The sequence below is a fragment of the Rattus norvegicus genome, chromosome 7 (genome assembly GCF_036323735.1).
Source record: "Rattus norvegicus strain BN/NHsdMcwi chromosome 7, GRCr8, whole genome shotgun sequence".
NCBI classification, from domain to species: Eukaryota; Metazoa; Chordata; class Mammalia; order Rodentia; family Muridae; genus Rattus; species Rattus norvegicus.
In genome coordinates this window covers 90,599,154-90,671,242 of record NC_086025.1, presented here as the reverse complement: position 1 = coordinate 90,671,242, position 72,089 = coordinate 90,599,154, and the positions used below count along the sequence as shown (strand labels likewise).

General features: G+C 37.7%; 1 protein-coding gene across 4 annotated transcripts; it reads left to right on the top strand.

The window, feature by feature from the left end:
- Positions 1 to 31,524: 31,524 nt before the first annotated feature.
- Slc22a22 (solute carrier family 22 member 22) lies at positions 31,525 to 61,236 on the top strand. 4 transcript variants are annotated; one of them, XM_063263255.1, is made up of 12 exons: positions 31,525 to 31,584; positions 34,911 to 34,959; positions 35,650 to 35,902; positions 42,972 to 43,075; positions 44,252 to 44,406; positions 44,868 to 45,036; positions 45,796 to 45,919; positions 50,018 to 50,133; positions 51,207 to 51,421; positions 55,833 to 55,941; positions 60,625 to 60,828; positions 61,058 to 61,236. In XM_063263255.1, exons 3-12 carry the CDS (start codon positions 35,687 to 35,689, stop codon positions 61,125 to 61,127), a joined length of 1,482 nt encoding a protein of 493 aa, XP_063119325.1. In that variant the 5' UTR covers positions 31,525 to 31,584; positions 34,911 to 34,959; positions 35,650 to 35,686; the 3' UTR covers positions 61,128 to 61,236. The 4 variants fall into 4 exon arrangements, with proteins under 4 accessions (XP_063119325.1, XP_063119323.1, XP_063119324.1 ...); XM_063263253.1 differs by having other exon boundaries at positions 35,484 to 35,902; XM_063263254.1 differs by lacking the exon at positions 34,911 to 34,959 and having other exon boundaries at positions 31,528 to 31,584; positions 35,532 to 35,902.
- The last annotated feature ends 10,853 nt before the right edge of the window (positions 61,237 to 72,089 follow it).

Here is a 72,089-nt window from a genome sequence, read left to right as displayed (position 1 = left end):
TTGGCCTACGCCTCTGTATTTGCTGTATTCTGGCTGTGTCTCTTGGGAGAGATCTACATCCGGCTCCTGTTGGCCTGCACTTCTTTGCTTCATCCATCTTGTCTAATTGGGTGGCTGTATATGCATGGGCCACAGGTGGGGCAGGCTCTGAATGTGTGTTCCTTCTGTGTCTGTTTTAATCTTTGCCTCTCTATTCCCTGCCAAGGGTATTCTTGTTCCCCTTTTAAAGAAGGAGTGAAGCATTCACATTTTGATCATCCGTCTTGAGTTTCATTTGTTCTAGGCATCTAGGGTAATTCAAGCATTTGGGCTAAAAGCCACTATCAGTGAGTGCATACCATGTATGTCTTTCTGTGATTGGGTTAGCTCACTCAGGATGATATTTTCCAGTTCCAACCATTTGCCTACGAATTTCATAAAGCTGTTGTTTTTGATAGCTGAGTAATATTCCATTGTGTAGATGTACCACATTTTCTGTATCCATTCCTCTGTTGAAGGGCATCTGGGTTCTTTCCAGCTTCTGGCTATTATAAATAAGGCTGCGATGAACATAGTGGAGCACGTGTCTTTTTTATATGTTGGGGCATCTTTTGGGTATATGCCCAAGAGAGGTATAGCTGGATCCTCAGGCAGTTCAATGTCCAATTTTCTGAGGAACCTCCAGACTGATTTCCAGAATGGTTGTACCAGTCTGCAATCCCACCAACAATGGAGGAGTGTTCCTCTTTCTCCGCATCCTCGCCAGCATCTGCTGTCACCTGAGTTTTTGATCTTAGCCAATCGTACTGGTGTGAGGTGAAATCTCAGGGTTGTTTTGATTTGCATTTCCCTTATGACTAAAGATGTTGAACATTTCTTTAGGTGTTTCTCAGCCATTAGGCATTCCTCAGCTGTGAATTCTTTGTTTAGGTCTGAACCCCATTTTTAATAGGGTTATTTGTCTCCCTGCGGTCTAACTTCTTGAGTTCTTTGTATATTTTGAATATAAGACCTCTATCTGTTGTAGAATTGGTAAAGATCTTTTCCCAATCTGTTGGTTGCCGATTTGTCCTAACCACAGTGTCCTTTGCCTTACAGAAGCTTTGCAGTTTTATGAGATCCCATTTGTCGATTCTTGATCTTTGCGCATAAGCCATTGGTGTTTTGTTCAGGAAATTTTTTCCAGTGCCCATGTGTTCCAGATGCTTCCCTAGATTTTCTTCTATTAGTTTGAGTGTATCAGGTTTGATGTGGAGGTCCTTGACCCATTTGGACTTAAGCTTTGTACAGGGTGATAAGCATGGATCAATCTGCATTCTTCTACATGTTGACCTCCAGTTGAACCAGCATCATTTGCTGAAAATGCTATCTTTTTTCCATTGAACGGTTTCGGCACCTTTGTCAAAAATCAGGTGCCCATAGGTGTGTTGGTTCATTTCTGGGTCTTCAATTCTATTCCATTGGTCTATCTGTCTGTCTCTGTACCAATACGATGCAGTTTTTATCACTATTGCTCTGTAATACTGCTTGAGTTCAGGGATAGTAATTCCCCCTGAAGTCCTTTTATTGTTGAGGATAGTTTTAGCTATCCTGGGTTTTTTGTTATTCCAGATGAATTTGCAAATTTTCTGTCTAACTCTTTGAAGAATTGGATTGGTATTTTGATGGGGATTGCGTTGAATCTGTAGATCGCTTTTGGTAAAATGGCCATTTTTACTATATTAATCCTGCCAATCCATGAGCATGGGAGATCTTTCCATCTTCTGAGGTCTTCTTCAATTTCTTTCTTCAGTGTCTTGAAGTTCTTATTGTACAGATCTTTTACTTGCTTGGTTAAAGTCACACCGAGGTACTTTATATTATTTGGGTCTATTATGAAGGGTGTCGTTTCCCTAATTTCTTTCTCGGCTTGTTTCTCTTTTGTGTAGAGGAAGGCTACTGATTTATTTGAGTTAATTTTATACCCAGCCACTTTGCTGAAGTTGTTTATCAGCTTTAGTAGTTCTCTGGTGGAACTTTTGGGATCACTTAAATAAACTATCATATCATCTGCAAATAGTGATATTTTGACTTCTTCTTTTCTGATCTGTATCCCCTTGACCTCCTTTTCTTGTCTGATTGCTCTGGCTAGAACTTCAAGAACTATATTGAATAAGTAGGGAGAGAGTGGGCAGCCTTGTCTAGTCCCTGATTTTAGTGGGATTGCTTCAAGTTTCTCTCCATTTAGTTTAATGTTAGCAACTGGTTTGCTGTATATGGCTTTTACTATGTTTAGGTATGGGCCTTGAATTCCTATTCTTTCCAGGACTTTTATCATGAAGGGGTGTTGAATTTTGTCAAATGCTTTCTCAGCATCTAATGAAATGATCATGTGGTTTTGTTCTTTCAGTTTGTTTATATAATGGATCACGTTGATGGTTTTCTGTATATTAAACCATCCCTGCATGCCTGGGATGAAGCCTACTTGATCATGGTGGATGATTGTTTTGATGTGCTCTTGGATTCGGTTTGCCAGAATTTTATTGAGTATTTTTGTGTCGATATTCATAAGGGAAATTGGTCTGTAGTTCTCTTTCTTTGTTGGGTCTTTGTGTAGTTTAGGTATTAGAGTAATTGTGGCTTCATAGAAGGAATTCGGGAGTGATCCATCTGTTTCAATTTTGTGGAATATTTTGGATAATATTGGTATGAGGTCTTCTATGAAGGTTTGATAGAATTCTGCACTAAACCCGTCTGGACCTGGGCTCTTTTTGGTTGGGAGACCTTTAATGACTGCTTCTATTTCCTTAGGAGTTATGGGGTTGTTTAACTGGTTTATCTGTTCCTGATTTAACTTTGGTACCTGGTATTTGTCTAGGAAATTGTCCATTTCATGTAGATTTTCAAGTTTTGTTGAATATAGGCTTTTTTAGTAAGATCTGATGATTTTTTGAATTTCCTCTGAATCTGTAGTTATGTCTCCCTTTTCATTTCTGATTTTGTTAATTTGGACACACTCTCTGGGTCCTCTCGTTATTCTGGCTAAGGGTTTATCTATCTTGTTGATTTTCTCAAAGAACCAACTTTTGGTTCTGTTGATTCTTTCTATGGTCCTTTTTGTTTCTACTTGGTTGATTTCAGCTCTGAGTTTGATTATTTCCTGCCTTCTACTCCTCCTGGGTGTATTTGCTTCTTTTTGCTGTAGAGCTTTTAGGTGTGCTGTCAAGCTGCTGACATATGCTCTTTCCTGTTTCTTTCTGCAGGCACTCAGAGCTATGAGTTTTCCTCTTAGCACAGCTTTCATTGTGTCCCATAAGTTTGGGTATGTTGTACCTTCATTTTCATTAAATTCTAAAAAGTTTTTAATTTCTTTCTTTATTTCTTCCTTGACCAGGTTATCATTGAGTAGAGCATTGTTCAATTTCCACGTATATGTGGGCATTCTTCCCTTATTGTTATTGAAGACCAGTTTTAGGCCTTGGTGGTCTGATAGCACGCATGGGATTATTTCTATCTTTCTGTACCTGTTGAGGCCCGTTTTTTGACCAACTATATGGTCAATTTTGGAGAAAGTACCATGAGGAGCTGAGAAGAAGGTATATCCTTTTGCTTTAGGATAGAATGTTCTATAAATATCCGTTAAGTCCATTTGGCTCATGACTTCTCTTAGTCTGTCTACATTTCTGTTTAATTTCTGTTTCCATGATCTGTCCATTGATGAGAGTGGGGTGCTGAAATCTCCCACTATTATTGTGTGAGGTGCAATGTGTGTTTTGAGCTTTAGTAAGGTTTCTTTTACGTATGTAGGTGCCCTTGTATTTGGGGCATAGATATTTAGGATTGAGAGTTCATCTTGGTGGATTTTTCCTTTGATGAATATGAAGTGTCCTTCCTTATCTTTTTTGATGACTTTTAGTTGAAAATTGATTTTATTTGATATTAGAATGGCTACTCCTGCTTGCTTCTTCTGACCATTTGCTGGGAAAGTTGTTTTCCAGCCTTTCACTCTGAGGTAATGTCTGTCTTTGTCTCTGAGGTGTGTTTCCTGTAGGCAGCAGCATGCAGGGTCCTCGTTGCGTATCCAGTTTGTTAATCTATGTCTTTTTATTGGGGAGTTGAGGCCATTGATGTTGAGAGATATTAAGGAAAAGTGATTATTGCTTCCTGTTATATTCATATTTGGATGTGAGTTTATGTTTTGTGCTTTTCTTCTCTTTGTTTTGTTGCCAAGACGATTAGTTTCTTGCTTTTTCTAGGGTGTAGCTTGCCTACTTGTGTTGGGCTTTACCATTTATTATCCTTTGTAGTGCTGGATTTGTAGAAAGATATTGTGTAAATTTGGTTTTGTCATGGAATATCTTGGTTTCTCCATCTATGTTAATTGAGAGTTTTGCAGGATACAGTAACCTGGGCTGGCATTTGTGTTCTCTTATGATCAGTGTAATATCTGTCCAGGATCTTCTGGCTTTCATAGTTTCTGGCGAAAAGTCTGGTGTGATTCTGATAGGTCTGCCTTTATATATTACTTGACCTTTTTCCCTTACTGCTTTTAATATTCTTTCTTTATTTTGTGCGTTTGGTGTTTTGACTATTATGTGACGGGAGGTGTTTCTTTTCTGGTCCAATCTATTTGGAGTTCTGTAGGCTTTTTTTATGCCTATGGGTATCTCTTTTTTTAGGTTAGGGAAGTTTTCTTCTATGATTTTGTTGAAGATATTTACTGGTCCTCTGAGCTGGGAGTCTTCACTCTCTTCTATACCTATTATCCTTAGGTTTGATCTTCTCATTGAGTCCTGGATTTCCTGTATGTTTTGGACCAGTAGCTTTTTCTGCTTTACATTATCTTTGACAGTTGAGTCAATGATTTCTATGGAATCTTCTGCTCCCGAGATTCTCTCTTCCATCTCTTGTATTCTGTTGGTGAAGCTTGTATCTACAGCTCCTTGTCTCTTCTTTTGATTTTGTATATCCAGGGTTGTTTCCATGTGTTCTTTCTTGATTGCTTCTATTTCCATTTTTAATTCCTTCAACTGTTTGATTGTGTTTTCCTGGAATTCTTTCAGGGATTTTTGTGTCTCCTCTCTATGGGTTTCTACTTGTTTATTTTTGTTTTCCTGGAATTCTTTCAGGCATTTTTGCGATTCCTCTCTGTAGGCTTCTACTTGTTCTCTAAGGGAGTTCTTCACGTCTTTCTTGAAGTCCTCCAACATCATGATCAAATATGATTTTGAAACTAGATCTTGCTTTTCTGGTGTGTTTGGATATTCCATGTTTATTTTGGTGGGAGAATTGGGCTCCGACGATGCCATGTAGTCTTGGTTTCTGTTGCTTGGGTTCCTGCGCTTGCCTCTCGCCATCAGATTATCTCTAGTGTTACTTTGTTCTGCTATTTCTGACAGTGGCTAGACTGTCCTATAAGCCTGTGTGCCAGGAGTGCTGTAGACCTGTTTTAAAATCATTGTTTTTGATAGTTGAGCAGTATTCCATTGTGTAGATGTACCACATTTTCTGTACCATTCCTCTGTTGAAGGGCATCTGGGTTCTTTCCAGTTTCTGGCTAGTATAAATAAGGCTGCGATGAACATAGTGGAGCACGTGTCTTTTTTATATGTTGGGGCATCTTTTGGGTATATGCCCAAGAGAGGTATAGCTGGATCCTCAGGCAGTTCAATGTCCAATTTTCTGAGGAACCTCCAGACTGATTTCCAGAATGGTTGTACCAGTCTGCAATCCCAGCACCAATGGAGGAGTGTTCCTCTTTCTCCACATCCTCGCCAGCATTTGTTGTCACCTGAGTTGTGTAGAAAGATATTGTATAAATTTTGTTTTTGTCATGGAATATGGTGATTTCTCCATTAATGTTAATTGAGAGTTTTGCAGGATACGGTAACCTGGGATGTAATTTGTGTTCTCTTAGGGTCTGTGTGACATCTGTCCAGGCTCTTCGGGCTTTCATAATCCCTGTTGAGAAGTCTGGTGAGATTCTGATAGGTCTGCCTATATATGTTACTTGATCGTTTTCCCTTACTGCTTTTAATACTCTTTCTTTGTTTCGTGCATTTGGTGTTTTGACTCATGTGATGGGAGGAGTTTCTTTTCTTGCTCAATCTATTTGGAGTTCTGTAGGCTTCTTCTATGTATATGGAAATCTCTTTCTTTAGGTTAGGGAAGTTTTCTTCTATGATTTTGTTGAAGATATTTCCTGGTCCTTTGAGTTGGGAGTCTTAACTGTCTTCTATACCTATCATCCTAAGGTTTGATATTCTCATTGAGTCCTGAATTTTCTGTATGTTTTGGGCCAGTAGTTTTTTCCGTTTTTCATTATCTTTGACCTTTGCGTCAATGATTTCTATGGAATCTTCTGCTCCTGATGTTCTGTATTCCATGCCTTGCATTCTGATGGTGATGCTTGTATCTACAGATTCTTGTCTCTTCCTTTGGTTTTCTATATCCAGGGTTGTCTCCCTTTGTGCTTTCTTTATTGTTTCTATTTCCATTTTCAATTCCTTCACCTGTTTGATTGTGTTTTCCTGTAATTCTTTCAGGGATTTTTGTGTTTCTTCTCTAAGGGCTTCTACTTGTTTACTTGTGTTTTCCTGCATTTCTCTAAGGGAGTTCTTTATGTCTTTCTTAAAGTCCTCCATCATCATAATCAAATGTGATTTTGAATCTAGATCCTGCTTTTCTGGTGTATTTGAATATTCAATGTTTGCTTTGGTGGGAGAATTGTGCTCCGATGTGGCCATGTAGTCTTGGTTTCTGTTGCTTGGGTTCCTGTGCGTGGCTCTCCCCATCAGGTTGTCTCTGGCATTACCTTGTTCTGCTATTTCTAGGAGTGACTTTACAGTCCTACAAGCCTGTTTTCAGGAGTGCTGTAGACCTGTTTTCCTGTTTTGTTTCAGCCAGTTATGGGAACAGAGTGTTCTGCTTTCAGGCGTGTAGTCGTTCCTGTCCACTGGCTTTCAGCTGTTCCTGTGGACGTGTGTCCTGAGTCCACCAGGCACATCACCTGGCCAGAAAAGTTGGTCTGAACTCTGGTCTCAGGCATGGAGTCCCTTCTCAAAGTCGGGTTTCAGTTCTCTGTGAGGGTAGCAACCAGAAAGGCCTGCCTCACTTTTGCTTGGGACCCTTTGCACAGGAGGCCCAGATGGCGCTAGGCGTTTTCCTCTAGATTCAGAAATGTGGGCAGAGAATAATCTCCTCTGGCTTCCCATCGTGTCTTCCCCTCTGAAGCTCTAGCTCTCCTTCTCATCGGTTTTGTGTGCAGGGAGCTCTTTGACAGGGTCTCTTCAGATCCTGGTGGTGTCTGGACTGCAATGTTGAGTGTCCCTATCTTCCTGTTTCCAGAGGACCTAAACAGTTTTCTCCTGGGCCAGGGATGTGGGCAGGGGTGGGTAGTACTGGCGGTGTCTCTTGCCCTGGAGTCTCAGGAGTGCCCAATGTCTGGGAGGTGAGCTCTTTCTTCCACGGGGTTTGGAATCAGGGAGCTGTGGGCTGGGATCAGTAATCACCTTTAAATTTTATATATTCTTGTGAGGTAGTTTTCACATGCGTCTTTTAGTGATAGATTAATGAGGGCTGAGAGTAATTGGCACAAGTTTCTGTAAGTAGAAAGAAGGTCTATTTCTTTCAGTGTTTTGGTACAACCATTGTCAGGAAGGATATAATTTGACAAGATCCTTCACAGTTCTGGCTGGTGCTCCATGACATGAAAATGTGTGGATTAAATTTCATTTTGTATGAAAGGTTTCAAATTCATGATGCTATATTGAAATGCTAGGGACAACTGAGGACAAACAGAAAGGTCTCTCTATGGATCCTTCTCTATTCCCCTCCTGTATCTCAGCTTTAGAAAACTTGCTAAACTCTTGAAATGCCAGTGTGGCTACCCTAAACATTTTAGTTTGAGTTGAAAGTACTAGAGTTTGCCTTGTTAAATGATTTCATTAAAAATGTAATTGTGAGTTTTGAATAAAATGAACTTTTAACAGATTTTTATAATTTGCTAATTAATGAAGGATGGATAAAATGGCACAAGCTATTCAAAGGAAAGCACAATGGCTGCTTATTTAAAATGAAAGAAGCTAAGAGGGCTAAAATTGTTTAATGTCCACTATTTATGCAAAACTAGTTTCTTTTAGTAGGAAGAAGCATAATTAAGCCTTGTTGATAAATGGTTGTGCTTGACCAACAGGAACAATAGGTACTACTATCATTTTCCCACTACTGAGAGAGACATGATAGCCACAAATCACCAGGAAAGGTGCATATTCAAGACACCCAACAACAGATTTTCCTGTTTAAAATATTATATAATATTTTCTAATGGTCTCAGTTTATTGTGAGCACTTCTTAGCACTTCAGTTGAATCAGGGATGCTGAGTCAGAGAAACCGAAAGAAGCAAGCACTTGGGAATCAACAGATGTCCTGGAAAGGGCTTTGGGCCTTGGCAAGAGGTTGGAACCAGGGTTCAAGCCAAATTTAACTCAACTGACATATGGTTTACATTTTATGGTTCTTATAATACCGAAGAATTGGGATGAAAACCCCAATTTTCTCTAAGTCCACCATGGTTTTCTCATCACTGTATTAGGCCAATGATTAAATATAATATAGGAGTTTTTCCCTCCAATGATGTTAAAGAGTTGGTGAATGATACTAAAATGAATATTTTATACTCATACAATAATTCAATCTGAAAGACTGATGGATTGTATGAGTCTGTGTGAGTACACAAAAGCTGTAATTCAGTTGTACCCCACAAAAGTACCTTCTAACCCTGATTCATAGCATATTTTAATATAGTCTTTTTGGAAATAGGTTGTTCACCAGTGTAATAAAGTTAGAGTAAGTTCAGACAGAGTTGGGAAAAACCATATTCGAATAATTAAAAGTAGTATTTGTGGGAATCAAAGGAGTTATTGCAAATAGAGATGCAGAGATAGAGTTCTATACACAGAGAGGAAAGCCTTATGCAGATGGAGAGGAATTGAAATGATGTCATTGTGCATCAAGACCCCAGGACAATGCCAGGGTCCATTATAGCTGGACAGACGCAACGGGTTCAAGTATATCTTTGCCAATACCTTGATTTAGACTACTATTTTTTAAGCCATGAGGAATTAGATTTATACTCATTGTAAAACTGAACTCTTATTTTATTTTATTTTTCTTGGATATTTTATGTATTTATATTTAAAATTTTATCCCCTTCCTCCCTCACCCATACCTTCTCTCACTGCTTCTATGAGGATGATCCCACTCCTATCCATCCACTCCAACCTCAACATCCTGGCATTACCCTACATTGGGGAAGCAAGTTTCACAGGACCAAGGCCTTTTCTTCCTATTGATCCTGGTCAATGTCATCCTCTGGGAACTCATTTTAAAAATACTATTTTTGATATTATAATAAAATTTCATCATGTTCTCCTTCTCTTCCCCTCTCCAAACCATTCCATGAATTTCTCCTTGCTTCTTTTCAAATTTAAGACCATGATATTTCATGGTCTTAAAATTATCATTATATGCAGTACTTAAAACTTACATACAGGGCTGCAACAAGGAAGGGATATTTTCACCACCTAGGGTCTTACTTTTAAATTGATCTTAGGGTGTGCTTGAAACTGGGACATTTATAAGGATAAAATTTATTTTTGCCCGTGTCTCTGGAGTGTAAACTCATACAGTGAGCATGGGCTGAGTTGCTAGAATGAGCCCCCACTGCTGTGGCCCAAAAACAAAAGGACAAACTAAAGAATCTGAAAAAGAGACAACCACAGTTGTACCTTAAGTCAGTCTTGTGGCATCCAATCTAGTCCCGTGGGAGGAATCACTTCTGAGATACCATACTAAACCATTTTTCCACATTTTTAAAAATTTTATTTCTATAAGACTCTAATCAACTCCATAGCTAAATGCCCACATGCAGGATCATAGTTAACTCCTATACTCATTTAAAATGTATGCTGAGTTCCCTCTGAATGTGTGAGATACTGGGCACACACTCTCAATCACAAGTGATAAAGGCTCAGCTTCCTCACACAAAACACAGAAACCCTGCCTTATCAGTCCTCAGCACATCTTTGTTCATGTTTAGTATTTTTCTTTTTTATTAATTATTCCATTTGTTTACATCTCAAATGATATCCCACTCCCAAGTTACCTTTCCACGAGTCTCCAGACATCCTAAACATACCTCTTCTCCCTCCCCTTTTAACCCTATGAGGGTGCTCCCTTCACCATCCACCTACCCTTCCCCAGCCCACCCATCCAGCATCCCTCTACACTGGGGCATCAAACATCCACAGGACGGAGGACCTCCCTTTCCCATTCTGGACCATAGAAACTGAGTGTCCCTCCCCAGGTCCAACCTCACAATAACACATACAAGGCAAATGTTAGCACTGGTATCTGAAAAGACAGCCATACTAAAATACAACACTACCCAATATGAAAATCAATTTAGGGAAAACTGGTGGCATTGATTTCAGAGTACATTTTACAATTTTTCCACTTTTTGTGTAGTTCTTTTGTGAGTTCCATGCTTGTTTGGAAAATACGATTAAAACATAAATGCCAGATGTTTGACAACTGTCTTTCAGAATCAGCATGTACACTGTTTTCTGTTATAGTGTTGACTTTGAGGGTGAGTCATGTAATGTCTTTTAACCTTAAAACTTGTTATACACTTTGCTCATGAATAGTATGGAAATTAGGATGTGAAACTATGTGCAGTTCAAAAACTTAATGATGGTATGTTGACCTTTAACTCACACACATATTCAGCTAGTATGAATAGTACTAATGGTGTGAACAGTAGTAATGGACTACTGTTCATCAATGATGGATGATTAGTTTAAACCTTGAGCTAACATGCATGTTATGTGTCATATGTTCTATATATAATTTAATGGAAGAAATGGACTGTTTAATCAAAGATGAGCACCACATGGCAGATTAAGTGTTAGCAATAGAAATAGAAAGCCAGGACTTTATTAAACTAATATACTGAAACTTGTAGTAAGGTTTGTACAGATATTTTTAAATTCTTTTATTACCTTTAAAGTATTAACTTTAGTTAACATACAAACTATTCATGATATAACTTATAGTGTCCATGCACTTTGTAGTGACTCTTCCATCACCCTTATTATTTGTTTTTTTCTCTAACTGATCTTTTTTCAGCTTCCTTATTGAGTCCCCTTTCTACCTTCATGTCACATATATGTACTTAAAGGTTGCATTCCTCCTAGAAAAAGCCTAAGATGCTTGTCTTTTTTAATCTAATTCATTTTACTTACCACAGTGATTTCTAGGTTTATGCATCTTTCTACATGCTAATTCAGATGTCTTTAGTGTTTTGTACTCCTCTATTCTGGTGTGTGTGTGTGTGTGTGTGTGTGTGTGTGTGTGTGTGTGTGTTATGTACAATATTTTCTTCATCTGTTTGCCTGTTGATAGGCATCTTGAATGTTTCCATATATTAGGAATTATGAGTAGTGATTTCTTCAATGTATCTCTACACAGTATCTCTATATCTCTGTGGTATGCTGCTTCTTTACTTCCTTCTAGTATATTCCAGGAATACCATGGTTGCTTTATGTAGTAGTTCTATTTCTAGCATTTTAGGGAACCCCTATACTGAACTTTATGTGTTTTCCTACTTCATTCAGCTGTAAATGTCACCTGTAGTCTGTATTTCTCCAAGTATTTTTTATTTAAAAATAGATTACTTTATTTTTATTATTTATTTATTTATTTATTATTTTATTTAAAAATAGATTCTTGCATATTTCTGGTACTAAATGAGGAGAGACTATCTTATGTATTATGCATCTGTGACTTAACTTGTTCTTATTGGGCTAGATTATATGGTTCATCTTCAAGTAACCACAAATCTCTAAATGAAAAGAACTCTGCATTCAAGGTATACTTTGAAGGTGTATTTTAGAACTCTTTTGTTCAGTGGTTTGTTGTATTATCTAACTGATACACTGCTTGCGATTTAATGCCCAATGCTTTAGTCAATCCTCTGTGGTCTTCACAGAGGTACAATAAAGAAACCCCTAAGCATGTTCTATGCAGCAAAGACCATGATGGAGCATTTTAGTGCACAATGTCGTCTCAAAATAAGAGAACTAAGGAAGTCTAATCCTTATGCCAAGTGTCTATTGCCTTCTGTAAAGACTGCCCATCAAACCACAGATGTTTGTGGTGTGCTTGTTGATTTATTTGAGTATTTAAGGGACTCGTCAGATTCTCTACCTTTTCTATGTCTTTGTGTCCTACTCAAACTTTATGTTTTCTTCATTTAAAATGCACTACCTCTATGTAATTAATTAGTTGACATGTTTGGTCTTGGCAAATCATGATAAAGACATGATTATCCTAGGTCTTTAAAAACAATTCTATAGCTTGGAAGCCCTCATGGGATTGAATCAATTTCTTGATTCAAATTACATGAAGTAGGGATTCCAAGAACACGTGCTCCTGGAAAAGTTTTATTTCTTCCAGATCACCTGGAACTCAAACAAAGTGGAACTTGCAGTATTATCCGGTTTCAACAAAACCTGATTGCTGTGTTTAGTCATAAACCAGAACAACGAAGTATACCGAACTCTTATGACCTATTTATTCACTTTTCAAGCCATCTGTTTGATATTATATGATTGAATTTTGTGAAGACAATAAATACTGAGAAAAATAGAAGAAATTAATTCACCTTAAATTGATCCTGCCAAATTGCTCCAAAATAATATTCAGCTATGAGTAAACTATGTTTCTTCTCCATGATGGTCATACAGTTTTCATTGTTTACTGTTTTTTTGTCAATGATGTCTAGGTTGTCATTGCCTGAAGTAGCCCTGAGCTGTGACCATTTATATATTGTTAGCAGCTTCTTGGCTTTAAAAATGTATATTAAGAAAGAAAGTTGGCTTGTTTCAGCATAAGTAAGAAGATCATAATTGGAGCCAATGTATGGAAAGCAAAGCTATTCTGTTTTGATTTAATGAAGGCACTCGTTATTCTCCAGAGACTTTCTCTGTTCGTGTTGGAAACAAGATGTTCCCTGCTATCATAGCTAAGTGTTGTATCTAGCACAATCTGAATCCCTACCTTCAGACACTGTCCAGACCACCTAGATGTCTAGAGACAAGTCCTGCCTCTTTCTTGCTTTATACCTAGAAGAAGACTAAGCTATATTTCTAGAGATCTGAATAAATCAGAGCAGAGGAAATTCAATTGATCATGGAATCTTAGTACTTGATGTGCTGCTGGTGTGAAACTGCATGTTATCCTTCATTTATTGGATCAGATTGGGGTCTGTGATCTTAACAGGACATAACAGGATAGAGCAGAGTTGGTACTTTTCCCACATGCCAATAAATTAGTGGAGGTAACTGGAAATTGACTACAGTATCAGAAGGTTTCAACAAAAGTACCTGTACCTCAATAATGCCGAGAATAAGAGTGTACTGAGGGATGATCCTATGGGAAACTATAAAGGTAAGAACATTCTCCAAACTCTGAAGTCCTAAAGATGGTTCTCTGGGCTATATACAGACACTGAGGCAGACAATATTGAAGTCTAGATGAGAAAGCAAGTGTTAGACAATTTTCTATATGAAGAAGAGGGGATGCTGTGAAAATGCTCAGACAAGGCAGTCAATGTATTTCCATTCGTGAACAAACTGCAGAATTAATCATTTGAATAACTTCATGAAGATCACAGTAGGACTTACTGTTTCAGAAACACATATTCTTACCCATGAATTTATGGAGACTCTCCTGCCTTTTTCTTCTTGGCTCATATCCATTCTGTTTGATCATATTGTGATGTAGTTTTTATGTAAATGCTACTGAAATCCTTTCAGGTGGGTAAAAGACTTATAAAAAACAGATGGACTTTGACAGAGTATTCAACAATTGGAAATATTCTTCCAAGAGATGAATTTGAATCAAGAAGGCAGAACCCAATCAATACAAGCTGAAGAGTCTACCCAGGAGTTGCAGGAGTGGTAGATAATTAAGAGAAGGCAATGTCCTAGAAATAACTATTGAAAAGGCTGTAGTCAGGGTGTCAAACCACATATTAAGTCAAGAACAATGATGTGGTTCACTACTGTGAATTATCGATATAGAAAGCATCAGTTGCTTAATGAGGAACTGCAGTGGAAACGGACTAGTATCTGATTACATTGGGTTTAAGGGTTTATAGAGATAAATTAAAGACATAGACTACATAATCAATTCATTTTAGAAAACCACCCAATCAAGAATGATATGAAACAACATGAACAGAGTGTCCATGAAAAACATTAAGGAGCTATTAGGAGACTATTTCAATTGTTAAAAAGTCAAATTCATGGGCTGGTGAGATAACTCACTGAGTCAAAACTATTTGTCATGCCAGCCAGAAAGTCTGTATTTAATCACTGGCACTGTCAGGAGAAGGAAAGAACTAACTCTTAAAACATCATTTTATGATCTCTGTCCATGTGTACACTAAAATATCTGCTCAGCTAAACTTACACACAAACATCAGACATAGACTCAGACACATACATAGACACACACAGACACACACAGACAGTCAGACAGATAGACAGACAGACAGACACACACACAAATACACATGCACATTTAAAATAAAGATTTGCAGGGTTGGGAATTTGGCTCAGTGGTAGAGCGCTTGCCTAGCAAGCACAGGGCCCTGGGTTCGGTCCCCAGCTCTGAAAAAAAGAATAGAAAAAAAAAAGTAAAATAAAGATTTGCATATGTAAATTACTACATATAAAAGAATGACTCAGTGGGGTTTATATACAAGTAGCCATTGCCTTAGTGTTGAACAGGGTGAAATTTCTTCAACTTTGGACCATTACTGTTTAGCATTGGAGAGAGTGATTTCTTACCATTTCTATCCACTTTGTAAGCAGTTTAGCATACTGATCATTTAAAATAATCTATATTCCGTATTAAAATTTTCTGAGATTTAAATATGATTACTGTATTGTTTCTTTCTATTTTTTGAGGTCTACACAATTGTCCTCAGATAAAAGTGGGTATTTTAAAAAGCTGGTACTTGGATGACAAATATTTTTCTACAGCTAAACAGGTTTACCCTAAAGTTCCAGGTCTGAGATTCTGACAGCCTTATGAAGAAACCCAAGTTCTAAATGGGCTAAAAGAAGAGGATAAAAACTTATAACACATAAACTTATGAGTTCAGGATCAATATACACATTATTATTTTTCATTAAAGTCCTTTAAGTTCCTAGTTTTGTGTGAATACCAGAATTTTATGAGTAAGATAACACAAATGATTAGCTTTCTCTATTTTCCTAGAGCAACAGATTATAGTGAAAGGAAACATATAAGGTTGGGTAAAGGAAAATTATGAAGTATTTATTTTGTAACTGCACTAGTTATATGTTAACAATTATCTTTTTATTCTTTCTATCTCTCGATCTACCTCTCTATCTATCTCTCTATCTATCTATCTATCTATCTATCTATCTATCTATCTATCTATCTATCTATCTATCTATATCTTTTTTATCTTGATTAATTTGAGTATTTCTTATTTACATTTCGGTTGTTATTCGCCATCCCGGTTTCTGGGCCAACATCCCCCTAATCCCTCCCACTCCCCTTCTATATGGGCTTCCCCTCCCCATCGTCCACCCATTACCACTCTTCCCCAAACAATCACATTCACTGGGGGTTCAGTCTTGGCAGGACCAAGGGCTTCCCCTTCCACTGGTGCTCTTAGTAGGCTATTCATTGCTACCTATGAGGTTGGAGCCCAGGGTCAGTCCATGTATAGTCTTTAGGTAGTGGCTTACTCCCTGGAAGCTCTGGTTGCTTGGCATTGTTGTTCATATGGGGTCTCGAGCCCCTTCAAGCTCTTCCAGTCCTTTCTCTGATTCCTTCAACGGGGGTCCTCTTCTCAGTTCAATGGTTTGCTGCTGGCATTCGCCTATGTATTTGCTGTATTCTGGCTGTGTCTCTCAGGAGAGATCTACATCCAGTTCCTGTTGGCCTGCACTTCTTTGCTTCATCCATCTTATCTAGTTTGGTGGTTGTATATGTATGGGCCACATGTGGGGCAGGCTCTGAATGGGTGTTCCTTCTGCCTCTGTTCTAAAGTTTGCCTCCCTATTCCCTGCCAAGGGTATACTTGTTTGCCTTTTAAAGGAGTGAAGCATTCGCATTTTGGTCATCCTTCTTGAGTTTCATGTGTTTTGTGAATCTAGGGTAATTCAAGCCTTTGGGCCAATAGCCACTTATCAATGAGTGCATACAATGTGTGTTTTTCTGTGATTGGGATACCTCTCTCAGGATGATATTTTCCAGATCCATCCATTTGCCTATGAATTTCATAAAGTCATTGTTTTTGATATCTGAGTAATATTCCATTGTGTAGATGTACCACATTTTCTGTATCCATTCCTCTGTTGAAGGGCATCTGGGTTCTTTCCAGCTTCTGGCTATTATAAATAAGGCTCCTATGAAGATAGTGGAGCATGTGTCTTTGTTATATGTTGGGGCATCTTTTGGGTATATGCCCAAGAGAGGTATAACTGGGTCCCCAGGTAGTTCAATGTCCAATTTTCTGAGGAACCTCCAGACTGATTTCCAGAATGGTTGTACCAGTCTGCAATCCCACCAGCAATGGAGGAGTGTTCCTCTTTCTCCACATCCTTGCCAGCATTTGCTGTCACCTGAGTTTTTGATCTTAGCCATTCTCACTGGTGTGAGGTGAAATCTCAGCATTGTTTTGATTTGCATTTCCCTTTTGACTAAAGATGTTGAACATTTCTCGAGGTGTTTCTCAGCCATTTAGCATTCCTCAGCAGTGAATTCTTTGTTTAGCTCTGAACCCCATTTTTAATAGGGTTATTTGTCTCCCTGCAGTCTAACTTCTGGAGTTCTTTGTATATTTTGGATATAAGGCCTCTATCTGTTGTAGGATTGGTAAAGATCTTTTCCCATTCTGTTGGTTGTGGTTTTCTCCTAACCACAGTGTCCTTTGCCTTACAGAAGCTTTGCAGTTATGAGATCCCATTTGTCGATTCTTGATCTTAGAGCATAAGCCATTGGTGTTTTGTTCAGGAAATTTTCTCCAGTGCCCTTGTGTTTGAGAAGCTTCCACAGTTTTTCTTCTATTAGTGTGAGTGTTTCTGGCTTGATGTGGAGGTCCTTGATCCACTTGGACTTAAGCTTTGTACGGGTGTTAACCATGGATCAATCTGCATTCTTCTACATGCTGACATCCAGTTGAACCAGCACCATTTGCTTAAAATGCTATCTTTTTTCCATTGGATGATTGTGATGATTGTGGCTCCTTTGGTGAAAATCAAGTGACCATAGGTGTGTGGGTTCATTTCTGGGTCTTCAATTCTATTCCACTGGTCTAGCTGTCTGTCACTGTATCAATAACATGCAGTTTTTACCACTATTGCTCTGTAATACTGCTTGAGTTCAGGGATAGTGATTCCCCCAGAAGTCCTTTTATTGGTGAGGATAGTTTTAGCTATCCTGGGTTTTTTGTTATTCCAGATGAATTTGCAAATTGTTCTGTCTAACTCTCTGAAGAATTGGATTGATATTTTGATGGGGATTGCATTGAGTCTGTAGATCGCTTTTGGTAAAATGGCCATTTTTACTATGTTAATCCTGCCAATCCATGATCATGGGAGATCTTTCCATCTTCTGAGGTTTTCTTCTATTTCTTTCTTCAGAGGCTTGAAGTTCTTATCATACAGATCTTTTACTTGCTTGGTTAAAGTCACACCGAGGCATTTTACATTATTTGGGACTATTATGAAAGATGTCGTTTCCCTAATTTCTTTCTCGGCTTCTTTCTCTTCTGTGTAGAGGAAGGCTACTGATTTATTTGAGTTAATTTTATACCCAGCCACTTTGCTGAAGGTGTTTATCAGGTTTAGTAGTTCTTTGGTGGAACTTTTGGGATCGTTTAAATATACTATCATATCATCTGCAAATAGTGATATTTTGACTTTTTCTTTTCCACTCTGTATCCCCTTCATCTCCTTTTGTTGTCTGATTCCTCTAGGTAGAACTTCAAGAACTATATTGAACAAGTAGGGAGAGAGTGGGCAGCCTTGTCTAGTGCCTGATTTTATTGGGATTGCTTCAAGTTTCTCTCCATTTACTGTAATGTTAGCTACTGGATTGCTGTATATGGCTTTTATTATGTTTATGTATGGGCCTTGAATTCCTATTCTTTCCAGGACTTTTATCATGAAGGGGTGTTGAATTTTGTCAAATGCTTTCTCAGCATCTAATGAAATGATCATGTGGTTTTGTTCTTTCAGTTTGTTTATATAATGGATCACGTTGATGGTTTTCCGTATATTAAACCATCCCTGCATGCATACCCTACTTGATCATGGTGGATGATTGTTTTGGTGCTCTTGGATTCGGTTTGCCAGAATTTTATTGAGTATTTTTGTGTCGATATTCACAAGGAAAATTGGTCTGAAGTTCTCTTTCTTTGTTGGGTCTTTGTGTGGTTTAGGTATACGAGTAATTGTGGCTTCATGCAAGGAATTCGGTAGCGCTCTGCCCTTTTCAATTTTGTGCAATAGTTTGGATAGTATTGGTATGAGGTCTTCTATGAAGTTCTGATAGAATTCTGCACTGAACCCATCTGGACCTGGGCTCTTTTTGGTTGGGAGACCTTTAATGACTGCTTCTATTTCTTTAGGAGTTATAGGGTTGTTTAAATGGTTTGTCTGTTTCTGATTTAACTTTGGTACCTGGTATCTGTCTAGGAAATTGTCCATTTCTCCAGATTACCAAGTTTTGTTGAATGTAGGCTTTTGTAGTAGGATCTTTATTAGTAGTAGTAGTAGGATAATTTATTGAATTTCCTTTGATTCTGTAGTTATGTCTTCCTTTTCTTTTCTGATTTTGTTAATTTGGACAGACTCTCTGTGTCCTTTCATTAGTCTGGCTAAGGGTTTATCTATCTTATTGACTTTCTCAAAGAACCAACTTTTGGTTCTGCTGATTGTGTGTATGGTCCTTCTTTTTCTACTTGGTTGATTTCGGCTCTGTGTTTCATTATTTCCTGCCTTCTACTCCTCATGAGTGTGTTTGCTTCTTTTTGTCCTAGAGCTTTTAGGTGTGCTGTCAAGCTGCTGTTATATGCTCTCTCCTGTTTCTTTCTGCAGGCACTCAGCGTTATGAGTTTTCCTCTTAGCACAGCTTTCACTGTGTCCCGTAAGTTTGGATATGTTGTACCTTCATTTTCATTAAATTCTAAGAAGTCTTTAATTTCTTTTTTTATTTCTTCCTTGACCAGCTTATCCTTGAGTAGAGCATTGTTCAACTTCCATGTATATGTGGGCATCTTCCCTTATTGTTATTGAAGACCAGCTTTAGCCCGTGGTGCTCTGATAGGATGCATGGGATTATTTATATGTTTCTGTATCTGTTGAGGCCTGTTTTATGACCAATTATATGGTCAATTTTGGAGAAAGTACCATGACATGGTGAGAAGAGTGTAGATCCTTTTGTTTTAGGATAGAATGTCATATATATATATATCCATATCTATATATATATCTATATATCTATATATCTATATATATATATATATATATATATATATATATATCTGTTACGTTCATTTGGTTCATGCTTTCTCTTAATCTGTTTATGTCTCTGTTTAATTTCTATTTCCATGATCTGTCCATTGATGAGAGTGGGGTGTTGAAATCTCCTACTATTATTTTGTGAGCTGCAATGTGTGCTTTGAGATTTAGTAAGGTTTCCTTTATGTATGTAGGTGCTCTTGTATTTGGAGCATAGATATTTAAGATTGAGAGTTCATCTTGGTGGATTTTTCCTTTGATGAATATGAAGTGTCCTTCCTTATCTTTTTTGATGATTTTTAGTTGAAAATCTATTTTATTCGATATTAGAATGGCTACTCCAGCTTGCTTCTTCAGACCATTTGCTTGGAAATTTGTTTTCCAGCTCTTCACTCTGAGGTAGTGTCTGTCTTTGTTTCTGAGGTGTGTTTCCCATAGGCAGCAGAATTCAGGGTCCTCATTGCCTATCCAGTTTGTTAAACTATGTCTTTTTATTGGAGAGTTGAGACCATTAACGTTAAGAGATATTAAGGAATAGTGATTATTGCCTCCTGTTATATTCATATTTTGATGTGAGATTATGTTTGTGTGCTTTTCTTCTCTTTGTTTTGTTGCCAAGACGATTAGTTTCTTGCTTTTTGTAGGGTGTAGCTTGCCTCCTTATATTGGGTTTTACCATTTATTATCCTTTGTAGTGCTGGATTTGTAGAAAGATATTGTATAAATTTGGTTTTGTCATGGAATATGGTGATTTCTCCATCTATGTTAATTGAGAGTTTTGCTGGATATAGTAACCTAGGCTGGCACTTGTGTTCTCTTAGGATCTGTGTGACATCTGTCCAGGATCTTCTGGCCTTCATAGTTTCTGGCGAGAAGTCTGGTGTGATTCTGATAGGTCTGCCTTTATATGTTACTTGACCTTTTCCCCTTACTGCTTTTAATATTCTTTCTTTATTTTCTGCATTTGGTGTTTTGACTATTATGTGACGGGAGGAGTTTCTTTTCTTGTCCTATCTATTTGGACTTCTGTAGGCTTCTTGTATGCTTATGGGCATCTGTTTCTTTAGGTTAGGGAAGTTTTCTTCTATGATTTTGTTGAAGATATTTACTGGTCCTTTGAGCTGGGAGTCTTCACTCTCTTCTATACCTATTATCCTTAGGTTTGATCTTCTCATTGAGTCCTGGATTTCCTGTATGTTTTGGACAAGTAGCTTTTCCCGTTTTACATTATCTTTGACCGTTGTGTCGATGATTTCTATGGAATCTTCTGCTCCTGAGATTCTCTCTTCTATCTCTTGTATTCTGTTGGTGAAGCTCGTATCTACAGCTCCTTGTCTCTTCTTTTGGTTTTCTACATCCAGAGTTGTTTCCCTGTGTTCTTTCTTCATTGCTTCTATTTCCATTTTTAATTCCTTCTCCTGTTTGATTGTGTTTTCCTGGAATTCTTTCAGGGATTTTTGTGATTCCTCTCTGTAGGCTTCTACTTGTTTATTTATGTTTTCCTGCATTTCTCTAAGGGAGTTCTTCATGTCTTTCTTGAAGTCCTCCAGCATCATGATCAAATATGATTTTGAATCTAGATCTTGCTTTTCTGGTGTGTTTGGACATTCCGTGTTTGCTTTGGTGGGAGAATTGGGCTCAGATGATGCCATGTAATCTTGGTTTCTGTTGCTTGGGTTCCTGCACTTGCCTCTCTCTATCAGATTGTCTCTCGTGTTACTTTGTTCTGCTATTTCTGACAGTGGCTAGACCGTCCTATAGGTCTGTGTGTCAGGAGTGCTGTAGACCTGTTTCCAGTTTTCTCTCAGCCAGTTATGGGAACAGAGTGTTCTGTTTTCGGGCGTGTAGTCCTTCCTGTCTACTGGTCTTCATCTGTCCCTGTGGGCCTGTGTCCTGTGTCGACCAGGCAGGTCGCTTGGAGCAGAAAAGTTGGTCTTACCTGTGGTCCTGTGGCTCAAGTTGCTCGTGAGGGACTGCTTTTTGCTCTCAGTGAGGGCGGCAACCATACGGGTCTGTGCTACCTTTTCCCAGAGCCCCCATGCACCAGGGTCCCAGATGGCATTAGGTGTTTTCCTCTGGAGTCAGAAATGTGGGCAGAGTGTAGTCTCTTCTGGCTTCCCAGGGGTGGCTGCCCCTCTGAAGGTTTAGCTCTCCCTCCCATGGGATTTGGGTGCAGAGAATTGTTGAGTGGTTCCCTTCAGGTCTGGGCGGTGTCTGGACTGCGGGGGATCTGCCATTCGAGTGCCCCCATCTTTTTATATTTTATTATATCTTTTGTATTTTGTAGCAATTTTGGCATACTACTTAGTCAATGATCGCACATTATCTATCATTTTGAGATTTGGTAATTATAAACAAATAGGTAAATGAATCATGTACTATTAGGTTTTTAAATTCGTGTATGTGTGTGTGTAGATATAAATGATTGCCCAATTATATAAGCGTGTATATGTGTGTGGGCATCTGTGCTCATCTATTATCTGTCTGTCTGTCTGTCTGTCTGCCTGCCTGCATGTCTGTCTATATAATCATGTATGCATATGATTTATATGATGTATAAGTATATGAGTCATATGATGTATATGTATATGCATATAGGCTAAGATCACCTTAACCGTCATTCCTTAGGAACATTTTCCAACATCATTTAAGACTGACATTTTTCCTATGGGGGGGGGGTTAAAAAATGTAGGTTAAGGGAAATTAATCTCAGTGTCCATGTTAATAAAACAATCTCTTTACTCACCATATCCATAGCCATAACTTTTTGTAATAGGAGTGAAAAGGATTATTATTTTGAATATGTTCTATAGCATATAATTAGAAAAGAAGAAAACAAGGTTCAAGAATGAACTCAGTAAGGCGTGTGTGTGTGTGTGTGTGTGTGTGTGTGTGTGTGTGTGTGTGTGTAAAACAATGGTAACTAAAGATACCAGTAAGGGAAGACTTGGAGATGGTAGACTGTAAAGTAGAAATGTATTAATGTAAGAAATTTCAAAATCAAACCAAGAAATTAAATAAAAAATGATTCAAACTTCTACCTTTTTACTCTGTTGTTTTGTATTTAGCTAGTGGTCACAGCCAAATAAACCAGGTAATTGAATCTTGTTCAGTTTTTTGGAGTGCCTTTGGAGAACCAGTGATGACAAGAGATTAAAACTTGACACGTGTAAAAGAAAATTTACCTGGGCATCAATGTAGCTCTTCACCCAGCTGACTAAGTCCACTGACTAACTTACTCTTTCCATCCTCTCCTTCCCTCCCTAGGGACTGAGACTAGGACCCTAGACAAGCTAGACCATAACTGTTCTGTTGATTTCTTCTCCATCTCGACATTGTTGATTTCATTTTTGATTGAAAAAAATTGTTTATTACAATATAACCAGATCACAGTTTTCCTTCTCTCATGCCCCAGATCTCAGTTACCTCCCTACACTTCCAACACGGAGCCTTTTCTTATATAAGTAAAATAGGCAAATAAAAAACACAACAAAAACTGTATATATTTGTAGACAACACTACACACTCACACACACATGCACACACATGCGCACACACATGAACATACACAAGCACACACGAACACACACACACACACACACACAGAGAGAGAGAGAGAGAGAGAGAGAGAGAGAGAGAGAGAGAGAGAGAGAGAATTAGAAATCATAGATTACAAGCAAGACACTGGTAAGGTTAAAAAAAAAAAGCCACACAGCGCAATATGAACTATTGTAGACTTCCCATGGAGGTTGTATTAGTGAAAATACATAATCCCAACACTTTATTAAATTGTAAGAATCTCAGAAATTATTCTTGAAAACATAATATTTAAAGGAAGTTAATGCTACACAACACAGGAAGTAGAGAATCAAACAAACTAAAACTAAACACTTTTCCCAAATCCTGCAACACTTCAGAATCGGTTTTGATTCTAAAATCAAGTGTTATAGTGTTCCTCTTATCATCTTGATAGTGTTCTATTTTATCATTCCTGTAGAAAGCTGATCTGTCTTAATGGTGTACACTGTCTCCACCAGATTATGATGCATATTACTTCTGATTCATGACAAATATTAAAGCAAAACGGGTAAAAATTAAGCCCTTCATTTCTTCCCTTACCTCACATTTTTCTCACTGCATCCATTCCATTTCATATCCCATTTGAAAAAATTGCATCCTTTTCATTTGCTCTTATTTTGACAAAATTCACAACTCTTCTCCCACCTTTTTGTGGATTCCACCCCCTGCATAAGAACCCCATTCTTCCCATTCCCCATATGATGTCACTTGTAACCTGCTTTCCCTGTCTCTATTCCTCCCTTACTCTCTTGCCCCAACCACTGTATCATTTTACTTTCCTTGTTTCTATAGTTATACCAGACTATACCGTAACATCTGAAGATTTGGAGCTGTGAGACTTAGGTGAAAGAGAACATGTCCTGTTTGTCTTCCTGGGGCTAGGTTACCTCACTTAACATGACCTTTTCTACATCTATCTATTTACCTGCAAAGTTCATGATTTCCTCCCTCCACCCTGCTCCGTACAGCTGAATAGTATGGCATAGTGTATAGGTACAAAATTTTCATTATCAGTTCCTTGGCTGAAGGATGTTTAGTCTGTATCAATTTTCTAGCTATTGAGGATAAAGCAACAACAAATATGGCAGAGCATGTGTCTGTGGAGTAGAATCTCCAGTCTTTTGTGCACATGCCAAGGAGGAGTATAGCTAATTCATAGGCTGCATTTATTTTTAGCTTTTTGAGAACTACCCACACTGATTTTCAGAGTGGCTGGACTAGTTTGCAATCCCACAAACGATGGATAAGGGTTCTCTTTTCCTTAATCCAGCCATGGTAGTTGGTTGTTTTGTTGATCTTTGCCATTCTGACTTGGATATGATGAAGTCTCAAAGTTGTTTTGACTTCCATTTGACTAATTGCTAAAAACGATGGACATTTTCTGGAAGTACTTGTTAGCCATGTCTTTCTTATTCTGAAAACTCTCTGTTAAGGTACAGACTCATTTATTCAAATTTTTCACCTTTGCCTTTTGAAGTTCTTTGAAATTCTTTCAACACCATCTTCTTCTTCTTTTTTTTTTTTATTAACTTAAGTATTTCTTATTTACATTTCGAGTGTTATTCCCTTTCCCGGTTTCCGGGCAAACATCCCCCTAACCCCTCACCCTCCAATTCAATATAGGTGTTCCCCTCCCGACCCTCCCCCCATTCCGCCCTCCCCCCAACAATCACGTTCACTGGGGGTTCAGCCTTGGCAGGACCCAGGGCTTCCCCTTACACTGGTGATCTTACTAGGATATTCAATGCTACCTATGAGGTCAGAGTCCAGGGTCAGTCCATGTATAGTCTTTAGGTAGTGGCTTAGTCCCTGGAAGCTCTCTTTGCTTGGCATTGTTGTTCATATGGGGTCTCGAGCCCCTTCAAGCTCTTCCAGTTCTTTCTCTGATTCCTTCAACAGGGGTCCTGTTCTCAGTTCAGTGGTTTGCTGCTGGCATTCACCTCTGTATTTGCTGTATTCTGGCTGTGTCTCTCAGGAGAGATCTACATCCGGCTCCTGTCGGCCTGCACTTCTTTGCTTCATCCATCTTGTCTAATTGGGTGGCTGTATATGTATGGGCCACATGTGGGGCAGGCTCTGAATAGGTGTTCCTTCTGTGTCCGTTTTAATCTTTGCCTCTCTATTCCCTGCCAAGGGTATTCTTGTTCCCCTTTTAAAGAAGGAGTGAAGCATTCACATTTTGATCATCCATCTTGAGTTTCATGTGTTCTATGCATCTAGGGTAATTCAAGCATTTGGGCTAATAGCCACTTATCAATGAGTGCATACCATGTGTCAACACCATCTTCTATGAGATCTTCTATGACATATCATCAGAGATATGTCAACGACAGAGTCATATCCTTGAAGTTAAAGAACTGTGAGTTAAATAAATTCTTTTCCTGAGGATGTGAATAAATCTCAGGCCTCTTATGTGCTATGCCGATGTCCACTGAGCTTCATATCTAGTTTCCCTAAAAAAAAATAATAACTGAAGCCAGGTGAAACCACTTCATGCACGGATTTAGACAACTTTTATTTTTTAAGGAAAACATTTAATATTTCCTTATCTACACTTTAAATAACAAAAACTATGGAATTAATTTAAAAGAGGGTGAAAATTTCTGAACTGAAATTATTACTAGAAGAAAAGGTAATTTAGGATTACATATATATTTAATAACATTACTGTGTTAAATTTATATATCAAATCTGTCAGCCATTTCTTTTTTTTTTATTAACTTGAGTATTTCTTATATACATTTCGAGTGTTATTCCCTTTCCCGTAATTCAAGCATTTGGGCTAATAGCCACTTATCAATGAGTGCATACCATGTATGTCTTTCTGTGATTGGGTTAGCTCACTCAGAATGATATTTTCCAGTTCCAACCATTTGCCTAAGAATTTCATAAAGCCGTTGTTTTTGATAGCTGAGTAATATTCCATTGTGTAGATGTACCACATTTTCTGTATCCATTCCTCTGTTGAAGGGCATCTGGGTTCTTTCCAGCTTCTGGCTATTATAAATAAGGCTGCGATGAACATAGTGGAGCACGTGTCTTTTTTATATGTTGGGGCATCTTTTGGGTATATGCCCAAAAGAGGTATAGCTGGGTCCTCAGGCAGTTCAATGTCCAATTTTCTGAGGAACCTCCAGACTGATTTCCAGAATGGTTTTACCAGTCTGCAATCCCACCAACAATGGAGGAGTGTTACTCTTTCTCCGCATCCTCGCCACATCTGCTGTCACCTGAGTTTTTGATCTTAGCCATTCTCACTGGTGTGATGTGAAATCTCAGGGTTGTTTTGATTTGCATTTCCCTTATGACTAAAGATGTTGAACATTTCTTTAGGTGTTTCTCAGCCATTCGGCATTCCTCAGCTGTGAATTCTTTGTTTAGCTCTGAACCCCATTTTTTAATAGGGTTATTTGTCTCCCTGCGTTCTAACTCCTTGAGTTCTTTGTATATTTTGGATATAAGGCCTCTATCTGTTGTAGGATTGGTAAAGATCTTTTCCCAATCTGTTGGTTGCCGTTTTGTCCTAACCACAGTGTCCTTTGCCTTACAGAAGCTTTGCAGTTTTATGAGATCCCATTTGTTGATTCTTGCGCTTAGAGCATAAGCCATTGGTGTTTTGTTCAGGAAATTTTTTCCAATGCCCATGTGTTCCAGATGCTTCCCTAGTTTTTCTTCTAATAGTTTGAGTGTGTCTGGTTTGATGTGGAGGTCCTTGATCCACTTGGACTTAAGCTTTGTACAGGGTGATAAGCATGGATCGATCTGCATTCTTCTACATATTGACCTCTAGTTGAACCAGCACCATTTGCTGAAAATGCTATCTTTTTTCCATTGGATGGTTTTGGCTCCTTTGTCAAAAATCAAGTGACCATAGATGTGTGTGTTCATTTCTGGGTCTTCAATTCTATTCCATTGGTCTATCTGTCTGTCTCTGTACCAATACCATGCAGTTTTTATCACTATTGCTCTGTAATACTGCTTGAGTTCAGGGATAGTGATTCCCCCTGAAGTCCTTTTATTGTTGAGGATAGTTTTAGCTATCCTGGGTTTTTTGTTATTCCAGATGAATTTGCAAATTGTTCTGTCTAACTCTTTGAAGAATTGGATTGGTATTTTGATGGGGATTGCATTGAATCTGTAGATCGCTTTTGGTAAAATGGCCATTTTTACTATATTGATCCTTCAATCCATGAGCATGGGAGATCTTTCAATCTTCTAAAGTCTTCTTCAATTTCTTTCTTCAGTGTCTTGAAGTTCTTATTGTACAGATCTTTTACTTGCTTGGTTAAAGTCACCCCGAGGTACTTTATATTATTTGGGTCTATTATGAAGGGTGTCATTTCCCTAATTTCTTTCTCGGCTTGTTTTTCTTTTGTGTAGAGGAAGGCTACTGATTATTTGAGTTAATTTTATACCCAGCCACTTTGCTGAAGTTGTTTATCAGCTTTAGTAGTTCTCTGGTGGAACTTTTGGGATCACTTAAATATACTATCATGTCATCTGCAAATAGTGTTATTTTGACTTCTTCTTTTCTGATCTGTATCCCCTTGACCTCCTTTTGTTGTCTGATTGCTCTGGCTAGAACTTTAAGAACTATATTGAATAAGTAGGGGGAGAGTGGGCAGCCTTGTCTAGTCCCTGACTTTAGTGGGATTGCTTCAAGTTTCTCTCCGTTTAGTTTAATGTTAGCAACTGGTTTGCTGTATATGGCTTTTACTATGCTTAGGTATGGGCCTTGAATTCCTATTCTTTCCAGGACTTTTATCTTGAGGGGGTGTTGAATTTTGTCAAATGCTTTCTCAGCATCTAATGAAATGATCATGTGGTTTTGTTCTTTCGGTTTGTTTATATAATGGATCACGTTAATGGTTTTCCATATGTTAAACCATCCCTGCATGCCTGGGATGAAGCCTACTTGATCATGGTGGATGATTGTTTTGATGTGCTCTTGGAGTCGGTTTGCCAGAATTGTATTGAGTATTTTTGCGTCGATATTCATAAGGGAAATTGGTCTGAAGCTCTCTTTCTTTGTTGGGTCTTTGTGTGGTTTAGGTATAAGAGTAATTGTGGCTTCATAGAAGGAATTCGGTAGTGCTCCATCTGTTTCAATTTTGTGGAATATTTTGGATAATATTGGTATGAGGTCTTCTATGAAGGTCTGATAGAATTCTGCGCTAAACCCGTCTGGACCTGGGCTCTTTTTGGTTGGGAGATCTTTAATGACTGCTTCTATTTCCTTAGGAGTTATGGGGTTGTTTAACTGGTTTATCTGTTCCTGATTTAACTTCGGTACCTGGTATCTGTCTAGGAAATTGTCCATTTCCTGCAGATTTTCAAGTTTTGTTGAATATAGGCTTTTATAGTAAGATTTGATGATTTTTTGAATTTCCTCTGAATCTGTAGTTATGTCTCCCTTTTCATTTCTGATTTTATTAATTTGGACACACTCTCTGTGTCCTCTCGTTAGTCTGGCTAAGGGTTTATCTATCTTGTTGATTTTCTCAAAGAACCAACTTTTGGTTCTGTTGATTCTTTCTATGGTCCTTTTTGTTTCTACTTGGTTGATTTCAGCTCTGAATTTGATTATTTCCTGCCTTCTACTCCTCCTGGGTGTATTTGCTTCTTTTTGTTTTAGAGCTTTTAGGTGTGCTGTGAAGCTGCTGACATATGCTCTTTCCTGTTTCTTTCTACAGGCACTCAGCGCTATGAATTTTCCTCTTAGCACAGCTTTCATTGTGTCCCATAAGTTTGGGTATGTTGTACCTTCATTTTCATTAAATTCTAAAAAGTCTTTAATTTCTTTCTTTATTTCTTCCTTGTCCAGGTTATCATTGAATAGAGCATTGTTCTATTTCCATGTATATGTGGGCATTCTTCCGTTATTGTTATTGAAGACCAGTTTTAGGCCGTGGTGGTCCGATAGCACGCATGGGATTATTTCTATCTTTCTGTACCTCTTAAGGCCCGTTTTTTGACCAATTATATGGTCAATTTTGGAGAAAGTACCATGAGGAGCTGAGAAGAAGGTATATCCTTTTGCTTTAGGATAGAATGTTCTATAAATATCCGTTAAGTCCATTTGGCTCATGACTTCTCTTAGTCTGTCTACGTCTCTGTTTAATTTCTGTTTCCATGATCTGTCCATTGATGAGAGTGGGGTGTTGAAATCTCCTACTATTATTGTATGAGGTGCAATGTGTGTTTTGAGCTTTAGTAAGGTTTCTTTTACGTATGTAGGTATTTATGATTTCCTGGAATTCTTTCAGGGATTTTTGTGACTCCTCTCTATGGGCTTCTACTTGTTTATTTATGATTTCCTGGAATTCTTTCAGGGATTTTTGTGACTCCTCTCTATGGGCTTCTACTTGTTTAATTATGTTTTCCTGGAATTCTTTCAGGCATTTTTGTGATTCCTCTCTGTAGGCTTCTACTTGTTCTCTAAGGGAGTTCTTCACGTCTTTCTTGAAGTCCTCCAGCATCATGATCAAATATGATTTTGAAACTAGATCTTGCTTTTCTGGTGTGTTTGGATATTCCATGTTTGTTTTGGTGGGAGAATTGGGCTCCGATGGTGCCATGTAGTCTTGGTTTCTGTTGCTTGGGTTCCTGCGCTTGCCTCTCGCCATCAGATTATCTCTAGTGTTACTTTGTTCTGCTATTTCTGACAGTGGCTAGACTGTCCTATAAGCCTGTGTGTCAGGAGTGCTGTAGACCTGTTTTCCTGTTTTCTTTCAGCCTGTTATGGTGACAGAGTGTTCTGCTTTCGGGCGTGTAGTTTTCCCTCTCTACAGGTCTTCAGCTGTTCCTGTGGGCCTGTGTCTTGAGTTCACCAGACAGGTCACTTGCAGCAGAAAAGTTGGTCTTACCTGTGGTCCCGAGGCTCAAGTTTGCTCGCGGGGTGCTGCGCAAGAGCTCTCCGCGGCAGCAGCAACCAGGAAGATCTGTGTCGCCGTTTCCGGGAGCTTCAGTGCACCAGGGTTCCAGATGGCATTTGGTGTTTTCCTCTGGCGTCCGAGATGTGTATGCAGAGTGCAGTCTCTTCTGCTTTCCCAGGCGTGTCTGCCTCTCTGAGGGTTTAGCTCTCCCTCCCACGGGATTTGGGTGCAGAGAACTGTTTATCAGGTCTGTTTCCTTCAGGTTCTGGAGGTGTCTCAGAGGCAGCGGTCCTGCCGCTCCTGGGCCCTCCCCCACAGGAACCCAGAGGCCTTATACAGATTCCTCTTGGGCCAGGGATGTGGGCAGGGGTGGGCAGTGTTGGTGGTCTCTTCCGCTCTGCAGCCTCAGGAGTGCCCACCTGACCAGGCGGTCGGGTCTCTCTCCCACGGTGTCTGGGAGCAGAGAGCTGCTTGTCAGCCATTTCTATATCCATGATTTTGCTGTGTTACTTTGTAATTTATTTTACTGAGCAAGCTTAGATTAGCTCTCTGCTCTTTGTTCTTATTTTGTAATGTTCCTTACTCTCTTCCACAAACTATCAGCAGACGTGACACATGTGGAGACAGAGAACATCATTACATGTTTTCCTTTGTTGCTCCTGTTCCTGGCTATGCTCTAAAGTCAGCATATCCACGGGAATGTAAGTGTTGAACTCATCAGAGTTCATTTAATTGAAAATGTTAAAAGATTACCAAGTTGGAACTTGAGAGATTATTAACTGGATTAAATAAATGATTGTATAATAAATTGTATGACTGACTTGTATCATAGGTAGATACATACTGGATTTATAATTTCTAAATATTCAATGTTCTATAGGAGCTATAGAAGAATAATTTTCTGATTATATGGCCATTGGCATATCTGCCATGCACTAAAGAGTGCTCATATATCCCTGCACACAAGAATAGCAGTAACTGGCCCTAATGGGATATTTTAAAAGTCATGAAGTTGGCACAATGATCTTTGTCAGTGTATGAGTGAGTGAAGATAGGAACGTGTGAATAAATATGATCATATGTTATTGTATGCTTGATAGGAATATTTAAAAATAGAGACAAATGAAGTATTATTTTAAGGTAAAGAAGACTGATTTCCTAAGGAAATTTTTCTCTAAAACCTTTAATTTATTCAGGTAGAAATGTCAGTGCTGTGAAGTAATGAAGCAAAGCTATGCAGAAATAGACTCTGAAAAAAGTTGCATGGCATTGTTCTTGTTCCTCTTCTGGGTCCATACTGAAAGTTGTCTGAGACTCTTCTTTTTCCATTGAGCAACATTTCTCATTTAATTCAGTGTTCACTTCAAGCCAAAAACCACAAATAAACTAAAGTCCACTTAAGTTACTTAGTTCTAGTAAAGAGTGGACTACAGGTAAATTAGTAACTTTATTACATTTAAGTAGATTATTTTTCATCTTTGGTAAAGAGACATAGCTTTTCTCTATGTGTGATTTGGCTGTGTGCAACAGAAGTCCTATACAGGTAAATTTCCGTGTTTTTATTAAAATGGTATATAAAATAATGGTTAATATAGAATGAATCAAATCATCAAAGAAAAAATTCTTGATTTAGGTGAAAAATATAAAGACATTATTGGTTGTCCTTGTGTCTCATATCTGGAATGAATCTGAATCAATTAACAGCTTATGTGAATTCCTATTTTAAGATATTACATGTTACCTTTTGGCATTATGAGCATACATAGCAGTTTCCTGCTGAACTTCAATAGCTTTTTATTGTACTTGTCTATATTTACTTTTTAAAAAAAATTTATTAGATATATTTCTTTACTTACATTTCAAAGGTTATTCCCCTTCCCGGTTTCCTGTCCATAAGCCCCCATTTCCTTCCCTCCCCCTTCCCCATACAGGTATTCCCCTTATTGCCCCCCCTCATATTCCCCTGCACTGGGGGTTCAACCTTAGCAGGACCAAGGGATTCCCCTTCCAAGGCTATTCACTGCTACCTATGCAGTTGGAGCAATGGGTCAGTCCATGTAAAGTCTTTTGGTAGTGGTTTAGTCCCTGGAAGCTCTGGTTGGTTGGCATTGTTGTTTTTAGGGGGTTGCAAGCTCCTTCAACTCTTTCAATACTTCCTCTAATTCCCCCCAAGAGGGTTCTGTTCTCAGTTCAGTGGTTTGCTGCTAGCATTGACCTCTGTATTGGACATGCTCTGAATGCTTGTCTCCAGAGAGATCTATATCCAGTCCCTTTCAGCATGCATTTTCTAGCTACATCAATCTTATCTAGTTTTGGGGCTGTATATATATAGGCCACATGTGGGTCAATTATAACTTGACAAGTTATAGTTGTAGGTTTTAATCTATAATTTATCCATAAAGTAGAGGATGGAATTATAATTCAATGAATGCAAATGATGTGTGTGTGTGTGTGTGTGTGTGTGTGTGTGTGTGTGTGATTTCAAATATCTAGAAGTTTCAGCTAACTCAGCTGATTTTGTCAAGTAAAACAATAAAGTAGAATAAAAGGAACATTGTAAAGTTACCTGTTTTAAGCCTTTACACAATTCTTAGCTCAACCCATTCAACCTGACTCCTGATTTTTTTATTCTTTTTAGTCATGCTCTAGTCAGACTCATGATCAGTGCTACTGACTATTTTTTCCAGGATAGTGCATGGACAATTCTTTCTCAATCTTTCTTTTCCTCAACTTTACCATCTGACAAGACCTTAACGTTTTATAGAATGAGTTTACAATGACCATGCCATGAACCGATGCATTAATAAGACATTTACAATGTTAAGGAGAAACTTAGGTTTTGTTAAAGATACCATTTGAGGATTTATTTTGTTTGCATTTAAATAATTCCTATCAGTATAAACATATATGCTTAATATTTATAGACACATGTCATTTGAACAAAGTGTAAACAGTTTTCACCGAAATTAAGTTCCAATGATAGATGGCAACTTGTTCCTGTAGCTTTCTATTGTGAGTATTTCAGTAATATTCATGAGACAAATATATTATCGATGTGTCTTTCTATAAAGGTATATAGCTTTATAAAGAATGTGGGGGGTTGGGGATTTAGCTCAGTGGTAGAGCACTTGCCTAGCAAGCGTAAGGCCCTGGGTTTGGTCCCCAGCTCCGAAAAAAAGAAAAAAGAAAAAGAGAAAAAAGAAAAGAGAAAAAAAAGCATGTGATATATTGGGTTGGTGGAGGCAGTAACCGTGAGGTGGGATATTATTTGAGATGTAAATGAAGGGAATGGTTAATACAAAAGAATGTGATATATACATATATTATATATAAGACAATATACTATATACAATACAATAAAAACAGAAACAGAAGAAGGACTGATGAATGTTTTAAATGCTTTTGAGATGCTGATTTGGATTGCATTCCTGTGAGCAATATGCAAAGACTCACCCCCCTTAAACCATTCCTCCACATTGATATTTCTAATAGTTTTTATATGAGCTGCCCTAAGATATGAGAGGATATGTTATCATTGTGGCTGGACTGGGTTGTAATTTTCACTTCACAGATGACTTAGAACACTGAGTTCTTTTAAAGGATTATAGCTGTTTAAAGAATGTGATATATTGGCTTGGTGGAGGCAGTAACCGGGAAGTGGGATATTGTTTGAGATGTAAATGAAGTGAATGAATAATAAATAAAGGATGTGACATATAATATATACATACTATATACTATACTACACAATATACTGAATACAATACAATAAACATAATCTATATTATATAGTCTGAATATATAAATATATTCTATAATAAAATATATAAACATGTAAGTATATTATTACAATATATAGTACAATATGAGTTTATTATAATATATTATATTTATATATTTATATATTTTATTATATATTATTTTATTACTATTCACATATAAAAAGAAGAAACTCTTGGTATGTATGAAAATATAGGGGTTGGGGATTTAGCTCAGTGGTAGAGCGCTTGCCTAGCAAGCGCAAGGCCCTGGATTCGGTCCCCAGCTCTGAAAAGAAAAAAAGAAAAAAATGTATAAAAAAAAAGAAAATATAAACAGTACTGAAATATAGTATTTTGTGTGAAGACAACAACACACTGAAAGACAAATATTGTTTCATGTGACTTAAATGTACAGACCAAAACCATCGAATTCATAGAACCAAAAGGTAGATTAATGGTTTCTGGGTCAGATTAATGCTATCTGAGGTCAGATAAATGGGAAGGTGGTGTTTAAAGGGTTAAGGCACAATGATAGGACAAGCAAGCTGCAAGTTGTCAATATAGAAATAGAACTTTTTTGTTGTTGTTGCTTTGTTTTATTTTGATTTTTGAGACTGGGTTTCTCTTTTGTAGCAACTGCTGTCCTGGAAATCATTCTGTAGACCAGATTGGCCTCAAACTCAGAGGTCCACCTGCCTCTGCCTTCCCAATGCTGGGATTAAGGGCATGCACCATGACCTCTTGACATAATCTGATTATTAGAAGCATTACACAATCATGACATTTTAGCCTTGGATATAAGAATATATGTTTCTTTGTATACTAGTATCTCGTCCCCATTACTTTTGCAATCATTAATTGTGCCAAATAATGGGTTACATCATGACATTTTGTTTATGTGAATAATATATTTGGTCATCTTTAATTCTCTACTATCATATTCTCTTATGTATAACTCACTTTTCTCCTTTCTCTACCTTCAAGTACTTCTTCAATTTTCATGTACGATTGTTTGTTTTTTATTTAAAGATATTATTGTTATATACAATGCATATAAATACATAAAAAACTGAGTCCATTGAGTGTTGCTCATATGTATTTTTTTTAGGGCTGACCACTTGCCACTCATAACTACCGGGGGCGTTAATTCCTAGAAGGTACTGATTCCATCACTCTGAGCAGTTATTAATTGCATATAGTTCTTCATCTAGGGTTGAGGCCTTGGGAGATTTTTGTTGTCCATATTGGCATGGTAACTGATGTTGTCATTGTTCAGGTTCTGATTAGGCTTCTATAATATTGAGATTTCTTGCTTTATAATGAAGACACAGTCTCACAGAGGTCAGAAAATATCTTTTAAAAGCCACATCTCATGTCCTAAACAGAATGAATATATTACATTACATTTATAGAACAGAATTCATTCTATAAGTTGCAAAAATCAGAGACATTTTTCATTTGAATTCTTTGTCATCACTAAATAAAATGCATTGCTGTCGATGTTGTAAAAGCAAACTGTTTATTACTTTTTAATATACAGGGAAGGAATGTGCATTTGAAAATGATGACTATTTCAATTTTTTTGAATATATGGTCCAGAAAACATACCTCTTTAAATTAATAATGTTGTGATTGTAAATTTGTGTTTTCTATACCATTATACCTGTAACTCTGCATCTAGCATTTGCAAGAATCGCCATGGCTTTTGATGAAATTCTACATCATGTAGGTGACCGTGGAAGATTTCAGATTTGGATGATTGTTGTTCTCAACATTTTATCTATGGTGTCATCTCTTCATGATGTCATAGAGAATTTTACAGCAGCCATTCCTGCTCATCACTGCAGTGTAAACCTTCTTGACACGTCAAGATCTGAAATTAGTATGGCCATGAACTTGACTACTGAAGCTATGATGAAGGTCTCCATCCCAATGGGCCCAAATCAGAAACCTGAACAATGCCGACGCTTTCGGCACCCTCAATGGCAATTCATAGATTCCAATATATCAACTTCTAACAGCACTGAGCTAGAGACTGAGCCTTGCCTAGATGGATGGACGTATGACCACAGTGTCTTTACTTCTACCATTGTCACTGAGGTAAGATGCTTAAATCTAGTGGTGTCTAGAACTCTGACATCTAGTAATAATGTAAGTCATTTTTCACAAAACATTGGGAATAAGGAAGGGGACGAGAAGTGTGTGTGTATGTGTGTGTGTGTGCACGCACCCACATGCCTGTATGTGTAAATACATATTTTAAATTTCCATATATTTGAAAACAGTAATGTCATCAGTCTATGAAATGCTTAACTGAATGTGGCGATTGCATTCAGATATATGGTCAGTAGTGTATTCACATGACTTACCTTATTTGGATGAAAAAAAATCTTAAATTTTTTTTGTATTGTACATATATTTATTCCAGGATTTTTTACATTCTGTGTAGTTGTTTTTTGTTTTTGTTTTTTCTTTTTTGATAGCGAGCACGGCTTGCATTTTTTTAAAAAAATTATTAGATATATTTCTTTACTGACATTTCCAATGATATTCCCCTTCCCTGTTTCCTGTCCATAAGTCCCCATCCCCTTTCCTCCCCCTCCCCGATACGGGTATTCACACCATACGTCCCCATTACTGCCCCTCTTCCCCTGCACTGGGGGTCCAACCTTGGCAGGACCAAGGGCTTCCCTTTCCACTAGTGCCCCAACAAGGCTATTCTCTGCTACATATGCAGTTGGAGCCCTGGGTCAGTCCATGAATAGTCTTTCTGTAGTGGTTTAATCCCTAGAAGCTCTGTTTGGTTGGCATTATTGTTCTTTTTTTTTTTTTAATTTTTTTTTTTATTAACTTGAGTATTTCTTATATACATTTCGAGTGTTATTCCCTTTCCCGGTTTCCGGGCAAACATCCCCCTCCCCCCTCCCCTTCCTTATGGGTGTTCCCTTCCCACCCCTCCCCCCATTGCCGCCCTCCCCCCATAGACTAGTTCACTGGGGGTTCAGTCTTAGCAGGACCCAGGGCTTCCCCTTCCACTGGTGCTCTTACTAGGATATTCATTGCTACCTATGGGGTCAGAGTCCAGGGTCAGTCCATGTATAGTCTTTAGGTAGTGGCTTAGTCCCTGGAAGCTCTGGTTGCCTGGCATTGTTGTACTTTTGGGGTCTCGAGCCCCTTCAAGCTCCTCCAGTTCTTTCTCTGATTCCTTCAATAGGGGACCTATTCTCAGTTCAGTGGTTTGCTGCTGGCATTCGCCTCTATATTTGCTGTATTCTAGCTGTGTCTCTCAGGAGCGATCTACATCCGGCTCCTGTCAGTCTGCACTTCTTTGCTTCATCCATCTTGTCTAATTGGGTGGCATTATTGTTCTTAAGGGGTTTCCAGCTCCTTTAACTCTTTCGATTCTTCCTCTAATTCCCCGCAAGAGGGTCCTGTCCTTAGTTCCATGGTTTCCTGCTAGCATTGATCTCTGTATTGGAAATGCTCTGGATGTGTCTCTCAGGAGAGATCTATAACCGGTCCCTTTGAGCATGCATTTTTTAGCTTCATCATTCTTATCTAGTTTTGGTGGCTGTATATATACAGGCCACATGTGGAGCAGGCTCTAAATGGCCATTCCTTGAATCGCTGCTCTAAACTTTGCTTCCATATCCCCTCCTATGGATATTTTTACTCCCCTTTTTAAGGAGTAGTAAAATCCACATTTTGGTCATCCTTTTACTTGAGTTTCCTGTGGTCTGTGGTATGCATCTTGGGTAATTCAAGCTTTTTGGCTAATATCCACTTACCAGTGAATGCATACCAAGTGTGCTTTTCTGTGATTGAGTTACCACACTCAGGATGATATTTTCTAGTTCATTCCATTTGCCTATGAATTTCATAAAGTCATTGTTTTTGATAGCTGAGTAGTACTCCATGGTGTAGATGTTCCACATTTTTTTAGTCCATTCCTCTGTTAAAGGGCATCTGGGTTCTTTCCAGCTTCTGGCTATTATAAATAAGTGTGCTGTGAGTATAGTGGAGCACGTGTCTTTTTTATATGTTGGGGCATCTTTTGGGGCATCTTTTGGGTATATGCCCAGGAGAGGTGTCCCTGGGTCCTCGGGTAGTGGAATGTTCAATTTTCAGAGGAACCTCCAGACTGATTTCTAGAGTGGTTGTACCAGTTTGCAATCCCACCAACAATGGAGGAGTGTTCCTATTTCTCCACATCCTTGCCAGCATCTTTTGTGACCTGAGTTTTTTATCTTAGACATTTTGACTGGTGTGAGGTGGAATCTCAGGGTTGTTTTGATTTGAATTTCCCTAATGAATAAGGATGTTGAACATTTCTTTAGGTGCTTTTTGGCCATTTGATAATCCTTAGCTGAGAATGTTGTGTTTAGCTCTGTACCCCATTTTTTAATAAGGTTATTTGGCTCTCTGGAGTCTAATTTCTTGAGGTTTTTTTTTTTGGTGTATTTTGGATATTAGCCCTCTATCAAATGTAGGATATGTAAAGATCTTTTCCCAATATGTTGGTTGCCTTTTTGTCCTAATGACAGTGTCTTTTGCCTTACAGAAAGAAGCTTTGCAGTTTTATGGGTTCCTTGTTGATTCTGGATCTTAGAGCATAAGTCATTGGCATTTTGTTCAGGAATTTTTCCCCAGTGCCCATGTGTTTGAGACTCTTCCCCACTTTTTCTTCTATTAGTTTGAGTGTATCTGATTTGATGTGGAGGTCCTTTATCCACTTGGACTTAAACTTTGTACAGGGTGATAAGAATGGATCAATTTGCATTCTTCTACGTGTTGATCTCTAGGTGAACCAGCACCATTTGTTGAAAATGCTATCTTTTTTTCCATTGGATGGTTTTAGCCCCTTTGTCAAAGATCAAGTGACCATAGGTGCGTCTTCAATTCTGTTCCACTGATCTATCTGCCTGTGTCTGTACCAATACTATACAGTTTTCATGACTATTGCTCTATAATACTGCTTGAAGTCAGGGATGGTGGGTGAAAAATCTTAAATTTATTATGTGCTGTTAAGTAGTTTTATGTTTCAGTTTATTAACATTTAAGGCAGTGTCATTTTATGTTCGGTTTTTAGGGAAAATTCTAGTTAATGATGTCATCTGAATAATAATTATTAAAAATTCTAACTTTTCTCATAACTATTTAGATTTATAGTGGCTGCAAGGATTATGTCTCTCCATTGACTGTTGCCTACTACTAAAAGAAGCTTCTCTGAGAAAGATTGAGAGCCATTAGGTCTATAGGTATACACAAATATTTATATGTGCATTAGTTAATCTTTTATTGCTGTGATAAAATACCATAATTAAGGCAACTTATAAAACAAAATTCTTTTTAGCTTATGGTTTCACAGGGTTACAGTCCATAATGAAGGCATATGGGAACATCTGAGTACTTACATTTTATTCCAAAACCATGGGGCAGAGAGCAAGCATAGGGACTCTCATGAGTCTTTTGAAATCTCAATTTCTACATCCAGTGACAACAACAAGGCCATACCTCCACATTCTTCCCCAAGAGTTCTACCAAATGGGAACCAAATATTCAAACACATGAATCTTGAGGGTTATTCTTATCCTACCAGAAGAAAGAATTTGACACTATTGTAATTAAACGAAGTAACAGTAACAAGTTCCATCCTAGTGCATATGACCTCCTCAGTCCTGGGATTCTGATCAATATTGCCATACCAAGCATGAAAATTTCCACTGTGAAGCAGGCCTCAAATCCAGTGGGAAAGTGATTAGTTATGACATTATTGCTAAATTATTCTAACATCAGTGGATACATTTCCTATTAGAAATGTATGTTGTTTCATGTATCTGAAACCTGCTCCTAAGCTAAGACAAATATCTTGCATTGTATAATGGATAGGGATGTCCTCTTCATTGAAGGTTGAAATTGTAGAATAGAGATTAAGAAAATTTAACTACCTCTATTTGTTATAGTCACATTACCATTAAAGAATAATATTAAACTATAAAGAAAAATGAAATTATGACATTCATAGGTAAATTGATGGAGATGGAAATGATCATTCTGAGTAAGGTAACCCAGAACTATAAAGACAAATATTGCATGCTTTCTCTCATCCTTAAATGTTAGTTTTGCATATTCACATATGTATGTGTTTTTTGATTACTCATATAGGTCAGGAAATTATTAAGCGGCCACAGGAAAAGAGTTTCAAGGGGGTGGGTGAGATAGAATAAACTGTATAAAATTTTATAAGGAAGTAATGAAAATTTAAAAAAAAAGGTTAGTTTGGGGTTTAAGAGAATAGAATAGAGGAGAGGACAGAACAAAGGAAGGGAGAAGTAGCACTAAAACATTTACAAATGTTCCATGAATATCAATTACAATAAAAATACCTTGATATATGAAATATGAATTTGGACGGATACTATATATTCTCCAATTAAGGCTGAATATTCTGCTGTTCCTTATTTTCTCTGTGTTCACAAGTTCTGGATCTCTTTGTTGATCACCATTTATAATGAATGGAAATGGCTGGGAGCTGGTCTGAGTACTGCCTTTCTCCAGAAGGTGGCCAAAGAAGTGGAGCACAGAGGTGGAAAACATAGTTTTGCAAAAGTAAAAGTTGCTTAGTATTAATAATATTTACTCTCTTTGATTCTTTGCTATTCTGGCACCAGAAGCCAATGACTTCAAATAAATTAACACCTGCTGGGATTAGGTAAAAGATTTATTGCTAGAACTACCATCTCAGGCTAAGCAGACAGGAGTCCTTCACTGGACCAGAAAAGAATAAAGTAGTCACTCAAACAGAACACACACACACACACACACACACACACACACACACACACACACACACACACACACACTATGCCCCCACATGCAGCAAAGCAGAAAACGGCTGCAATACCTTTTATTGTTTTGCCTTTAGCTTTTTTTAAGCTTTTAGATAAAATGTTATGAAGACTTAAAATCCTTTACATACACATTGTGGTTGGGTCCATCCATCTTTCTCAATCAACTCCAGAAGTGTCATACTTGCTTCTTTCATTTACATATACATATACCTTCATATGTACATATAAACCAACAGAAAAAATATGTATGTATGTATGTATGTATGTATGTATGTATGTATGTATGTGGCAGATTCCCCCTAAACCATCATCTTTATTTCTGTTTTCTGGCGTTTTCATAGACAAAAGTTCTTAGAAAAATTACATCATAGATAAAATATTATATAGAAGGGAAGTTACAAAAGGATGTTAATATTAAACTTAAAGTAGTGTTTCATTCTTTAAGCTCATTGTAAGTTCAAAGCAAAAGTTTTTTTGTTTTTTTTTTTGTTTTTATCTTTATCTATTCTTTTTTTTTTATTAACTTGAGTATTTCTTATGTACATTTCGAATGTTATTCCCTTTCCCAGTTTCCGGGCAAACATTCTCCTAATACCTCTCCTCCCCTTCGTTATGGGTGTTCCCCTCCCCATCCTCCCCAAATTGCTGCCCTCCGCCAACAATTACATTCACTGGGGGTTCAGTCTTAGCAGGACCAAGGGCTTCCCCTTCCACTGGTGATCTTACTAGGATATTCATTGATACCTATGAGGTCAGAGTCCAGGGTCAGTCCATGTATAGTCTTTAGGTAGTGGCTTAGTCCCTGGAAGCTCTCTTTGCTTGGCATTGTTGTTCATATGGGGTCTCGAGCCCCTTCAAGCTCTTCCAGTTCTTTCTCTGATTCCTTCAACAGGGGTCCCGTTCTCAGTTCAGTGGTTTGCTGCTGGCATTCACCTCTGTATTTGCTGTATTCTGGCTGTGTCTCTCAGGAGAGATCTACATCCAGCTTCTGTTGGCCTGCACTTCTTTGCTTTATCCATCTTGTCTAATTGGGTGGCTGTATATGTATGGGCCACATGTGGGGCAGGCTCTGAATGGGTGTTCCTTCTGTGTCTGTTTTAATCTTTGCCTCTCTATTCCCTGCCAAGGGTATCCTTGTTCCCCTTTTATTTATTTATTTATTTATTTATTTATTTATTTATTTATTTATTAACTTGAGTATTTCTTATATACATTTCGAGTGTTATTCCCTTTCCCGGTTTCCGGGCAAACATCCCCCTCCCCCCTCCCCTTCTTTATGGGTGTTCCCCTCCCCATCCTCCCCCCTTGCCGCCCTCCCCGCAACAATCTAGTTCACTGGGGGTTCAGTCTTAGCAGGACCCAGGGCTTCCCCTTCCACTGGTGCTCTTACTAGGATATTCATTGCTACCTATGAGGTCAGAGTCCAGGGTCAGTGGCTTAGTCCCTGGAAGCTCTCATTGCAAAGCAACAGTTTTTATGTGGCCTTGCCTTATCGTAGTGCACATCTATGTTTTCATCCTTGCATCTGAATGATTTTCCTTAAACGAAAATTGTCTCAAGCCTACTTTCCTTTTGTAGTGTGATTATGAAAGGTCATTATATTTCTTATTATGGTTCACTTACTATTATGAGAAGTGGGCATATTCTATTCCTGCTTCTAACTTTATTACATTGTTCTAGGAAAACAACTAAAACTGTCTTTTAATCTTTCTTTCTAAGATTATTTAAATGAAATCCGGAACTCTATAAAATTTTTTCATTCATCTAAATAGCATTAATTCATGAAAGTTCATCTTTATTTTGACCAGTAGGAAATCTCAATAGGTGGACTCATGCCCAGGGATTAGTATTTTAATTTAATAATGACAGGAAAGGCATATCAATTCCAAGAAGCAATCCTGAGATAAAGTCTCTTTGAGATCTTGCTTTTCAGAGCTCACCTATCTTAATCCATGCAAGAAAGGGGGCAACCTCCAAAAAGGCCACCTGTTAACCTTAGTCTATCCTAGATGGCCCCAGACAGAAGATGTTCTGATAAGAAGTGGTAGATGCATAAATCTATGCATATAATGTAATTCATTAGGAGTCAGCTTGATATTGTGTATGTTTAGTAAAATAATAGTGGTAGGTTCTCCCATAGGGCCAATGATATGTGGGCCACCTAGCTACCTAGGATGTAGTCACTGTCCATTTTAAACATTAATTGTAGACTACTTCTCATTATTCAACAAGTTTGCTCTCTAGCTTTACTTGAGGCATCATTTCAAATACTATATATAATTATTCAAGTTATAATATTTTTATTCACTCTTTTACAGTGGGATTTAGTATGTGATTTTCAGTCATTCAAATACTATGCACAAGCCACCTCTTTGGCAGGGCATTTTGTGGCTGCTCCTTTCTGTGGCATTATTTCTGATAGGTAAGTTTCATTTTTGACAAAGAGACTTCTATAAAGCTGTTTTAAAAGACTATATGTTTTTATTAAAAATTATGAACATTGAGAGAGGTTAGGTGGAGTATACAATATACATAGTAGATATGTTTCAAGTAAATAACCAACTTTGGATGACAGGTAGGTCGATCAATATGATAGGTTACCAATAAAAATAAACTTTGAATTGACTCTTGAAGAATTAACAGTTGGTACACAGAAAAATGGTTAGGGGACAAAACACATCACAAAATGTTATATAACAAATACTATTAATGAAAAATAGCATAGATTTAGCAATGGGAAACAAAGTTAAGTAGCTAAATTTGTAAGAATCGAACCTTCATTTTCTTCTTAAGTTTGACATACTGGATAGCCAGAAATTGTTGGCAATTCAAAAGGCTATGTGAATTTTCACATTTTAAAATTATGTAGTATGATTAAAGCATGTGTTTATGAAAATTCATTTGCTTGAAGTCTATAAGGAAGTTCATGACAGTAGGCAAACAAACAAACAAACGAACAAACAGACAAACCAAAAACTGAGTATGGTGACTGCTTAAAACAAATGGGTTAAGAACAATATAATTTTTTGGAATAATATTATTAACTTAATGTTAGGTATTAATATTTATGAGGAAGGATATAATCCAATTAGCATGTGTTGATATACATTGCAAGAAAGAAGAAAAGTTAGTATTGAAACTTAAATGGTGGGGTTAGGGAGATGAGTGCTTTTTCTTTCAGAAGACCTCGATTTAATCCAGATACCCCCTTCTGGTTTCCATGGGTGCCTGCATGTGTCAACCCCCATCTCTCTCTCTCTCTCTCTCTCTCTCTCTCTCTCTCTCTCTCTCTCTCTCACACACACACACACACACACACACACACACACACACACACGCACACACACAAAACTTTTAAAAAAAGAGCTTAGCATGTACCTGATGTGTTGGTGAAGTTCAGAAATTGAAAACTGTGCTATATTGGACACATAAATATAGTGACTATATAGTGACATTTATATAAAGATGTGTGACTTTAATTGTTTATGCTTGTATATGGATCCCAGAATACAAGGGTAATGAGAATTCTTTGTGAATAAACTAATGATGTGTACACAACCAGTTGTTAGATCTTTTACTATTTTAACTATTACAATAGGTTTGGAAGAAAGCCATTGTTGATGTATTGTTCCTTAGCCTATGGGATTTTGGGGACCTGCTGTGCCTTTGTCCCCAATTTCTCCTTGTACTGTGTTTTGAGATTCCTGTCATCTGCCTCTGCAAGTACTGTTGGGATGAACTGTCTTATTCTTGGTAAGTTTGGCTTGATCTCTACATGCATTTTATCTTACCTTCCTGAAATCATCTTTCTTAAAAAATGTTATATATTGTGCTGGTCAGTTTTTGTCAACTTGGCACAAACTAGACTCATTTGGGAAGAAGAACCTTAGTTGATAAGATGTCTTCACAGAATAGACTATAGGCAATGATATGGGATACTTTCTTGATTAATGATCAATATTGGAGAACCTAGCCTGTTGTGAGTGGCCCCGTATCCCCTGAGAACATGGCAAGCAAGCCAGAGAGCAGTCCTTCATGACCTCTGCTTCAGTTCCTGACTCCAAATTACTGCCCTTACTTCTCTTTATGATGATCTATAAACTCTAAGATGAATAAAAAATAAATAAAAACCCTCCCTACCTAGGTCGCTATCAGTCGTGGTGATAATATACCAGTAAAATGCAAACTAATACAGAACTATTTTTTTCTTTCAGTTTTAGAAGAAACATCGGTACAGTGGCACGCCACAGTCATAGTACTCAGTGGACTGTTCAGCAGTACTGGCCTGGCTGGGCTTGGGGGACTAGCATATGTGCTTTCAGATTGGCACTTAATTCAACTTACATCTGCCTTGCCCTACTTCATCTTTTTTATTTTGTTCTGGTATGTGAACTTTGATATGTCCTAACCCATTACATTCCAATGACTGTAATATGTGATGATACTGTTATGTCCACTGAGGAATATTTTACCATTTATTCATGTACTCTAGGCTATTTTAAGTGTAATATTCAGGAAATAAACTTAAAAATCTTAGAAGAAAATCCAATAACAGGATAATCCCTTCAGTTATTTTATAAAATTAAGTGAACGGTGACTCACAATTTCACTCAGGTATTACCTTTATTTTTCTCTTGGTTGTTGACATCAAGTCAGGAAAATCTATTTACATGACAACTAAGGACAGAGAGGTTTGAAAGTAGATCTGTTTTGATCCATTTAAAGCAAACACAAAACAGCCTTCTTTCTGAAAGCAACTATTCTGATATTCTTTAAATTTTTAGTCTTCTTAGGAATAAAACACAAGACACCATTTTAAGTAAATAATATAAAATTAATATTATTAATTTTACTCTTTAAAATTGAAGGTTTTTTTAAAGTACTAAATAAACTTATTTAGATTTTAATAATGAAGTCTTTCCTTCTTACGAATAAAATGTTTCTTAGCTGTGAAAGAGTATGAAAAGGTGAAGCAGCAGGGTATGACAGTGGTATTAGTGAATAAATCAGGGGTTAGTTAGATCCTGGAATGTCCTGTATTGCTAAGAGGGATCATAGTCTATAAGATTATTCTTTTCCTGGATAGAACAGGAATTTGGACTGGAATATGACTTCCCCTTTTATTCACTGCCTTTTAAACAGCTGGGTGCCAGAATCAGCCCGGTGGCTCATGATTACAGGAAAAACAGATCAAGCATTGAAGGAACTCCAGAGAATTGCCTCCATCAATGGGAAGAAAGACATTGCACAAAATCTAACCACTGAGGTACTAGACACACATGGCCATTATTTTTAAATTCCTATTGTCATCAAATAATAAAAAACACAGTGAAATAATAGGTAAATATATCCAAAAACTAGAATATGGGGATAGACTCAAATTAAAATGAGTATTATTATCTCCTTAAAATGTCTATTTTAATTAAAATATATAATTTCCCCTTCACTTTACTCCTTCAATTCTTCCCATGACACCCCAATCATACTCCCTCATGAATTCATGGCCTCTTTTTTTTCTTTAATTGTTGTTGCTATCTATGAATACCTAAATATGTAAATACAATTTAGACCCATCTATTTAGGGTTATTTACATATATACAATTTCAAGGGTGATTACATGCTATTAGATAACCAATTAGAGAATCCATTCCCTGGAGGCAATTATTTCTCAATCTTTTGGTATTCCTTAGTTGCCTGGGTAGGGCCCGGTAAAAGTCATGTTAGCAAGTTTTTCTTGTTAAGGCAGCCATATTGTCTAGGTATCAGGGGTGATGTTCCCCTGTTCCTTATATGAGACACAATAAAAGCACAGCAGACTTCCTGATTCTCTGGCTCTTACTATCTTTCTTCTCCTTCTTTCTTGTGTCTCCTGACTCTAATGTATAAGAGTTGTGACATAGATATATCAATTGGGGCTGGGAACTTCATGATCAATTAGTCATTCTTTACATTTAGATCAGTTGTGGTTTTCCATAACAGTTTCTTTCTTTTACAGAGAGAATTTTATTGGGTCAGAGATGAGGACTATATTTACCTATAGGCATAAGAACAAATATGCAGAGTGCAGTTAGGAATTATTCTGATTTAGTAAAGTGGTGGTAGACCTTCCTCGAAGATACTTGACCTTGCCAGGTCTAGGTACTTAGCTTAGTTTCCTGCCTGTTAAGTGGGCCTTGCATCCAATTAGAAAACTATTGTTTACCACCAAGATATGCACACCATTACCATGCCATTAATGATACCTTATGAGACTGGCCATTGTTGAGATTCATAGGCATCACATCTGGGTTAGGACTATTGGTCATTTCCTTTCTTTGGCAGCCTTCCTATACTATCACAGCTAGTCACTAGAGAAGAGGTATTCAGGTTAGATCTAGTTCAATCCAAAGTACATGCAAAGTTCATAGTTTCATTTTACTTTACTCCTTGGGACCATTTATATGGAAATTTTTTTCAGCCTTTTATTGTAAGATAGTGTGTGTCTTTGTCACTGAGGGGTATTTCCTGTATGAAGCAAAATGCTGGATCCTGTTTACATGTCAAGTCTGTTAGTCTATGTTTTTTTATTGGAGAATTAAGTCCATTTATGCTAAGAGATTATTAAGGACTAGTGATTATTACTTCCTGTTATTTTTGTTGTTAGAGGTAGAATACTGTTTGTGTGTTTATCTTCTTTTGGGTTTGTTGAAAGAAGATTGCTTTCTTTACTTTCCTCCTGAATAAGGTTATATGTTCTACATTTTTGTTATCCATTCATCAGCTGAAGGATTATTAGACTGATTTTCTAGCTATTATGAATTTAGCAGCAGGGAACATATATGTACAAGTACCCCTTTTCAAATATTCATGGCATTTGTGATTTTTCAACATTACTTTAAGATTGTATTGGGAGTATGAAAAGAATTGAGGGGTGTGTGCAAGTATTTCAGAAGTGGGCATTGTGTGTGTCATGCTGTGAAAGTTAGGAAAAAAAGTCTCACCTAATATTGTACTTACAGTCTATGTAGATTGTCAATTTTTCTAAATGGAAAAAATGATCAAAAATAACATCTGGGAATTTTCTTTTTTAAATGTGCCACGGAGAAATGTTCTTGGGAAGATCCCCTCTCCCCACTCCAATTGATTATCTAATGCCAAGCGCTCAACCCTGAGATCATATCCAGGTGACAGGAAAGGGCAAGGGAGCTACCTTTTGTCATGATATTGATGACGACAAACTCACAGTAAAGAAAGAGGGACATAGAAGGTCTATATGACAACCCCTACTTCCAGCCTAACCCACCACCAAAAGTTACAGCCTGAATAGAAATCCATCAAACAGAAATCTTGAAAATTGTGATAAGGATGCAGAAGCGTAAGTTCCCCGTGGTTGATGGGTTCTGGTAGAAGTGCCAGCAGGGAATGACTCAGTATTCTTTAAGGGACTGGACATTGGGAGTTTGACAATGCTCAAGAGTAAAACAAATTGAACTTCTTTTTTTCTTCTTCACTGTTGGGGTGGGGGTGGTGTTACAAGGCTAGGAGATGGAACTGGGAGGAATAGGAAGTGTGATCGAAGTTCATGATGTGCAGTTCCCAGTCAATAAAAACATGAAAAAAAAATAGAACTAAAAATCTTTTTAAAAGTTGATTCCAAAAGTTAATATTTAATGTAGACTTTCGCTGAAAATGATTTCACATAAGTTAATAGCAATATAAGATAATTAAACATCTGCAAAGATTCAATAAAAACTAACTGCAATTTTTCTAGTAATCAGGTATAGGACTTGACTCATTATGAAATATAATTGATACAGTGGGGATGCCTAGAAAGAGTTTGACAACAGTTACTCAGTTTGAGTATCAATTATCTATTGATAATTGGACTAGACTGCTTCAATAGACTGCTTCAATAGATTCTAATGAGAAACAACTTAGGAATTCTTAGAAAGTAATTTTATAATTTTTACTAGGAAACCTTTTTACAACTTATATAGTATATACTTCTTCATTTACATATTTAATAAGTTATCTTACTTGCATTCACATGTTGCTAACTGGGGACTGTGCTAGTGGAGATTTGTCTCTACAACCTCTCAGTTCTGGAAGCCGTGTTAGGCTTCCTATGTGTATAGATATTTGGTTATTCAAAGATTTCTGACGGGGTTGAAGACTGATTATAGTCTCATAGCCTATCAGGCTGTTTAACTCTGAAAATACATATTTTATTAGATAGTTATCAGATAGTGTACAAGCTAGCCAAGATATAATGTAGATTTTAAGCCTTTCTTAAGCTGGAATGGATAACTAATGTTCTGTTTTACTGATATAGGAACTGGGTGTTGAGAATGTGATATGCTTTACAAATTGTAGAATGGTTAAAATTGTACTGAATTTATATGTAAGTGAAAAGTCTTTTTAACTGGACAAAAAAAGGGGGGGGAATATTGTGGTTTGCCCTGGAGTTATCTGTATTTTGATGCTAATTCCACTGCCCCAAGGGCAGCTGCCTAGTCACATAATCAGGAATCAGGTGACTTCACCAGAACCTTGCCATTGAATTTGCAAAGTACAGGTGAGGGGCAGGTACAGGATAGAAGGAAGCCTGTCATTGGAGGAGAAGGAAGAATGGGCAGAAGAGAAGTTTGAAGGAGGAGACAAGGAGAGAGGAGACATAGAGAGGGGAGAAGCCATGGCAGGTGATGTTAAGATTCTGTTCTGTGTATTTACAGGTTGTTATCAATGTTCTTAAGGGATGGATGGTACCGGGCTTTGTATGTTTAAGTGGGCAATTATATCTTATCAATTGGGTCAAAGATTATTGTGTTGTGTGTTCTTTTATGTGAGGGTTTGAGTGTAGGAAAGCGTGTGGCTGGGATGTGTTTTCGCCAAGATATCTAGCAGATATCTTGGGACACTGAGGTGTGGACATAGCGGGGTAAAAGACAACCATTACCGTTTTAATTTTATATTTTTACAACGACATATCTTTATTTTTTACTTATTTGCTTCAAAATTTTAATTGCTTTCATTAATCATTTTGTGTATATGTATTGTGGGCACACACTTGCAAGGAAGGTCATATGACGGTCAGAGGACAATTTATGGTAGTCAGTTCTAGACTTGACCTGTGGGTGCTGGGATTAAACTTAAGTCATGGGACTCAGTGGCAAGTCCTTTCACCTTAAGCAGTCTTGCCACTCCTATTTTCCTTTTAGATGATTGGAGTACGATCAATTCCACTTTGCTTTTATTAGCTAGTCACAGATGGTTTATGACAGCCTAGAAGAGTGAAATAAAATTTGTGGAGAATTTGTTTCAAACTTTTGTTCAACCTAAATATGTTGCCTTGATTTTTATTTATTTATTTTTTTTCATTTTAAGGACTTGCGATCCAAAGTTAAGGAAGATGTGTGTTCAACTGTAAAGCATTTCAGTATAAAGGACATCATTATTAATCCCATGATACGTAAAATCGTGCTTTGTTATTCCAGTGTACTGTGAGTACGTTACACTCCTCCCTTCATTATCATACGGTCAACTACGTCAGCATCATGCCCAGACCTTTGAGGAATGTCTGGGGTAAACAATTGTCTCCTTTCCCCTTTATTCAAGAAACCAAAACCAAATTACAAATATATGTAGGGAAGGATTAAACTCAACTCACATGGGTCAATTTTTTTGAAATGGTTCATAGAATGGTTGTAATTTACAGAAACTGGAAAAATGTAAACAAGAATTTAAAAAGGCAATTTAGACCTCAACTAAGTTTCGCTAAATAATGAGAATGATAAAGCAGATTTTTAATGAAATCAAACAATTTTATTTATACTGTAAAGCAGAGAGCCTCAATGTATAACACTGAAATCAAATCCGCACAAATTTCAGGTCTTGCTCAAAATATCTGGTCTTCTTTGATGCCGAGATGTTACAAATGAATATCTTTGCAACACATTGGGCAATTATATGAAAACAGTGGGACAGGGTCATTCCAAGTGATTATACATTTCTACACGACAACAACAGCCAACTCCAGTGAATTTACTTCTAGTCCAAATTTCAGGAAAAGAAAAATGACCTCAGGATAAATTATTATATGAAAGATTATTGTAATCTTGCATGATATATTCTTGCACTGTATCAAGAGTTACAGGATGCAGCTTTTGAGACCATGATTTTCTATATAGAAAATGATCACTAAAGAGAGCTTTATACTCCTTGCCCAGGATTTGACACACATCATATGTAGAATGTAGAGTCTATTACAGCAGTAAGCTAAGAATGTTTTAAATTTTCTTAAAAACTTTTCTCAATTTATTGATAATTTCTATAATTATCTTGTTTTTGTTTTTCGTAAGTTCTATAACATTATAAAACTCAGTTTTATCCAATACTTGAAATATTTATTTTAGTTGAATTTATTTAGTTGTATTTATTTTAGTTGTAAAGGAAATGATGATTCAAAGTGCGCGCGCGTGCACACACACACACACACACACACACACACACACACACACAAATAAAATGTTTTGTTTCCTCAGTTGGATGAATGCCTCTGTGTGCTCTCTCCCAGTTTTGCAGAACTTTTTAGCATTTTTGGCCTCTTGTTGGATGTTCACATGTTGGGAAAGAACATATTCGTGACCCAGATTCTCCTAGGAGTGATAGACATACCCAGTAAATCACTCACATATTTTATATTAAGAAATGTAAGACGTCGTCCTTTAATTGCTTTTTTGCTCTTTGCAACTGGAGGTTGTATTACCATCACCATGTTTCTCTCTGAAGGTGAGACTCGCAGTGTTCATAATCTTATTAATGTATATTCATGTAGAATTGGATTTTCAAATACAAAAATGTAATTGATACTCTACTGCCTAAAAGAATACTATACCCTATTTACTTAAATATTTATTTTATTTTTAATTATATATGTGTGAGGATGCCTGCGTGATATATGTAGATGCAGAGGTATATGAATATGGATGTCCTAGGTGATGCATAGGTATATGAATGTGGATGTCCTGGGTGATGCATAGGTATATGAATGTGGATGTCCTAGGTGATGCATAGGTAAGTGAATGTGGATGTTCTAGGTAATGCATAGGTATATGAATATGGATGTCCTAGGTGATGCATAGGTATATGACTGTGGATGTCCTAGGTGGTCAGAGGCATTAGATCACTTAGAAATAGAACTGTAGGAAGTTGGGAATAGGCTGCCTGATATGGGTTCTGGGAAAGGATTCTGGTCCTCTGAAGAGCAGTAGGTTCTCCTAACTGCTGAGCTTTTTATTCCAGCTCTCTATTTTAAAAGAACTTCCATATTCAACAAACTCCTTGTCTGTCTGTCTGTCTGTCTGCCTGCCTGCCTGCCTGCCTGCCTGCCTGTCTATCTCTGAAAACAGTAGAAGGGATAAAAACATTAAAAGATATTTCCAAGACAATCAAAGTTATGTTTTGTAGCTTTCTCCTATGAGATTTATTTTTAGTTAAATTTCAGGATAAAAAACTGAGCATAGAAATACATGATTTTTTTCTAAATGTACATGGATTGCATGATGAACCCTTGTACTAGATTAAGAGTAGCCAGAGGAAAATGGAGCCCATAAATATCTGTATTGAAAATGATGCACTGAGAGAGTACTTGTAAAGGTCAAATAGCAATAGTTGATTCTCTCCTTCTGTGACTTGGGCTTCAGGGACCAAAATCATGTCCTTTTTTTCTTTTTGAGTTTTTAAAAACATCATTTGTTTGAGGGAACAGTTATTCATTTGGGTTTTTTGTTTTCAAGTAGTAACATACATTTCAGTCTATGCCTTCATCATATACTTTTTTTTACCTTTTTTATTTCTCCTTTGTATCTCTATGTACATATCTTCCTTTTTATTGGATATATTTCTTTATTTACATTTCAAAAGTTATTCCCTTTCCCGGTTTCAGTTTCCTGCCCGTAAGACCCCTATCACTTCGTGCTCCCGCATAGGAGTGTTCCTCCCATTAATCTGCCCTTAAGACCCTCCGAACATTTCCCTGCACTGGGGGTTCAACCTTGGCAGGACCAAGGGCTTCCCCTTCTACTGGTGGCCCAACAAGGCTATTCTCTGCTACATATGCAGTTGGAGCCCTGGGTCAGTCCATGTATAGTCTTTGGGTAGTTGTTTAATCCCTGGAAACTCTGTTTGGTTGGCGTTGTTGTTCTTATGGGGTTGCAAACTCCTTCAGCTCTTTCAATCGTTTCTCTAATTCCTCCAATGGGGGTCCGGTTCTCAGTTTAGTGGTTTGCTGCTAGCACTGACCTCTGTATTGGATATGCTCTGGCTGTGTCTCTCAGGAGAGATCTATATCCGGTTCCTGTCAGCATGAACTTCTTAGCTTCAAGCAATCTTATCTAGTTTTGGTGGCTGCATATATATGGGCCGCATGTGGGGCAGGCTCTGAATGGCTGTTCCTTCAGTCTCTGCTCTAAACGTTGCCTCCATATCCCCTCCTGTGGATATTTTTATTCCCCCTTTTAAGATGGAGCAGAAGCATCCGCATTTTGGTCATCCTTCTTCTTGAGCTTCATGTGGTCTCCGAATTGCGAATTGGGTAATTCAAGTATTTAGGCTAATATCCAATTATCAATGAGTGCATACCATGTGTGTTTTTCTGTGCTTGGGTTATCTCACTCAGGATGACATTTTCTAGTTCATTCCATTTGCCCATGAATTTCATGAAGTCATTGTTTTTGAATGCTGAGTAGTACTCCATTGTACCACATTTCCGAATCTGTTCCTCTGTTGAAGGGCATCTGGGTTCTTTCCAGCTTCTGGCTATTATAAATAAGGCTGCGATGAACATAGTGGAGCATGTGTTTTTGTTATATGTTGGGGCATCTTTTGGGTATATGCCCAAGAGAGGTATAGCTGGGTCCTCAGGTAGTACAATGTCCAATTTTTTTCAGGAATCTCCAGACTGATTTCCAGAGTGGTTACCAGTCTGCAATCCCACCAACAATGAAGCAGTGTTCTTCTTCCTGCACATCCTCGCCAGCATCTGCTGTCACTTGAGAATTTTTATCTTAACCATTCTGATTGGTGTGAAGTGGAATCTCAGGGTTGTTTTGATTTGCATTTCCCTGATGACTAAGGATGTTGAATATTTCTTTAGGTGCTTCTCAGCCATTCAATATTCCTCAGCTGAGAATTGTTTAGCTCTGTACCCCATTTTTAATAGGGTTATTTGGTTCTCTGGAGTCTAACTTCTTTTTTTTTTTTTTTGGTTCTTTTTTTCAGAGCTGGGGACCGAACCCAGGGCCTTGTGCTTCCTAGGCAAGCGCTCTACCACTGAGCTAAATCCCCAACCCCTGGAGTCTAACTTCTTGAGTTCTTTCTATATTTTGGATATTATCCCTGTGTCAAATGTAGGATTGGTAAAGATCTTTTCCCAATCTGTTGGTTGCCGTTTTGTCCTAATGACAGTGTCTTTTGCCTTACAGAACCTTTGCAGTTTTATGAGGTTCCATTTGTTGATTCTTGATCTTAGAGCATAAGCCATTGGCATTTTGTTCAGGAAATATTCCCCAGTGCCCATGTGTTTGAAACTCTTCCCCACTTTTCCTTCTATTAGTTTGAGTGTATCTGGTTTAATGTGGAGGTCCTTGATCCATTTGAACTTAAGCTTTGTACAGGGTGATAAGAATGGATCAATTTTCATTCTTTCCCATGCTAACCTCCAGCACCAGTTGTTGAAAATGCTATCTTTCTTCCATTGGATGGTTTTAGCTCCTTTGTTAAAGATCAAGTGACCATAGGTGTGTGGGTTGATTTCTGGGTCTTCAATTCTGTTCCACTGCTCTGCCTGTCTCTGTACCAATACCATACAGTTTTTTTTATGACTATTGCTCTGTAATACTGCTTGAGGTCAGGGATGGTACTTCCCCCAGAAGTTCTTTTATTGTTGAGGATCGTTTTTGATACCCTATGTTCTTGGTTATTCCAAATGAATTTGCAAATTGCTCTTTATATCTCTATGAAGAATTGAATTGGAATTTTGATGGGGATTGCATTGAATCTGTAGATTGCTTTTGACAAAATGGCCATCCTGCCAATCCAAGAGCATGGGAGGTCTTTCTATCTTCTGAGATCTTGTTTAATTCCTTTTATTTTCTTTCTTTCTTTCTTTCTTTCTTTCTTTCTTTCTTTCTTTCTTTCTATCTTTCTTTCTTTCTATATTTATTTATTTATTTTGATAAGATGCTTCTTTTGGCAATGTCCTCACAATCTCAGATGCATGGCAGCATTTTTATAAAATCCACAGGAAGTAAATCTCCTTGACCTCATTTTCTTTTTTTTTTTTTCATCTTTATTAACTTGGGTATTTCTTATTTACATTTTGATTGTTATTCCCTTTCCTGGTTTCCAGGCCAACATCCCCCTAACCCCTCCCCCTCCCCTTCTCTAAGGGTGTTCCCCTCCCCATCCTCCCCCCATTACCACCCTCCCCCCCAACAATCACATTCACAGGGGGTTCAGTCTTGGCAGGACCAAGGGCTTCCCCTTCCACTGGTGCTCTTACTAGGCTATTCATTGGTACCTATGAGATTGAAGCCCAGGGTCAGTCCATGTATAGTCTTTGGGTAGTGGCTTAGTTAGTCCCTGGAAGCTCTTGTTGGTTGGCATTGTTGTTCATATGGGATCTCAAGCCCCTTCAAGCTCTTTTAGTCCTTTCTCTGATTCCTTCAATGGGGGTTCCATTCTCAGTTCAGTGGTTTGCTGCTGGCATTCGCCTATGTATTTGTCGTATTATGGCTGTGTGTCTCAGGAGAGATCTATATCCGGTTCCTGTCAGACTGCACTTCTTTGCTTTATTTTATGCATGATATTTCATTTATCTAAGCCATAAAGAGATTTTTGTTAATTTGATAATTTTGTTATTATCTGGTTCTATTTTTTTTTCAAGATGCCTATTTTGTTTCTAATGAGACAGTGCAGGAAAGGGTGTGGATTTGTGTGGGTGGGGAGTTACATAGGATCTATGAAGCGTTATAGGAGGGGAAACCATAATCAGAATATGTATTTTCAATAAAAAAGTAGTACTTGATTCCAGATAATGGCTTAGTAGTTAATATTTTAGAAAACATTTGTAAATGTTTTGAATTAGAGGTAAATAAACATTGATAGAATAAGCATTTTCTCCCTTTAACATTGTTTGCAGACATGTATGTCTTGCGTCTTGCTATTTTCATTTTGGGAAAAGGATGTTTTGCAGCTTTCATTTCTATAAACACAGCCTACTGCAATGAACTTTCACCAGTACCACTCAGGTAAGAAACTGCAATGGTTCATCCTGAATACTGGTGGAACATTCTAGAAAATTCCATGAGTAAAATAGATACCATTTCACAAGACATTCCTAGCATTTAGCCTACTTTAAAAAATTTTATGGAGTGTTGAGAAGATGTGTATTCTGATTCTATTGGATGGAATAGTCGATAGATTTGTTAGGCCTATTAGATTTATGGTGTGGTTTAACTCTAGACTGTATGCTGACTCATAGTTTGGATAATCTGTGTCTTTGTTGGGTTACTCTTGCTGTGATAAAACACCACGACCAAAGCAACTTGTAAAGGAAAATGTTTATTTAGCTTATTCTTCCATATCACAGTTTCACCATAAAATGAAGTCATGACAGGAACCCAAGCAGGGCAGGAACCTGGAAGCAGTAACTGATACAGTGGCTATGGAGGAGTGCTTACTGGCTTGCTCTATATGGCTTGTTCAGCCTGATTTCTAATAGAACCTGGTACCACCAGCCCAGGAATGACACCATTCAATGGACTATGCATTCCCCATCAATCGCTAATTTTAAAAATGCCTTAGAGAACTATCTGCAACCTGATCTTATGGAGGCATTTTTCTTAGATGAAGTTCCCTCCTCTTTGATGACGTTACCCTGGGTCAAGTTGACACAAAACTAAGCAGTACAACCTGTCTAACGGAGAGTGAGTCTGATGTGATGTGATGTGTGTGAGTTGTGTGTGTGTGTGTGTGTGTGTGTGTGTGTGTGTATCTTTATGTCTAAGAATATAGGTCATAAAAGTGGAGAAGAGAAGGGAAAATACAAGAGTAGAGGAAGGAGAGAAAATGAGAATTGAGATGAAATGCATATGACATGAAATAGAAGGCAGGGTACCTCTGGGGAAAGGACCTGTGAGGCTGGGGATTAGAAAGGGAAGGGGGAGGGAGCCATGAATAACAACTATACATAGTTACCTATGTATGAAAGCATCTTAGCTAAACCAATCATCTCATAAGCCAATTTAAAAGAAAAAATAAACACAAAGTGTCTTTCCATAATGTTCAAGACAAGTGGCTGACATTTAGGCAGCAGTTGAAATAATAATTTAGCAGGTAAAAATATTCTATAATATTTTTCCATCTCCCATTACATCATCACACTTTGAAAACTCTGCTTACATACAACAATCTCAGCACACAGACTATCATCGTCTTCTTACTCTATCTTGTCAGGTTTAAGATAATATCCTAACCCTAGCCTATGACTTTGCATCTTTGATGGCTCGAAGATCACTTGTGTATAAAATTTGAAAAGGTATTTTCCTGAAGATGTTTTCATGTACAGAAACAAAATGTTGCATATTAAGGTTGGATGCCATGTAGTACCATGACAGTCATATGATACAGCCTTAATCATTCATATGTGTTCAAGGATGTTAGAGCTTCAGGTAGTCAAATCTAATCTAAGACTTTTTCTTGCAAAACTGAGCCCCTTGTTTGTTTGCCAAACATGTATTTCCTATGGATGCATTTTCTATTACCATTAGAAGAACTTTCTAATTTTTTCATCTTCAGTAGAAAAAAATCTCAAAACATTTTGACAATCTAAATCATTTCATGTATAATGGAGAATATCAGACAACTTCTTTTGGAAGTTACTGAAAATCTTGCTTGTTGGTTCATTATTTACATTTCTTTGTGGAGGATATTTAGTCTTACTCCTCCTCCTCATCTTCTTCATCTTCTCCCTTTTATTAAAAATATATTGTTTTCTCACATAATATATTCTGATTATGTATTCCTCTTCCTCTACTTTCTCCCATTTCTCTTTACACACCTTCCCATATGGATCCACTTCTTTTCTGTCTCTAGGAAAGAATGGGTTTCTAAGAGATAATAATAAAATATAATAAAAGAAAATATAATTAGGCTAAAAAAACAAAACTATCCAATCAAAGTAAGACAAAACTTACACACAAAAGGAAATGATCCCAAGAGAGGGCATATAAATCAGACACCCACCTTTTCACACATTCAGGAATCACATAAAAATATTGAACTTAAAGCCACAATGTATACCCAGAGGACCTGTGTGAATCTGTGCTTACACCATCAGTCTATTAGTTCATATGACCTTTTCTGATGTTGATTTAGGGAGGCTTGTTTTCTTGATGTCCTCCATCCCCTTTGGCTCTTATATTCATTCAACTTCCTCTTTAGTATGGTTCCCTGAGCTCTGAGGGGGGAATTTGATGAAGACATTCTATTTAGGACTGAATAGGTCTTTCTTTCTCTCTGTGTGTGTGTAATGTCTGGCTGAGGGTTTCTCTATTGGTGAAGGTCCTCTGATTATGGCTGAAGAAGACTCTGATATATGAGTGTAGCAGAATATCATTAGGAGTCATTTTTTTTTAAGATCAAGAGTATTTGGTTTTTACCCCAGGTCTCTGGGCTATGTAGTCTCTAGCTCTTGGTTCCTAGTATGTATACCATTTTCTGGAGTGGGCCTTGTGTCAAATCAGGCATTGTTTAGTTACCCCACAAGCTCTAGGCCAGCATTGCCTTAGTATGTTTTCCAGGCAGGATATCATTGTAGATGAAAGATTTTGTGGCTGGGTTGGTGTTTTTATTTCACTTTGGTAATATGCAGAGTACCTTTCTGTACCCAAAAGGCTATGAAGTAGGAGTGAAGGCTTTATGTAGGCAGCAGCTCAACCTATATATTTTCAGTGAGTTATCTGTATTTTGTCTATAGCAATGGGGTCTTGCAGTCAGTTTGTGGAGTGTAACCCAGTGTCTTGGCAAGAGTCTGGATTATTTGAATATATCATGTGATTTTTTTCTCAACTCAATTGGATATAACCAAATTTCCCTACTAACGCTGCATTATTTTAATTAATCAGTCAAAAAATTTCCTATTACTCTTATCAAATAATACATATTCTCTTACGACAAAATTCTCCATTATCAATGGACATTTCTTGATTTTGAACCACCAACATAACAAGGCATCTTTTTAATGATTATATTTTTATATATCTGTTAGGGATCCCATTCCCTTAAATCAGAAGATATGTAATTTTGTTTGTCTGTAGAGGAGTTAATGAAGTTTTTGGTGGGATACAGCACATCCAGCAGTAAGACGTGATTGTTAGACAACCTTGAATTTACCTGATAAAAGCTAACTTTTTAGAAAGATATTTTGTTGAGTTATGAATAGAGAGGCATAATATTTTGTGTGTACAGGTCATTTGCTTATTGAATAAATATGCATCCTTAAAGCCTTCCTTCCATAAGTTAGATTCCAGAGAATCAAATAACTCTATTAAAAATGGGAACAGAGCTAAATAAAGAATTCTCAACTGAAGAATACTGAATGGCTGAGAAGCACCTAAAGAAATGTTCAACATCCTTAGTCATCAGGGAAATGCAAATCAAAACAACACTGAGATTCCACCTCACACCAGTCAGAATGGCTAAGTTCAAAACATCAGGTGACCACAGGTGCTGGCAAGGATGTGGAAAAAGAAGAACACGTCTCCATTGTTGGTGGGATTGCAAGCTGGTACAACTACTCTGAAAATCAGTCTGGTGGTTCCTCAGGAAATTGGACATAGTAGTACTACCCGAGGACCAAGCTATACCACTCCAGTACCACTCCTGGGCATATACCCAAAAGATGCTTCAGAATATAATAAGGACACATGCTCCACTGTGTTCATAGCCATTTTATTTATAGTAGCCAGAATCTGGAAAGAGCCCAGGTGAACAGAGGAATGGATACAGAAAATGTGGTACATTTACACAATGGAGTACTATTCAGCTATTAAAAATAACGACTTCATGAAATTCTTAGGCAAATGGATGGAACTACAAAATATTATCCTGCATGAGGTAACCCAATCACAAAAGAACACACATGGTATGTACACACTGATAAGTGGATATTAGGCCAAAAGTTTGTGATACACAAGATTCAATTTAGAGTCTACATGAAGCTCAAGAAAAAGGAAGACCAAAGTGTGGACGTTTCAGTTCTTCTTAGGAGGAGGAACAAAATACTTACCAGAAAAAATACAAAGTATGCAGCAGAGATTGAAGGAAAGGCCATCTAGAGACTGCCCCACTAGGGTACATGCCATATGCAGCCACCAAAACCAGACATTATTATCAATGCCAAGAAGTGCTTGCTGACAGGAAAATAATATAGCTGTCTTCTGAGAGGCTCTGCTAGAGCCTGACAAATACAGAGGTGGATCCTTGCAGCCCACCATTGGACTGAGAACTGGGACCCCAGGGGAGGAGTTAGAGAAAGTCTGAAGGAGCTGAAGGGGTTTGCAACCCTATAGGAAGAACAATATCAACCAATCTGGGCCCTTTCCCCCAGAGCTCCCAGGGACTAAACCACCAACCAAAGAGTACACATGGAGTGATCCATGGTTCCAGTTGTATATGTAGCATAGGATGGTCTTGTTGGGCATCAATGAGAGAAGAAGTCTTGTAAGTTTGAGGAACTTCCTTTCAACTGTAGGAAGTAGTCAAATCTCACAGTTGTAAGGAAGTTCCTCATAGAAGCAGGGGGAGGGGGTATGAAAGAGAGAGGAACTGGGAAAGGGGATAATATTTGAAATGTAAACACATAAACTATCCAATTAATAAAAAGACCAAGCTGATAGGTTCATGTTCTGCATCTCTGGTCTCTTTTAAAGGTCAACTCTAAATGGTATTTATATATCTGTTGCTCGATTAGCATCAGTCCTGTCTGCACTAACACTTGTTACTAGAAAGTATTTTGTACTTCTTCCCATGATTTTCTGTGGAGTCCTACCCATAGTGGCAACAATCAACATCTACTTTCTGCCAGAGACCTTTAATCATCCAATTACTGACACTATCAAGGATATGGAGAAAAGGTGAGATTTTTATGTTGGGGAAGAAAATGGAAGGGGGCTGTGGTTGATATGCAAATTGAACCTAAAATAAATTGTGGAAAGAAAAATGAATATGTTGGGAAATCTGAATGAACATTTAAGAGAGATGTGCAATGTCTTGTGCATTATGAATAAACTTTATTTGTATATTTTAATATCTCTCACACTTTTATGTCCATTCATCTGATCCTTTTAAATTTTTTGATTCCAGGAACAGATTGATGAGCAAAAACATCAGTGAAAAAGAAGGACAAGACTTTTTAGAAACTACCAACTGCTAAAGAAGCCAAGATCCACAGGGTTTCATCCATGCAAATCCTCTTTATTCTGTTCTGTACCCTAGAGACTTTACTCATTGATTGGCATTCATGAATAAACTTATTAAATGAACTTAGTGCAAAAGTGAATCTCTCAGTGAGGAATCCATAATATAGATGCAAATCTTAAGGCTTTATCAAATACTGGAGTACAGGTTCGTTTCCTGAAAAATGTAAAACAAATTTGTGCAATAAGTATTTTTTATAATATTATATGGAAAGGATTCTTTTTAAAATTAAAGATTAAGAACAAACTTTCCAAACAAAGAAAAGAAAAACACAACTGAATCTCATTTTGTACTTTTTCTGAAATATATATATATATATATATATATATATTTGATTTGTAAATCTTGAGGAGACTAAGCATTGAAACATACAGACTGTGTTGAACAATACATGATAATCATTTAGAGGATAAATATACTACTGTTATTTTTAATAGCATGGTAATTGTTTTCTTTTTCATTGTAGCAATTTATAACCAATTTCTATTTCTGAATTTTTTGTAGTAAGAAGAGTGCTATCTTCTCAGTGACAGTGATTTATATTTGGAGAGGGAACACACTATGCATTTGTTAGTATGCTTAGAGTTGTTCAAGGAGAAACTGCTTACTAAATTCATTCTCTAATTTTTTTATTCTGAATATCAATACATACACCCTCCCCCCTCACATTTCATTGTGTGGCATGTCAATTTACCCACCATCCCATTTGCAGTGTTTAACTATTAGAAAGCAACATGGCTAACTTCTAACATCTTCCAATTTCTCACAGCTCCAGGTGTTTCTGCAGTGGAAAGGTGCTGAATTTTTAGAAGTGAGCAGACAGGTTCATGAAAAACAAAACAAAACAAAAAAAAGCAAAAAAAACACAGAAAATTTGACATTTTGTAGAGTAGAATTGAGGGACAGAGAGAGCTTCAACCCCCAATATACCTGAAACAACTGGGGTATAGATTTCTGCAGAGGTGGAAGAAATAGTGTAAGGCTCAGAAAACAGCATTAAAGTAGTGCCAACACTAAGCAGAAACACAGACTCATTATATGCTTGTTTGGAATCTGTAGTATAATGTTCATGCCAAGTTCTTTCCTCTTTCCTTGGCATTTGGTTGCACTGATGGAATGAGACATCATTTTGATATGATTCATCTGAGTCTTTGACTTGGAACTCAAAGCTGCTCCATTGATCTATGGTCAGGACTTCCGGACTAAGGTCAGGAAATGACCCCTATAAGTGATAGCCTTGAGAGGTGTGCCAAGAGAAGCAGGTTAGAGATGTAGGGATGTGGTTGATTCCTCTTCATGGCCATTAATTAGGAATTAATTAGGAGAGCTAGTTACAAGAACTCCAGCATGGGAACAAGTGTTTGAATGTGGTCACTTGTGGATACTAAGCTACAGAGAGAGAGAGAGAGAGAGAGAGAGAGAGAGAGAGAGAGAGAGAGAGAGAGACAGAGACAGAGAGACAGAGAGAGAGAGACAGAGAGAGAGAGAAAGAGAGAGAGAGAGAGAGAGAGCGCACCACATACACTGTGTGCCTACCACCCCTTGGTGCAGATTACTGAGACCTGGTTTGGTCATTCTTGGGACTTCAGAGCAGTTGACAGGCTGGTAGAAAGCTTGCCACTCTTTCTCCATTCAGAAGAGTAGGCTGGTGAACAGCACCTGACCTTCCCCCATTGCTTATAGTCTTTTGAACAGATCAGAGTGCTTTAAATATTTACATATAAGTTTACAAGTTTTCAATCTAATTTTACTGTAATTTCTCTTTTTTATTTTCTCATTTCTCCTATTTTTCTTATACTCTTTCTTTTCTACATTCTTTGTAAATTTTGGTTCTCCCCACAAGGTCAGGCTAACTTGAGAATTGGAGTCCTTATGCCTCAATCTCTGGAGCACATGGGTTGCAGACAGGGATCCTAACACTCAATTTTAAATATTTAACTCTTCAGTCTTTTCTCCTTTCTGCTTGTCCCCATTCAATTATCTTTTTTTCAACTGCAACATTTTTTCCTCTTTTATTTCTTTAGTCTCATCTTTTCTCTTACATTTTTCTTTATTTCCATTGCCCTTTGCTGACTTTTTCTTTTCTTTTTATTATGTTGTTCATATGATCATTTCCATCTTTTTTTCTTTCATCCTTGTATTAATTTCCTTATCTTTTCAAGCATTATTTTGAGCATTAATTTCTAAAACTTGTATTTGCAACAATTCTTTGAGAATTTTATACAGTGAATTTTGATCTCAATTAATCCTCTGCAACTCTTTTCATACCTACCCTTTCTCCCACTTTACCTCCCTACCGACCCGAGGTTTTCCCTTCTTTCTCTCCCCTTTCCATTGAATCCTGTTAGTACTTCCCAACTACTCCTGGAAGTAGGGCCTACTTCATACTGTGCTTGAACTGCAAACATCACACCATTAAAGAAAACACCCCAGCTATAAAATGCTCTTAGCTTCTCAGTTACTGTTAAGATTTTATACGCACTTCTCCCCTCTATGCTAGAATTTTTTCAGACAAGTTTGCCATATGTTTTGCATTTTGTTACAACCACTGTGAATTAATATATACAACTACCTTGCTGTGTCAGGAAAACACCATTTCCTTGAACTTATCCACCACTTCTGGCTCTCAGAATGATCCTCCTTGCCAGCCAAGGTTTCTGAGCCTTGTGAGGAGTAGTGTGATATGTACATAACTTTACAATTATGTCCAGAACTTTACAGTTTCTTAATCTCTGCAAGCTGAACAGGGCAGGATCTCAGTGTTAATTATTATCTGCTGATAGGAAAACGTCTCAGATAAGGGTTGTTACATGCACTGATATTAAGGTGTACCATTTGGAATTATTTTAATGCTATATTTATTTAGCAGAATAGTAGCACTAAGCTCTCTGAACAATCCAATCCAGATTCTTGATCCCTTAAATAGTGGCAGGTCTGATTTCTAGTTTCACTTACATCTAAGTAAATTTGACTTGGTTATCCCCACAACATTTATGCTACTCTTGTAACCACTCTTGTAACAGTGAACATAATCTTGTCATACCAGTTGATTTTTTTAGTTTGGAGGATACACATCTGAGTGACAGTGATTACTACTTTCTCCCCCTGTAGTGTGCATAGCATCCTCCAGCACTATGAAAGCTAGACAGTAGGAATGAACACTCCAGATCAGCATCAGCTTGCTTCCTTTGTGTTCTCAGACTCTAGTATTCTTGTACTAGCTATTCTCTTTCCATCCAAGACAATCTCTTTTTCTATGTGTGTACAAGAATTCTTGTGCAACATAAGGTATTTTATCTTTTCTCTTTTAATATCATAGAAAATTTATAGGTACCATAGAAGTATTGAAAGTAAATCCACAAGGCAAACAGAAGAGCTTGATAAAGAGAAAAATTGAGGAAGTTGATTGTTGTTTTTATGTCAAATGTAAGCATCCATGCCATTAAAAATAATATTGAGGGGTCTCCATCTGCATCCAGAGCTAAGGCTGTCCCACAGCTCTCGAGATTCAAATCCTACACAGAGAGAGCTGGTCTTTCAGGAGTGCTCTCACTCCTAAGTTCATAGATGAGACCCCACTTTTGCTCTACTAACTGTCCACAGAGGGGCTCACCAGGAGAACACACAGCACAGGAAATGCCAAGCAGCCTGGGACAGGATCCTTCCAGTCTCCATCTGTGCCCAGAGATAAGGCTGTCCCAAAGCCCTCTGGACACAAAACCTGCCCAGAGACAGCTGGTCTACCAAGAGTGCTCTCATACCTAAGATCACAGACTAACAGTCACACAGGAGTGAAAAACTACAGACAGAGACAGATAGACCAACTAACACCAGAGATAACCAGATGCACAGAGACAAGCACGAGAAGCTAAGCAACAGAAACCAAGACTACCTGGCATCATCAGAACCAAGTTCTCCCAATGCAGCAAATCCTAGATACCCTATCACACTGGAATAGCAAGATTTGGATCTAAAATCACATCTCATGAAGATGATGGAGTACTTTAAGAAGAACATGAACAACTCCCTTAAAGAAATAAAGGAGAACACAGGTAAAGAAGTAGAAGATTTGCTTCCTTTAAATTTTGCTTTCTTTAGATTTTGTTTCCTTTAAAGAGTTACACGTAAACACAACCAAAGAGGTGAAGGAATTAAACAATACCATACAGGATCTAAAAATGGAAATAGAAACAATAAAAAAAATCACAAAGAGAGACATCCACGGAGATAGAAAACCTCGGGAAGAGATTAGGAGTCATAGATGCAATCATCAACAACAGAATACAAGAAATTGAAGAGAGAATCTCAGAGACAGAAGATATTATAGAAAACATTGACATAATAGTCAAAGAAAATGCAAAATGCAAAAAGCAACTAATGCAAAACATCCAGGAAATCCAGGACACAACAAAGAGACCAAACCTAAGGATAATAGGTATAGGGGAGAGCAAAGATTCCCAACTTAAAAGGTCAGTAAATATCCTCAACAAAATTATTGAAGAAAACTCCCCCAACCTAAAGAACATGATACCCATGAACATACAAGAAGCCTACAGAACTCCAAATGGAGACTAGAAGAAAAATTCCTCCTCTCATATAATAGTCAAAACACCAAAAACGCACACACACACACACACACACACACACACACACACACACACACACACAGAGAGAGAGAGAGAGAGAGAGAGAGAGAGAGAGAGAGAGAGAGAGAGAAACAATATTTAAAGCAGTAAGGGAGAAAGGTCAAGTTACATATAAAGGCAGACCTATCAGAATTACACCAAATTTCTCAACAGAGACTATGAAAGCTATAAGATCCTGAGTAGATGTAATACAGACACTAAGAGAACACACATGCCAGCCTTTGCTATTTATACCCAGCAAAACTCTCAATTATCATAGATGAAGGAACCAAGATATCCCATGATAAATACAAATTTACACAGTATCGTTTCACAAATCCAGTCCTAGAAAAATAATAGATGGAAAACTCCAAAACAAAGAGAAAAACTATACCCTAGAAAAAGCAAGAAATTAATCTTCTTTCAACAAACCCAAAAGAAGGTAGCCACACAAACATAATTTTACCTCAAACAACAAAATAACAAGAAACAAAATTCACTATTCTTGAACATCTCTAAACATCAATGGACTCATTCCCAAATGAAAGACATAGACTAATAAACTGGATACATAAATATGACCCAGCATTTTGTTGCAAGCAGGAAACATACCTCAGAGACAAAGACAAGCACTACCCCAGAGTGAAAGGCTGGAAAAATTAATCCAGGCACATGGTCCCAAGAAAAAGGTTGGAGTAGCCATTCTAATATCGAATAAAAAAATCATCTTCAACCAAAAGTTATCAAAGAAAGACAAGAAAGGACACATCTATACTTATGAAGGAAAAATCTACCAAGATGAACTCTCAATTCTAAACATCTATGCTCCAAGTGCAAGGGCACCCACATTCATAAAAGAAACTTTACTAAAGCTCAAAGCATACATTGCATCACACACAGTAATAATGGGAGACTTCAACATCCGACTCTCATCAATGGACAAATGGACAGATCATGGAAACAAAAAACCCACTGAAACTAGCAGAAGTTATGAACTCAATGGATATATATATATACATATATATCCATTATTTATATATATGTATATATATATATATATTCATCCTAAAACAAAGAATATACCTTCTTCTTACCACCTCGTAGTACCTTCTCCAAAATTGACCATATAATTGGTCACAAAAGAGGCCTCAACAGATATAAGAAGATTGAAATAATTCCATGCATTCTATCAAATCACCATGGACTAAGGCTGATCTGCAATTTAAAAAACAAAAGCAAAAGAAAACAACAGAAAGCATAAATATACATGGAAGCTGAACTGCGCTCTACTCAATGATAACTTGATCATGGAAAAAATAAAGAAAGAAATTAAATACTTTTTAGAATTTAATGAAAATGAAGGCACAAGAAACCCAAACTTTTGGGACACAGTGAGAGCAGTGCTAAGAAGAAAACTCATAGCTCTGAGTGCCTCCAAAAAGAAACTGGAGAGAGCATACACTAGCAGCTTGACAGCACACCTGAAAGCTCAAGAACAGAAAGAAGCAAATACATCCAAGAGGAGTAGATAGCAGTAAATAATCAAACTTATGGCTGAAATCAACAAGTAGAAATGAAAAGAACTATACAAAGAATCAATAAAAGCAGGAGCTAGTTCTTTGAGAAACTCAACATGATAGATAAAACTTTAGACAGACTAACCAGAGGGCAAGGAGACAGTATCCAAATTTTAAAAATGAGAAATGAAAAGGGAGACATAACAAGAGAAACTGATGAAATTTTTAAAAAAAATAGCAGATTTTACTACAAAAGCCTACACTCAAGAAAACTGAAAATTCTGGATGAAATGAACAATTTTCTAGACAGATACCAGGTACCACAATTAAATCAGGAGAAGACAAGCCATCTAAACAGTTCCATAACCCATAAGGAAAGAGAAGCAGTCACTGAAAGTCACCCAACTACAACAAGCCCAGGACCAGATGGGTTTATGCAGGAATTCTGTCAGACCTTGAAAGAAGGCTTCATGCCAATACTCTTCAAACTATCCCATAAAATAGAAACAGAAGGAGCACTACACAATTCGTTCTTTGAAACTACAATTATGCTTATACCTAGACCACATAAAGACCCTACAAAGAACTTGAGACTAATTTTCCTCATGAATATCAACGCAAAAATACTCAGCAAAATTCCTGAAAACCGAATCTAAGAACACATCAAACCAATCACTCACCACAATTAAGTGGGCTTCATCTCAGGGATGCAGGAGTGTTTCAATATTCAGAAATCCGTCAATGCAATCCACAATATAAACAAACTCAAAGAAAAAAACCCACCTGATTATCTCATTGGATGTTGAGAAAGCTTTTAACAAAATTCTACAGCCCTTCATGATAGAAGTCTTGGAAAGATCAGTAGTTCAAGCCCATAACTAAACGAAATAAAAGGAATATACAGCAAACCTGTAGCCAACATCAAACTAAATGGAGAGAAACTTGAAGCAATCCCACTAAAATCAGGGACTAGACAAGGCTGCTCACTCTCTCCCTTCTTATTCAATATAGTACTTGAAGTCATAGCCAGAGCAATTAGACAACAAAAAGAAGTCAAAGAGACACAAATTGGAAAGGAAGAAGTCAAAATTTCACTCTATTTGTAGATGATATGGGAGTATACGTAAGTGACCTCAAAAGTTCCACCAGAGAACTACTAAGCCTGAAAAACAACTTCAGCAAAGTGTCTGGATATAAAATTAACATGAACAAATCAGTAGCAATCTTTCTACTCAAATGATAAATAGGCTGAGAAAGAAATTAGAAAAAAAAAACACCCTTCACAATAGTCTTAAATAATAAAACAGACCCTAGTGTGATTCTAACCAAGCAAGGGAAAGACCTGTATGACAAGAACTTCAAGTTTTGAAGAAAGAAATTGAAGAAAATCTTAGAAGATGGAAAGATCTCCCATGCTTTTGCACTGGCAGGATTCATATAGTAAAACTGACCATCTTGCCAAACACAATCTACATTGTAATCCTCATCAAAATTCTAACTCATTTCTTCATAGAATTAGAAAAAGGAATTTGCAAATTCATTTGGAATAAAGAAAAACACAGGATAGAGAAAAATATTCTCAACAATATAAGAACTTCTGGGGGAATCACTATCCCTGATCTCAAGCTGTATTACAGAGCAATCGTGATAAAAACTTCATGGTATTAGCACAGAGACAGGCAGCCGGTTAAATGGAATAGAATTGAAAACCCAGAAATGAAACCACATACCTATGGCCACTTCATCTTTGACAAAAGAATTAAAACCATCCAGAGGAAAAAAGACAGCCTTTTCAAAAATGCTGCTGGTTCAACTGGAGGTCAGCATGTAGAAGAATTCAAATCAATCCATTCTTATCTCCTATACATAGCTCAAGCCAAAGTGGATCACAGACCTCCACATGAAACCAGATATATCGAAACTAATAGAAGACAAAGTGGAGACAAGCCTGAAACACATTTACACAGGGGAAAATTTCCTGAACAGGAGAAGAATAGCTTATGCTCTAAGATCAAGAATTGACAAATGAGATGTCATGAAATTGCAAAGCTTCTGTAAGGCAAAGGACACTGTCAGTAGGACAAAAATGGCAACCAACAGACTGGGAAAAAGATCTTTATCAATCCTACATCTGTTAGAGGGCTAACATCTAATATATACAAAGCACTCAAGAAATTGGATTCCAGAGAACCAAAAAATTCTATTAAAAATTGAGGTACAGCTGGAGCCCGAACCTCGCTGATCCTGGCCCACAGCTCCCTGCTCTCAAACCCTGTGGGAGAGAGAGCTCACCACTCAGGCAGGCGAGCACTCCTGAGAGTGCAGGGCAGGAGAGACCTCCAGTACTGCCCAACCTTGCCCACATCCCTGGCCCAAGAGGAAACTGTATAGGGTATCTGGGAACAGGAAGATAGGGGCACTCAAGCTGCAGGTACCCTGCACTCCAGACACCGCCCAGATCTGAAGGGACCTGGTCAAAGAGCTCCCTGCACCCAAATCCCATGGGAGAGAGAGCTAAACCTTGAGAGGGGCAGACACACCTGGGAAGCCAGAACAGACTACACTCTGCCCACATTTCTAACTCTAGAGGAAGATGCCTAGCGCCATCTGGGAACTCTGTGCACAGGGACCCGAGATAAGGTGGGGCAGGCCCTTCTGGTTGTTGCCCTCAGAGAGCTGAAATGCATCACCCGAGGAGCTACTTCAGGCCTGAGACCAGAGGTAAGACCAACTTTTATGCTCCAAGTGACCTGCCTGGTGGACTCAGGACACACACCCACAGGAACAGCTGAAGACAGGAAAGACTACACCCCTGAAAGCAGAATACTCTGTTCCCATAACTGGCTGAAAGAATACAGGAAAACAGGTCTACAGCACTCCTGACAGACAGGCCTATAGGATGGTCTAAGCACAGTCAGAAATAGCAGAACAAGGTAAGACCATAGACAACCTGATGGCAAGAGGCAAGCACAGGAACCTAAACAACAGAAACCAAGACTACATGGCATCATCGGAGCCCAATACTCCCACCATAGCAAGCACTGAATATACAAACACACCAGAAAAGCAAGATCTAGATTTAAAATCACACTTGATGATGATAATGGAGGACTTTAAGAAAGACATAAAGAACTCCCTTGGAGAAATGCAGGAAAACATAAATAAACAAGTAGAAGCCTATAGAGACGAATCACAAAAATCCCTGAAAGAATTCCAGGAAAACACAAACAGGTGAAGGAATTAAAAATGGAAATAGAAGCAATAAAGAAAGCACAAAGGGAGACAACCCTGGATATAGAAAAGCAAAGGAAGAGACAAGGAGACACAGATACAAGCATCACCAACAGAATACCAGAGGTAGAAGAGAGAATCTCAGGAGCAGAAGATTCCATAGAAATCTTCAACACAACTGTCAAAGATAATGTAAAACGGAAAAAGCAACTGGCCCAAAATATGCAGGAAATCCAGGACACAATGAGAAGATCAAACCTAAGGATAATAGGTATAGAAGAGAGTGAAGACTCCCAGGTCAAAGGTCCAGTAATGTCTTCAACAAAATCATAGAAGAAAACTTCCCTAACCTAAAGAAATGCCCATAAACATACAAGAAGCCTACAAAACAGATTGGACCAGAAAAGAAACGCTCCCTGTCACATAGTAGTGAAAACACCAAATGCACAAAACAAAGAAAGAATATTAAAAGCAGTAAGGGAAAAAGGTCAAGTAACATATAAAGGCAGACCTATCAGAATTACACAAGACTTCTCACCAGAGACTATGAAAGCCAGAAGATCCTGGACAGATGTCATACAGACTCTAAGAGAACAAAAATGCCACCCCAGGTTACTGTATCAAGAAAAACTCTCAATTAACATAGATGGAGAAACAAAGATATTCCATGACAAAACCAAATTTACACAATATCTTTCTACAAATCCAGCCCTACAAAGGATAATAAATGGTAAAGCCCAACACAAGGAGACAAACTACACCATAGAAAAAGTAAGAAACTAATCGTCTTGCAACAAAACAAAGAGAACACAAGCACACAAACATAATCTCACATCCAAATACGAATATAACAGGAAGCAACAATCACTATTCCTCAATATCTCTCAACATCAATGGACTCAATTCCTCAATAAAAAGACACAGATTAACAAATTGGGTAAGCAATGAGGACCCAGCATTCTGCTGCCTACAGGAAACACACCTCGGAGAAAAAGACAGACACTACCTCAGAGTAAAAGGCTAGAAAACAACTTTCCAAGAAAATGGTCTGAAGAAGCAAGCTGGAGTAGCTATTCTAAAATCAAATAAAATCGATTTTCAACCAAAAGTCATCAAAAGAGATAAGGAAGGACACTTCGTATTCATCAAAGGAAAAACCAAACAAGATGAACTCTCAATCTTAAATATCTATGCCCCAAATACAAGGGCACCTACATACATAAAAGAAACCTTACTAAAGCTCAAAACACACACTGTACCTCACACAATAATAGTAGAAGATTTCAACACCCCACTCTCATCAATGGACAGATCATGGAAACAGAAATTAAACAGAGACATAGACGGACTAAGAGAAGTCATGAACCAAATGAACTTAACAGATATTTATAGAACATTCTATCCTAAAACAAAAGAATATACATTCTTCTCACCACGTCATGGTACTTTCTCCAAAACTGACCATATAATCGGTCATAAAACAGGCCTCAACAGATACAGAAAGATAGAAATAATCCCATGCGTCCTATCAGACCACCGCAGGCT

Bases quoted from the DNA above. Each gene is read 5' to 3' on its own strand.
- Slc22a22 (XM_063263253.1), top strand. From the start codon at position 35,501: ATGGCTTTTGATGAAATTCTACATCATGTAGGTGACCGTGGAAGATTT. The intron at 45,037-45,795 runs GTATGTGAACTT...CCTTTTAAACAG, and splicing joins ATCTTTTTTATTTTGTTCTG to CTGGGTGCCAGAATCAGCCC. The intron at 50,134-51,206 runs GTGAGTACGTTA...GCTCTCTCCCAG, and splicing joins CTTTGTTATTCCAGTGTACT to TTTTGCAGAACTTTTTAGCA.